The sequence below is a fragment of the Taurulus bubalis genome, assembly GCF_910589615.1.
Source record: "Taurulus bubalis genome assembly, chromosome: 19".
NCBI lineage: Eukaryota > Metazoa > Chordata > Actinopteri > Perciformes > Cottidae > Taurulus > Taurulus bubalis.
The window spans coordinates 15311155-15383243 of record NC_136607.1 but is presented as its reverse complement, the minus strand read 5'-3'; the positions used below and the strand labels follow the sequence as shown (position 1 = coordinate 15383243).

At 41.5% G+C, this 72089-nt stretch overlaps 2 protein-coding genes across 2 annotated transcripts; one reads left to right on the top strand and one right to left on the bottom strand.

Annotated features, from left to right (window-relative positions):
* Window positions 1–29125: 29125 nt before the first annotated feature.
* On the bottom strand, window positions 29126–30877 carry esm1 (endothelial cell-specific molecule 1; the record flags this gene model as incomplete). The annotated part of the gene is given in 4 exon segments (XM_079235544.1): window positions 29126–29719; window positions 29822–29965; window positions 30449–30824; window positions 30827–30877. Coding segments are annotated over 4 exon segments (666 nt in total). The 3' UTR covers window positions 29126–29624.
* Window positions 30878–35167: 4290 nt separating this feature from the next.
* LOC306751674 (putative E3 ubiquitin-protein ligase HERC1) lies at window positions 35168–71583 on the top strand (the record flags this gene model as incomplete). The annotated part of the gene is made up of 79 exons (XM_079235288.1): window positions 35168–36142; window positions 37194–37289; window positions 37381–37563; window positions 37660–37872; window positions 38069–38167; window positions 38275–38371; window positions 38476–38619; window positions 38838–38965; window positions 39353–39497; window positions 39638–39809; window positions 40020–40154; window positions 40424–40589; window positions 40800–40925; window positions 41356–41580; window positions 41778–41930; window positions 42017–42149; window positions 42847–43050; window positions 43224–43445; window positions 43807–43980; window positions 44217–44331; window positions 44448–44565; window positions 44837–45038; window positions 45169–45469; window positions 45594–45642; window positions 45717–45762; window positions 46311–46567; window positions 46878–47075; window positions 47271–47391; window positions 48023–48263; window positions 48393–48559; window positions 48709–48861; window positions 48961–49058; window positions 49181–49276; window positions 50480–50647; window positions 50785–51024; window positions 51118–51201; window positions 51606–51822; window positions 52331–52625; window positions 52974–53677; window positions 54169–54382; window positions 55053–55222; window positions 55842–55925; window positions 56553–56739; window positions 56867–56994; window positions 57209–57414; window positions 57581–57840; window positions 57978–58030; window positions 58137–58334; window positions 59881–60046; window positions 60144–60393; window positions 61049–61277; window positions 61360–61637; window positions 62060–62187; window positions 62666–62793; window positions 62948–63175; window positions 63709–63836; window positions 63963–64162; window positions 64359–64473; window positions 64647–64778; window positions 64946–65044; window positions 65278–65451; window positions 65541–65825; window positions 65942–66007; window positions 66115–66240; window positions 66330–66468; window positions 66623–66804; window positions 66914–67069; window positions 67159–67281; window positions 67489–67591; window positions 68098–68267; window positions 68371–68509; window positions 68598–68767; window positions 68911–69080; window positions 69272–69437; window positions 69550–69626; window positions 69751–70003; window positions 70117–70269; window positions 70642–70947; window positions 71050–71583. The coding sequence occupies 79 exons, from the start codon at window positions 35168–35170 to the stop codon at window positions 71233–71235; spliced, it is 14385 nt and encodes a 4794-aa protein (XP_079091414.1). The 3' UTR covers window positions 71236–71583.
* Between the last annotated feature and the right edge of the window lie 506 nt (window positions 71584–72089).

Below are 72089 nucleotides of genomic sequence, written 5' to 3'. Positions count from 1 at the left end.
TGTAAAAGAAATGTATTTTACCCCCAAACTCTCCAACCGCTCAAATATGAGTATTTGGTTATTTTATTAGTGATTAGGTTTTAGACTGTCAGGCCCACGCTTTGAATATGTCATTCATTTGATGGTTTCTGACATTTTATGGGCCAACAATCAATCAACCCTACTAAAGTAAAGGATATGAACATTACTGGGAAGGGATACTCCATATTTATGAACTGGATACACCTCACACTCAACATTGTGGTGACCTTACCAAGTGCTTGCATCTGTTGAAAATAATTACAGAGTAGTCACTTGTAACCCTTTATTCATTCAAACTGTGATCTTTCCCCTGATTATCAACTTGGACGTCAGAGCCACAATGCAGCATCTGACAGTCATTAGAGTGCCCTCTATCCGGGTTCATGTTAACGCAGACAAGATGTGCATCAGTGACAGCACACGTATTAAGGACCCGAACACATTAACAGGATCTGAAGGGAGTCAGTTTCCTTCCTGCTGAAAAAGAGAGCTCTTTAATGAGCCTTAACTGTGACATCCAGGAAGTAGAAACCCTACCTGAAGCCCCATGATGAACTGCTTTAAAAGGGTTATAAAGACCGGGCAGACATGCTCCAAACTGGAGGAATGAGGGAAAGCAAGCTTGTTTGATGTGGCTGTCAGCAACAGTATCTGCTCAGCTTCAGTATCTTGGGATTAAAAGCTTCTTAAGAAGTTTTTTATGAAGTGAAAACCAATTTTTATTTTGGTCACATACTGATTCCAGGGAAACAGGAGATGACTTAAATGAAACAAGTGTGGGTGAGTATAGACTTCAAAGATATGTGCTTTTTGGACACATATTTCCTGAAAAAGATCTGTGTAGTCTCTCCATATTGTAAAGCCACAACACTGATATTCCTCTCTTCTGTTTCCCAGCCACAGCCACACTTTTCATACTGACATCCTCCCTGGTGGTCTGCTGTTTGCTGCAGACAAACGCAACCACAGACAGAGTAATATTTACCGAGCAAAGAGCACGGTAGCCTGGCCCAACCCAACGGGGCGACAAAAAAAAACTATTTTGGGGTGTTCTCTGCATTTGTATATTCTTGTTAACGAGGATGAGGTCATTCTTTTGGGAACGCTGCAGTGACACAAACCCACTTATCTTTTGTTCTCAACCAAAAAGCTGTGCACACACAATTGGGACGGAGGAATCTGTCTGAGGAAAGCGACAGCAGGAGGCTCAGGTTGGTAAGCAGCAGCCCAGCCTGTCAGGAAGGCTGTTTCTGAGACCGTGTCCAACAGTACGCTCCAAATGAAATCACATTCGGAAGTGGTTCCTCAGACTGCAGGCAAACACCAGAATACTGAGTGTGACTCCAGCTCTGTTCGGTTAATAGTCTGACCAACCTGCACGCACTGGGGAAAATAAATCAAAATGTAATGCCAATTCTGGTCACAAACCAGACATTTGTTTCTCAAGGTTTTTTTTGGAGTATATTGACACTTATAGGGTGAATTTTCTAGTGTGCCTCATTGTTATCTGCAGCTTTGTATGTGTCATTAATAGGCCAGATTGGCTTTTTCAATAAGACACAGTAGAACCAGTTTGCACACCATGACATATATAGGCTATCCACTGTCAATGTCTACATCTTTTATAGATTTAAGAATATCATTAACGCTGTGTCCTCTGCATGACAAAGAAGATGAGCTCATCATGGGGATTAACAGCTGGATTGGTCAACTGGCAAAGTGCCCCAACATTGAATCCCTGCAGTCTATCCGACAACCTTTACCTTCAGTTGCAATGGTAAAAATGTAAGTTTAGCTCATCCAGCATATACAGAGCAACATAATCATTCATTTAGAGTGTATCTGCCATCACTCTCCTATTAGCTCAGTTTTTGGTCTCCACCAACTCCAGAAGTAAATATCTGGCTTTCTAGCTGCTAAACGCTAATGATCAACAGCTAGTTGCTAAAGTTGTCTGCCCTTTTGTTACTTTTGTTGAGCTTTCTTTTGCACACACAAAACAGCTGCCTGCTGCACCAGAAAAATGATGACATGAGAAGGTGAGAGTGAACCAAAAACTGTGATATTGTAGTTTAGAAATGCATTAGCTTAAAACTGCTACAAGGTAAACTGCATGAATGTGTGATGATTCATCACTGTCAGCTACCCCCTCACCATTTAAGTTGATCAATTGTTAATATAAACATATTGATTATAGCCGCTTTAAGAATAAAAACGATTGCCCCACTGGAATTTCTCCTGGAGACTGTGTCTCCATCAGCGGCTACTAAATCAAATTAACCAAGTATGAAGATTACATTTAGAAATAAGCCTGTTTTTTTTATTAACGATCTGCTTAGATGAATGACCCTAAGAAACAGGATGTGTGACACAATAATGAAATACAGAGAAATATATTGTGGAGCAGAAATTGATTTCAGATTGCAAACAGATAAATGGTCACACTGAAGTCAATTAAGCAGAAGTTATCGGTGTCACAGGTCATTTAAGTGCTCATTAAGCCTTGGCTGGTTGATCAGCGGCCCTTTTATCCAATAATTACTGTTCTCCAGCGTCACTGACCTGTCAAACACAGGAAGTCAGACTCAGTGGGAGACCATGGAGAGGTTGCTTATATATTCCCCCCCCGTGTGGACTAATAAGTGTGTAAGTGCATCTGTCTGACTTTTAAAAAAAAAAAATCTTCTCACTATTCGAGTCTCCACTATAAGACCTGTCTATTTAGAGTTACAAGGAGTTGTTCTGCTCTGATCACTCCACTGAGTCTATCAATCCAATAAATGTCATCATTATTTCACAGTTATAAAACAGGTAGCTCTGAACTTCAGCTCTTGACTGGCGCAGCCTCGTTTAAAAGCCACAGTAAAAACACTCAGTAAACCCACAGCAGCGACTGTATAACATTCACTACAAAATTAATATGCCAGTCAAATGCAATAGGGTGGAAAAAATAGAGGACTTCTCCATAAATTTTTATTGACTTGGTGGATTTATCGTGGGTGTTAATGATGCGAGAAGTTATCCATGGTAAACCATGAGAAGATGATACAGAGAGACGGCTTAAATTAACAAGAGGGGAATAAAAAAGTTGTATCACAAAACAAGGCTGCACCCTTTAAACAGAGCATGTGAAGTGTTTGCTAAAAACAGTGGCAGACATGCCTTTTAATACTGCCACCAAAATAAAAATTAACAGGTTATGCACATTATACTTCTAATATACTATCTTTCTATAGGTGTTTTGGATTATTCATCACAGTCAGGCTGTAGTGCAGGATCATACGAGCTCCGTCACAAAAAAAACAACATACCACAGGGTTCTCTTGCAAACAACTAATTAGTAATACAATCCAGGACAAAGAACCAAAGAGGCAGACAACAAGGACAAGATTGGTCTGAAGAAAGCTTCTTTGACTCACACAGCAAATCCATCAAAAACTAAATCTCTAAAACAAAAACAATAAGAATGCCAGTAATTTATGTGCAAGCAGCTGGAAAACAGAGAGTGTCCTGTCACTCTCTTGCAGGAACACCTATCATCACTGCTGCTGCTGCTGCTGCCGGCCTGATACAGATACCTTTTATCTTCCCATATGTAAAGTATTATTACACATCCTCTGCCTAAATCTGAGCTTTCTCAAATGATATAATGTAAGGAAAGATATAAAGGAACAATTTAGAGTTTAATTTTGAGTTGCCAAAGCAATTACTGTAAAATCTTGAAAAAAATAAAATAAAAAGAGAGCGATTGAAGGCTACACAGTCCAAATAAAAAACCTCTACAGAAGATGAATGTTTCGGCTCAAGAATGGTAATAACTTGTAGATGTCACTGGCTCCAATTCATAGTAGTAGATGCTTTTTCTACTCACTCACGCTCAGATTTTGACAAAATATTACATAACATGCATGTTGTATACAAATACTGTATATGTATGGACAAGTATTTCAAAATGTACACTCTAATGATACACAGTATCTCACTAATAAAGGTTCCTTGTCTTTATTTAACCTTATTAAATACATTTCTGTGTGTCTTGTAATTTTGTTAAAATAAGAGGGCTCCCTTGAGTTTGGGTTTTATAGATTAATCTTCCTCTAGAGGTAATAAACGCTAATGTTCAGATAGTCAGCGCTGCCTCATTGCAAGGTTATACTGCGTCATACGATATCATACTGTATCATAATGTATCATACTGCATACTGATGGTGATTTATTTCACGTTGACTGATATAAAAGTTGTTTTATCAAAAATACTGTGACAGTTAATGACGTTTCAGTTGCAAATGTGCAGTTTTGAGCATGTGGAAACACTTTCATGTAAAGTACTATATACTACTACAAGATATGAGTTCACATGTTTCATGTGAAATTAATCTATCGCATATTCAACTGAACTTCCAGTATATCTCCACCCTTAAAACTAGAGCACAGCTGCAGGAGGCGTCATTACTTTGCCTTGAAAAGTATACAAATAACCCACCACAGAACAAGCAGGAGGCATATTCCTGCACAGCAAATATTTTACAGGTAAATTAGTTTGCAGCCGGTTCTGATGGAACCTCGGTCACAGTGTAGTCCAACCTTTAAAACTAAAGCCCAGCTACACAGATAACAGAGAGAAACCATACTTCTGTTTCATGTTCATTTAGTTTGTGTCCAATACTGTTTGTGTGACATCTCAAAGCAGACTGCCTGGAGTCTGAGATGATAAACAAACCCCGGGACTTGAAGATAACCGGCTACCAAGAAGAAGAAAAAGCCTTGAATAAAACCTTGATATGTCTTCTGAAGTGATAATATGACATTTAGCTTATCGGAAATCTCAAGAACATGAAGGAAATGAATTGAAACAAGATTGGTCTGCCGGATGAATGCATCATGACAGCCTGCGTACAACAGTGTGATGCATTTTGTAGTCTTGGTCAAGATGAATATCTGTGTAGTTGACAGTACATTACCATCAGTTATAACACCATTTTGCAAAGCAGGAGATCTATCCATTTTTTAATTAAAAGTCACCTTGTGGTTGTGTGAGAAAATTATATTTTCAAAAAACATTGATGCAACAAAATCCCAGAAAGCAGCGTAATAATTTTGTACAGTAATCTGTATAAGCATAGAGTTCCAACTGACTGCCAGCACTGTCCATACATTACCCACTAGAAGCTTTATGATCCAGTACCTTTGCATGAGTGTATTGCCATACAGCAAGGTCACATGTTGAGTTCCCTTCAAAACATCTTTTGATTTACTAGATGAATTACATTTGTGTATTGTGCATTGTGACTGAATGTTTCTATGTGTTTGTGTGCTTTTGTTGTCTGCATGTTTGCATATAGTGTGTATGGATATGTCCCTTTGCACATGTGCTCTCCCTTGATGTACCATCCATCCATTTTCATCCGCTTATCCGGGGTCGGGTCGCCGTGGCAGCGGGCCCAGCAGGCCGACTCACCCTTGATGTACCATTAGTAATCATTTAAACTCTTCCTGCTACCCAGTAAGCTCTCTCTGAAGCTGATGATGTGCAGCACCTCACTGAGACATGCGATACTTGTACTTTAATATCAAATCCCAAGCATGGCTTTGATTTACTGGTCACAGCAAACAGAAATGAAGAATTATAAGAGACATCTTTTGTGTATTTCTGATGCCCACTTTTGCTCTCAGCTCTTCCTCCAGGGCGTCTGAGAGGACACAGTGGAATGGATTATATGGCATGAACTGATACTGCTGATGCACATTTTTGTTTGACAGATCACTCTGTTGCAGACTGAGCAGCAACCTGGCTGCCACATAAAATAATAAGCGGGTAGTACCTTTAAAGTCTCTGTTAGTTTGGCCACATTTACTATGATACATTTGGCAACTCATCATATGGATTAGAATATTTAATTTAATTAGTATCACTATAGGTTAATAATTGGTAGCACTAGCACCGTATGCCAGAAGATTTGAGCTATGCCTGTCTAAAAGCTAAATCTTAAAATAATTCGGGAGGGAGAACAGCCAAAACACTGAGTCAAGTCCCCTTTCACATACAAATTGCCATGTTATCCTTTCTTAATGAAAATTAATTGGTTCTTGCAGTTGCATTTCCCCCAAACTAAAGACATCAAACAACACTTATAATTCAATTCTGTGGGATAATACACAGGCATATTATACATATTATATGTAGCCATTGGAAAGTCAAGTATTGCAAGTCAGACATGGTCTTTTGCCCGGGGATACCAACTGAAAACCCTGTTGTGTGTGAAGAATTTTGATGTGATTCCAGAGAGCTCCGGCACTAGCTGCACACTCACTTATTGTGAGGAACTGTGCTCCCCCACTTGTACAAATATCACTACACCTGCACATACCTCAAATGTACAGTAGTACCAGCTAAGGTACCGTAGTATAAGGACAGAGAAAGTGCTCAGAAAACTAATCTTGCAGAAACGTGTTGCAGCAATACAGAACTTATTAAACACCAAACAGGGAGCAGTCTAAGCGTGCGAACTATAAATGTATTGTATTCTTGCTCTAATGTATTAATCCTGCTGTAGAAAATGCCTGTTCTCAAATATGATTGTCAGGAATAAGAGAAGAGACTCATGCTGCCGTTTGTGACCCAGCCCAAACGTGCACGTAGACTTCATGTAACACTTAGACGCAAAGTTTGCGTTTGGATCTGTAACCAGAGGATGATGTCAGGCGTGCGTTAGATGACGTGCACAAGATGGTGTTTGGGTAATGTCCACATTATTTTCCACATTCCTGGGATATTCGAATCAGATCACGCCTGGATGTGACGTGGCTCACTGAAACCCCCACACACATGCAAGTAGACATTTCTGCTATATGATGAGACGCTAACGTAGGAGTCACAAGTGGAGCCATCGTCTATGTCAAAAGTGGCTACGGAGCAACTGCAGCGGCGAAGGTCACACGGACGGTACAGTGTTAGTGTGTTATCAAGAGGCCAGCAAGACGACACAGTCTAGCACTATGAATAATTACACAACCGCTGTGGCATTTTATTTACTCCCGTTAAATGCCAAGGTCAAACAGTTTCCAGCTCAAGTGGGGTAAACAAAGGATTTCCAGTGCATTATTGCACTGTTGCATTATTGAGTTATTGCAATTTCTCATTATAGTACTTTCCTTCAGATCATTTTGTCTGAGTTCAGACCTGGTGCTATGAATATTTATCAACTAACTTCTAAGACTGGTTGTGACTAGAATGGTAATGTCCTAATTACATTTTAATATGCCTTTTATTTCTTCTTGCATTATAATATAATAAAATTGGTTCAACGTATTCGTTTACAATTCTCTCATTCAGTCATTCATAATTGTTACCTCGCTTACTTCACTGGAATACAGATTTAATGCTAAGTGGTTTAAATTACAATAATCAAAACCATTTCACCCACTGAATGAATCCTGTCTTTGTTTATGGCGCAGCCAGATGAAATCTGAGAACCTGAATGTGTGTGTGTGTGTGTGTGTGTGTGTGTGTGTGTGTTGTGTGTGTGTGTGTGTTTGTAAGAATGCTTGTGCGTGCATACATCTCCACGGGCGAGTAAGGGCAGGCAGATGGCATGTTGACGCTAAGCCCACACGTGCCGTACCCTACGCATGCTTTCGGTGACCCTTCACCTCCATTTGACTCCCGTTCTTCAGATTCCAGGCGTCGCTCAGAGAGGTTTGGCCAGACTGTATCGGACACAACATGCTGACAATAATAATGCACTCTTTCTAATAATGTCATCTGTATAAACATTAGAATTTCTCAAAACAAAAACAACAATCTCATCGTATGTCTGCATTACGTTATTAAGTGCTAGTATTGATTCCTTTATTTTGTGAGGACCAGTTCAGTACAGTATATCTATTATGTTGTGTATGGAAACACACATTAACACACAACAATATAATTAACATCTGGACAATGCAGTATTCCAACCACTATCACTGGTTCAACTGAATTTCATTGTTAGGTTCTTTTCTTCTTCAGTCAAAGCGGCTTTAATCAATTTCCTTTTCAGGATCACATTACTAATGATGTTAGTTGCTACGAACCCACAGAGGATTGACCTGACTCGACAGTTTCCATCAACTAAGAAGGTTTACAGCTCATCGTTTTGGTTGTATGTCTTGTACCTTTACTGTTTTGGTTCACTCATCATAACTGTTCTCATAGCATTATTTTCGGAGGCAGTGGCTGCTTTCAACAACAAAAAGCGATAAAAAGACAAAACGTAGTGTCACATTTAGCTGCTAAAGAATGAATTGGTGGAGACCAAAAACAGAGCTAAAGGTAGATATTTTACTTCCATTCACCAGAAACACTTGAAAGTAATAGAATTATATAAACACTAATGTAAGTATATATTTTTATACTGAGTAATTAAGTAAGGAGGGGCAGACCACAAGCGGCCACTTATCAGGAAAATAAAATACGGCCTTAGTGTTTAAATATGTGACATGTCTAATCAGCATCCGTGTTTCCATGGGAAACAGAGAGGGGCAGATGTTCCTGCTCCCTGGGAGGAAGCAGCAATTAGGCTAATGTGACAGGTAACTAATGGAGACTTCACAGCACGTGAGAGAGTGAATTAATAGCAGATCTAAATATGGCTTAACGCCCTGTGCGTTGTGGTTCAGGTCAGGGAGATATAACTCCACTGAACACACGCTGAGGGAAGAAACGTACCTCGGCCCCCTGATATTGAACGTCGGTGTTAAAGGTTATAGGAACAACTTTGTCTCTCTCTCCTTTCTTTCGGGACGTCGGAAACTCCAGACTATTTATCTGGTACCCAGCTGGGTGCCGTGTCTTGTTAGAGTGTTGTTTTTGTGTTCTATCCATGCTGCGCTGCTCACAAAGATTTAAGGATTTTGAACGCACTGCTCTGTGCCTGACCTAGTTTTATTCAAATGTTCCACTCTCTGTAAAAAAGTAGCAGTTCTAGGTATCTGAAATCTGTGTTGGCTTTGTTTCATAAGTATGAGAGAATAGACAAAACATCAAAGAGTAGCTGAAGTTGTTGGGACATTAATGGATCATATTTTGGGGTGGGTAAATATAGATGGTAGGAATATTTAAAAGGCAAGCAAATTGCTTCCTGTCAGTGTCTGTAAATTATTATAAGGAACTGCTCCACATCATTTGCATCATTCCCAGGATATTCCCAGCACCAACAACTAAGGCAAAACAAGTCGGAGCTCCTGTTTTAACTTAAGAACCAGAGCTACCCAGAAATAGCAGTGAAGAGTATCTCTTCTCCAAGTATATAGCTAGCGGCCCGCCTTCAGGTCTGGGTCTTTAACCTTCAGAGACTTCTGCTGCTGGTGTGGCTTGGGTTTGGTTGAGCTGAGCATGCTGGGAAATCAGCCAGACAAAGATGTGTGGGCAGAAGAGCAGTATGAAGATTTGGGTTGGGCTCAAGTGTTTAAGATTCCTCTGGAAAAAGAGGATATTGTTTGGGTGGATAATAAACTAGAAACGGTTGTGGTCCTCTGTGTACTGTGCAGACAATGAACAAAGCTTCTGGTGTGAAGCAGCTGGCTTCTACTATTTTCACAGCAGCCATTTTTGACAAGTCATTGCAGGGTAAACACAGGTGTAATTAATAACATTAATTATGGGCCTGCTCCATTTAGTTTGGTCAGCTTCCTGCTATTGTGCATGCTGGCTCACTGGAATGACTGTGACACGCTAATTACGGTAGAATGAGGCCATAATTAATTCAATCAATTACACCTGTGTATATTCTGCTCTCACGAGCCAAAATGTCTGCTGTGAAAAGGGCCTATTGCACAAAGGCAACACTCTAAATAACCGAGTAGCCCCCATTGATCAGGAAATAACCGCTAATTTATTAAAAGCTATTGATTTTGAATAAAGTTGAATCAAAGATCATACTGAAACTTGTGAGCATCATCTCTTTCTCTCTCTCTCTCTCTCTCTCTCTCTCTCTCTCTCTCTCTCTCTCACAGCCCTAAAACAGAAGTAACATAAATCAATGACAGCAGATTCTAATTTCTCTGAGTCCCAGTTGTAAGTTCAACTTTGACAGTTTGTTTAAAAAAAAATCCCTGTGATATTTCTTGGTAATGAGAATAAAAATCCTGTCTGTCTGCCTCTTTGTTCGCTCTACACATGCTCAGTGAGAGAGGCTGCCCGGCTACAGTAACGTTAGAGACGGCCTTATTGTCTGCATCACTCATTGTCTCCTCTTCTTCTTTCAGGGTAGCTTTGTGTGATGACTTCAGCGACAACAAGCTCACAAGAGATTACTTTGACTTACAGTCACACAGTCGAAACTTTGAATCAAGAGTTGGATCTTCTCATTTGGCTGTGAGAGGCATCTGCTCTGCAAACCCTCGGCGGCCATTGTTTCAGAGACACGGCACTTTGAATGGTTGAGATTGACTGCATTTGTTTCTTGATTCTTCCCATGTGATGAGCAACATCTTACAAACATATGAATATGAACAAAATAACATAATTACAGGAACCACAGGTGGTCATTTGTCTTATAAACCTAAATTAGCTATACATCTGTGTTTTCATCTCATTAAATCCTAGCTGTAATGCTGCGTTCACACCAAACGCGTCGTGAATATTTGCGTCAATCCCGCCAATTCACTCATCAAATTCGCAATGCGTTTGGTGTGAACGCAGCATAACAGGAGGGGATGAATTTGGTGGTGGACAAAGAGGAAAACAGGTGTGTACTATTCTGCAAACCACGGATACATTGAATATCAACGTCTTTACATCGGGTTAGAGCTGGTGACGTAGTACAACGAGCGACACGCAGAGCAAGGGATGTTCCTAGGAAAGTGCCGTAAGGGCTTTTGTTATTTATTGACACTTGCTACGTTGCTATATATTTATGTTTTTACGTTAATATTCAAACACAAAGCATGATTTCTTTTCAAACCTTAACCAAATAGTTTTGCTGCCTAAACCTAACCAGTCTTTCACAACGTTAACCATGAGGCATTGTACGCTTCTGCAAGAATGACAGGAGGCTGATATGAAACATAAGTTTGAAACATATTTTTGGTTCACAAACTTCAACATTCAACTTTTTCCGTGATCTGATAAAATGTACCATACCAAAGAAAGATTATCTGCTTGATATTTTCGAACTGATGTCTGGACATCAAAATCACATTTTTGGTCCAATTATCTGACTTAACCTTCAATGAATGTCTAATTCACATAAATACACATTGATTTCCGTTCACTCCTGAACTGGGCAAAGGGCTTTGTGTCCAGATGTGACTTTGTCCCTCTTGTGTCTCTGGCATTGGGCAAGCATGCTTAACTTGTTCAAAATCAATGAACCTGACCAGGAACAGGCGCAGCAGCCGACACAGTGTGTGGGAGCCAAACGATTCCCAAATATAATCCCCTGCAGCCTGCTCCATCCTGATCTGAACAGCTGTTCATAGTCAATGTCTGCACGCTCATCATATTTTATAAGCTAACAAGTGAGTTGTGTGCTGGAGTCACATCAATTTGCTTTGAGTTTGCTTGCTCAGCTCAGCAGAGATTAACTTCATTTGTTGAGACAGTACAGAGTTTTGTTGCAGTCCCAACTCAATAGTTCAATGGTTTTTGATAATGCACAATTCATTAATATTAATATATTTACTAATACATGTTCTATTATGTAAATTCCTGCATGATTAAAGGACTTTCATAATTTCATCTTGGTTGAGTCCTTCAGTGTGTTGGCAGCCTTACCAGGACCTTGGCCTCCTCCTCGTCTTTGTAATAGTGAAGCTGGTCCCCTCGCAGAACAAACCAGCGACTGTGCCATGTCTTGACAAAACCCCCTTGCTTCCTAAGCCACCCACACCTGATGACACTCGGCCTCTGGGTCTCTGTGCTGGCCGGACCTCCACTGCGCTGGGGACTGCCGTGGGACACACACTGGTCGTCCATTGCAGCGACTCTGATCTGAAAGAAGAAAAAAAGGCAAAACGGTTTCATTCTGTTTTGGTTTGCAGAAGTTAAATGTTCCAAGTAGGCGAAAGGTGAACAAATACACCATATTACAAACAGATGCTGCAGAATCCATAAATGCTCTCTTTTCAAGATGGATATTTACAACAGAAGTCATCATGGAGCTTTGTAGAAACTTGAGGCCGACTGAGTGTTGAGTGCGAGGAGACAAGAGTAAAAGGGGAAGTGTGGGAGGAGGAATTCATAAACCAGATAACAAGACCACAGACCAAACCTCTAATCTCTTTAATCTTGTGTCACCCACCTACACATGTTGGCCGGCCAGTCTCTGTCGTCGCTGTGTGACATTTTGTCTCTCAGTCTCTTTGAACCCTTTTTAACTGTTTTGAAGTTTTAATATGACAGTATACTTAATATTCAAGTGAGGAAATCTGATCTGGAGTCATACTGTATGGTAAGTGTATAGTTATGTTTAATAACTCAACTCAAATTAATTGTTAAGGGAACTATTATGCTCTTTTTGAGATTCATACTTGTATTTTGGGTTTTCTACTGTGCACTTAAAATTGCTGATGCCTTTAATAACTGGTTGATTGTTATTCAAGGAGTCATATACTGAGAGACTTTGTAGGGTTGACTAGTGCATTAAAAATCTCACCCCAGTCAAAATCGCTGCACATTGCAGATAACTATAATATATACATGATTGCTATAACTGATGAACAGCGTGTGCTGAGTGTGCAGAAGGCTGGAAGTAGAGACTAAAAATAGATTACTTCAAAATAATGTGGTTCATCATTAACCCTCTAAATGGACATCCTGTTTTTGTATTCCCCTTTCTACAAAAGAGTGACCAGTTCTGGTGTTAATCCGTTGCCTTGCTCAAAGGCACGTCAACAGGGGTAGCATCATTAATACACATATGCGGTTGATCTTCCTTGACCCTCTGAAGCAAAGGGTGGTCCTTTTAACAACTATGCCTCAAAGTTTCTTTACGGTTACATCACTCATAAGCAAATATCCTTTGAGACATAAAACCTTCACACATGTATACAGTACATACATGAGTGCACTCAGAAACAACACCATGCATGCAATAAATCAACCGACACATATTGTTTCCACACTCTAATAGATTGTTTAAAGCTCTGCGTCATTCAGTGACATACGCTACTGCTGCTACGGACTGCTGCTGTCGGCGTTAAGCATTGCCATGTTGTCAGTGGCTCTGGTGGAGCTTGACTTGGTGGAAGTCCAAACAGCCCACAGGTCCAGATGAGGACCAGATGCAGCCCAGCAGCGCTCCAGGCAGCAGCAGAGCAAGTGCAGCAGCACTGCTGTTGTGATTTCAAAACGTTCTCTGGTCCAGTGCACACAGTCCAAGTAAGCGAGTCCTGCACACATGTGCATGCACAGACATGCTCACTACTCTGATTGAAGAATATAGCAGGGAGGCCATAACCCACTCATATTGTTTTGTCCATCGCTACTTCATTTGCGCCATACTAGATCTTAGAGGGGACAAAGTGGGCAGGGCTTTCATTTCAACAGCGGTGAAAGCTATTATCTGAGCTACGGAAAATTCTTCATTTTGTGGGAACAGTTAACACTAATATTGGAGGGAAAATCTTGGTATCCCTGCTGCTTCCTACACATGTGGTTCCCTTAGCCTGACACACACACACACACACACACACACACACACACACACACACACACACACACACACACACACACACACACACACACACACACACACACACACACACACACACACACACACAGCATAAATCACTATTGATACACCCATCTGTTGATTAAGTCACCTGCTGTGCTGCCAATCTGGTGCCACAGCCCCTTTACAATGTCATGCCTCCTGCACAGGGCCTAGGTAACAGCACTGCTGGGACTGGCCTGTGCTGCTACAAAGTGACATGGTAAATAACTTAGGGTTTCTTAATGTGAATAACTTGGAGCTTGCTAAGAGTCGAAACATTTACAATACACTGAGGTCCAGTCCAGTGGTAGTAAATTGCTACACGGGGATAGGAGGCATAATCATCTATAAATCTATAAATCAACAGACAAGTAGAAAAAGATTAGCAGAAAAGTTAGAGTTTCTTGGCCACGCAGGAACACCATGATGAATTGTGACCTTTAGAAAGTTACTCATTGTAAATGTTATGTTGCCACTAAAATCCCGTTTGTGGGTTCAAGCAGACATATCATAAAACAGAATCATAGGGAAATGATGTGTTAACAACGGCCATAAAGTAGTGAATCTTGAAGGAATCATATATTTTACGAACGATATGAAGATGAACTGTGGTGGAATAAGCAACTGCGTTCAAACAGGTATTGGAAGATGACAAACAGGAGAAGATATATCATACTTTTTTATTTTGGCCAAGCAAGTGGTGTGGATCGGTTGGTCCACCACTTTGGTCCAGGCGGAAATATCTCAACAACAGGCTTGGTATTAAATTCCAACACCACGGGCTGCGCCAACCCTGCACAGTTGCTGTAACCTTACCTCCACAATCGACTCATTCAAACTTGAAATAACTTCAGACTCTCTTGTACTGCAAAACAGTGAGCTGTGAAAATACACCGTGCAGACATGCATGCATCATTCTGCACACATGTGAAATGCAATGTGTGATGCTTTTGAAGACCGATACCTTGTATAAGAAATGTGCTATTATAATATAATACCATTTGTAACAACATCAGTACGACATCATCAGTATGTCTGGTTCATCAGTAGGGGAATGTGGATGGGGAGACATAAAGCCACACCTGTATTTGGGTCTGGCAACATGCAGGGACAGGGACAACTGATTTGGTATGAATAGTTTGTCTAAAGTTTTCCTGCATTAATTAATTGTCGGCTAAAAGAGGAGCAAAATATACTAGAAGGGACGAAGCCAACAGGTTAATTCTCACCAGACACATCTCACCTACCTTTCTTTGTAAAAAAAAGTGGGTGCCATACTGTCGCTGTCTTTCTTTCCATTTTTTGAATACCGAAGCTGAGACATAATGCTCCAATGACACTCTGCTAGAAGATATTGTTCGCAGCTGGTTTGGAAACAGGGCTGAAACAGTTAATGTAAATAGAGGAGGGTGGCTTGGGCGATACAGAGCTACTCTGGATGTCTACATTTTGCCAAAAACAAGAAAAGAAAAATAAAGGGTTTTATTAACTCTTCCCACCCCCAATGCGCTTTAGTAAAGCACATAGATTTGGCTATAGATTAATGTACCTGATTTGTGTGAGGAACGACCCAACCAGGGCTAAAGTCATGGTAGTCAACCTATTTTTTTAAACCAATAGATTTTATATGGCGTCATTATTTTAGCAGACACTTCTCCAGATATGGTTGTAAGCACATTTATGATGCAACTGCACATTCTCTGCAAGAACACATCACCACTGTTTTGTCGATTCAGCACATTGAGAACAGCCTCCCAGAGGTGCAGTCTGTGTCCCTGTAAAGCACCTGTGTGTGCAGGTGTGTGTACTGTTTGTGTGTGGCTAGTAGTGTGAGTCGTCCCTTGCGCCTCAGTCTAAAAAATAAGCAGATATATAAGATTTCCCCATCATAACAACAAGGTTGGAAAAAGGAACACGTAAAAAACGATGCAAATATAACTTTACAAGACAGATGAATTATTTCTAGTGCAATCTATTTAAAAACAGATGCCTAAAGACCCATACATGTATGTTGAACTACAAATTTAGCAAGACGTGTATTTAAAATTGTGAGAGAACTTATTTTGGGATGAAGTAAACATAGTTAGAGATTGACATGAAGCCCAATTTTCTTCTTTAAGATTGGAGAAGACATCAAGTCTGATCTCCAGAGTAATGACCGTGCATGGCGGCATGATGGAGCTCTTCATTTCCAAGGCGGTAATTAGCGCTCTACGTTACCATCTGCTCTTGTCTAGTCACACTTGATTCTGTCTCTGCAGCTCAGGAATATCCTAGAATGTTCTCACCGCACGTCTGAGACCTTTTACCATACTAAGAAGTCAGTGAGAAGAGACACCCTGACCTTCACTACAAAAAAAAACAACAACAACGGCTCAGTATACAGCACAAACAGCCACACACACACACAGGCACTTACACACACACACACACACACCACAAAACCCTCGAAAGGACAGCACGAAGATAGTCACGAATCAGCCCCCTTAGGTTTTGCGGCATGCATGCACTGTAATTTCTTAGCAGGATGCAATGTATTTGTGGCTCTGTGGCAGTGGAATAAAAAAGAATAAATTCCACAAGTAAAAGAAAAAAATGGATGGTGTGACTTTTCTATGAGGGGTGCAAATCTTTTTGTCTCCATTTTGGCACTGGTATTAGTATTCTCTGTCAGTCTGTGTCCATCAGTAAAATGACTGCTGAGCCAGGCCATCTCGGGATCAGGGACTCCTTGTTGCTGCTTTGGAAATATGGGTCTGCCACTGCACCCATAAAACACAGCTACTGGACATGTCTTTAGTGATAAAAGCTGTTCTCAGATTGTACGATAAATCCTTTTCAGGTTGTTTCCTGCGACAGCCATTTGATGTAAACTGATACTTGTGATGATAAACCTATGCATGATATTAAAAAATCATGTGTAATTGATGCCAGAAGCACCACATGTTGACTGCATCACAAGTAACATTATACCCGTACACAGAGGAAATAAGCATATCTAGAGGTCTGAACAAGAAGAGAAGTTTGACGAGATTGTAAAATCTGCAGACCTTCTTGTCCATACAGGACTCCTCTCACAGCATCAGGAGTGTTTGTTCCCCTGATGGGAAAGTACTGAAGCTAACAGCACACAGAAAGCCCGGACTGCTGTTTGACACGTCTTTGTTTGAATTGAGCTGCTTTGGAGGAAAAGATATTGAGTCTGGCTCTTCCTCTGGGAAATTAAAATTGTGCAAGGGAAGTTTTTTTTTCAGGGGGTAAAATTACAACAGAGTTACCGAAATCATACATAAAGAAGAGCATTCAATTCCCATAATTGGAACTTTTGAGACTCTTGCCCAAACTGCAAAACAAATTTGGTGTCGGGTGGGGACAGTGGCAGGAAGTCTTCTGAGACCACAGGAAGTGGCCGGTCACAACAGCCACAACGGAGCATTCTGTATAGAGAAAACTGCACTCAGCAGACTTAGATTCCCATACTGTGGTTGCTCTAAACCACCACAGGCAGAAATGGTAAACAAACATTTTACAGACATCATGTGTCTCATTTTAAATCATCTTGGGAGCAATGCGTCCTTTCAGAGAGTTGCATCACCGGCTGAAATTCTTCAGCTTTAGCTATCTAGCTAATGAAGCTGACGCTTAGCCTCATGAGTGGGTTTCAAACGCTTTGCTAAACATAACGCTAGGTCAGGTAACAGGGTTGAGGTTGCTGGAATGTAAACTTATGTAAACTTAATTTAAGGAGCTGGATAATGCTGTTAAAGCCTAAACTCTGATAGCAACACAGCGAATGTACCTGTAACACCACAAACACATGGGCCTCATGCTCAGTTAGCCTTTGTAGCTAGTAAACTGGACAGTCTATTTTAGAGCAGATCATTTAGTTTGGGGTTTTTTGAAAGACAATAAAGGAAGAGTCTTGCTCTTACTATACAGCCCCATGCACACTCTTCAACATGTGGTGAAATCCAAAACTTGAGAGGTGGTGATTCACAGTTAAGCTCAGTCCTTATTAGACAATAGCTCTTTGGGGAAGAGCGGTTTAGTAAACTGTTGCTGACGTTTTATAATAAATCATTTTTTTTTCCAAAACATGTTGTTGATGAAAACTCAAAGTAATGTGCAATGTGTGTTAATACTAAAGGTTATCAATGTGCACAGTGATGGGATTAATCTTCAGTCTGAAGGCTTAATGATTCACTGATGAATAGAAGACATTTAGCTAGTTGTGTCCTGTAACATGTGGCAAACAATGCCATTACCATCTGTCTGTCTTCAGTCTTTAGTTTTTGTGCATATTCAGCAGCTGCTGTACTCCACTTTGGCACTGGTGCTTGCCAGTAAAGTCTGTGCCAACTTTCTTTGGATGATGCAAAGGTCAATGGTGCATTGAGCAGAAAAGTCACTCTGGAGGGTCAAAACAATGCTACCGGTTATTCTGATCAAGTCTGATAAAAAATATATGTATTTGTCCGTCTGTGTCTCATTAGAGACCATCTCTCCGAGGCTAATTCAGATAAAATTTGACAAAGTCCATGTGCACTTTATATACAGAAGGAATTTGTTTGTGCAAGTATCTAAAAACATGCAGAGGAAACATGAACTTATATTTGCCAGCCAATGATGTCAACCCTTTTAATATCCCTCAGCAACATTGCCCCTTAAAGTCTGCACAGTAGGGCCTCTGTGACCCACATGTGTTAAAGACAAATATAACCCGCCGCTGCCAAAGCTGCTACCTCGAGAGCAGTCTGCTTCTGTTAGACTCCTGCCGAACAGTCACAGAAGTAAGAGGAGGGCATGTTTTCTTGCAAGTTGTTGGATAGGATGTGAAAGAGGAAGGGCTTCAGAGGGCTCACAGATGGAAGTACTCATACACACATGAAAAAAGAAACTGATCCATTGATCCGTCCAACACACGCACAAGTCAGGTTTGTTATGATTTACAATGCTGCCGGCGGTTGAAGTGAGGTCACGATCGGAGAACTATATCATTCATTATGGGAGGTAGTCCACAATCTGTCTCTGACCCGCACAACCCCTCTGTGAGTCACAAAGAGAAAGGTGGATGGATGAAAGCCGGAAGAAAAAACAGGAGGTGAAGGTGTGTGATGTAATGTATCACAAACACAGAATGATTGGTTCCAGGAGATGAATTCTCCTTTTCCCTCCCGCTGTTGAAACCCCCAATAAACTCCCTAACTTTCCTGTGTGAAGTCAATTTGATGACTCAGTGTCTATTTTGTCTCCACACAGATTTAGACGCCATATGTCTACAATGCAGCCCTTTCGGTATGATACGCTCGCTACCCCATCACTGGCATCGCCGCCCCTCCCTCCCCAATTTCCTCCGCGCCATGTGTCACCATATGTCTGTTAAATGAGCAGCAGTTCTGTGGAGAAACGACGTTGAAGACTTCACGTTGGCCGCTGACTCATTCTACATGTGTTTGACACACTGCTACAACCGAGTGAATGATACTGTTGATGTGGCTGTTCTTTGTCATGCAGTAATCTGAATACAGGGGCACATCGTCCAGATATAATGGCTACAAGATGCTCCGGTCACAAAGTGAGAGGGCGAACTAAAAGTCATTTTCCCCAGAGATGTTATTGTTGTTATGACTGCAGTTTGGGGAAAGTTGACTCAGAATTTTAACCTTCATAAATGTCACCTTGATATAGATTCTCGTTGTAAACTAGCAGATGGAGATCTTCACGTGAATTCACTCTGGCGGAAAGTTAGATGAGAAGATTTATGCTCTCATCTAACTGAGCCAGAAGGCAAATAAAGAGTATTTCTCAAAATTAAAACACTGCCCGCATTCTCTGATTTCATCTCAACTCCAGTTCTGCTGCAGTTTCAGTTCTCCTCGTCTCCATCCCTTCCTCTCCGCCTCAATAAACAGATATCACAGAGTTAGACCTGGGGAACAGTCGAGTGCAGCAGCTGACACGGGGAACCTGATCCCTGGTCTTTCCAGCAGCACAGCTTGTGCACTGCAGACATTCCTGGCACTCGGGGGTCATCATATCTGCCCTGCTTCTACCTCGGCTCATGCCCTGTTTGCTTTCACGTCCTCCTTTACCAATGACACGCCAGGTGGGGGAAACAAGTTGCAGAGATGTCTTTTTTGTTCTCGCTGCCATTTTATAAACCACCTTGTCGTTTCCATCCTTTTATTGTCCTCCATTCAAATTACAAAATGATGGTGTAACGGAGCCACAGCACAATAAGTACACTGGAGTTTAATTACATGACGAAAAACCTACCCGAAAAGTAGAGACAATTGATGCTATCCTGCTGTCTAGCACTGCTATGCTGATTTAGAGTAAAATGGTGTTTCAGCTATGCCGCTTCAGGCAAACAATGAAGCCAATATACTTTAAATAAAGTTGGCAGCATTTAGTCTTTGTCCGTTTCTCAGATCCCCACACAGGCTGACCCAGGTGTGACATCTATAAATATCTTATCTCCTCTGGTGCATCTCTACTCCAATCTCAGGACAGTTACGACACAGCTGGGTGAGTTGTGCCACTGCACAGTGGAGATAAATCACATTAATGATTAGTGATCAAATCCATTAGAAATGTCTGGAAGTCACCAAAACTTGTCAGTATACCAAACACTGCTGTGCTTGAGATTGTGATGTTACTTCTGTATTTGAAGTTCAGCTCCAGTTATACCTGCATGCTTAGAATATAAATTACATAACTGAAAGTGTCAATCAAACCCTCTAAGATTGGACCAGTGAGTCACGCCATTTGCCAACAGCATCGTCACACTCCTCTTACATGCCAAAGAGAGTAGAGATGTCAAGACTGATTGGGGACACAATACAAAAATACCTCCGAGGCAAAAAGCATACTGTCGAACTCAAAGAGCAGACTCACCTTTCAAGCACACAGTCTTGTTGAATCCCTCAGCTCTGACGTGTGGTGATGCACACCGGTGGTATCCAATCCAGTGTCAGGTAATCAGTCAACATAGATCCTGGTAACACACGAGCTGAAGTTGCACTCCAGCTCAGCTGCTCCTTCTGCTGCTGCTGTCCCCAACACACACACACGCACACACATGCACACACACACAAACACACACAAAAGCAACTCAGTGTGTGCAGAGTGGATTGAGCCCGGACAAGCTGTTATAAACTTTTCCCCTGACTGCTCACACCATCTGCATGCTGAGAAAGTCTCTGCTGAGAACAGGATGGATGTCGCGGTCAGCACAGTCACACACACACACACACACAGGGCAGCGTTACAGCGGGAGTCCGCCCAGACACATGCACTCACACATAAACACACACACACAAACACACACACTCTCCCCCTCTAACACTGCAGCCTATGCAGCCCCAACTCCTCCAGTCATCCAGGCTGGTGAGACACTCACACTCAGTCTGAGAACAGTGTGCATGTTGGTTACAGAGAGGAGGAGGGAGGAGAGAGGGAGGGGGAAGTGAGTGTTTGAGTGTGTGTGTGTGTGTGTGTGTGTGTGTGTGTGTGTGTGTGTGTGTGTGTGTGTGTGTGTGTGTGTGTGTGTGTGTGTGTGTGTGTGTGTGTGTGTGTGTTTGAGCGTGTTTTAGGAAGTCTCAAGATGAGAGCTCTCTGACTGAGCAGCTTCAGCAAAGTGGCTGACTTTCTCTTGTATTTCAGGTTGTACACAAGCTACTGCAGTTGTTAAAGCTCTCACATTGTGTTCCAGTCTTTTTCAAAATGTTAACAGCCAAAAAAATCCCAAAGTTTCCTATGGTTCATAATGTGGAATATACATCATGAGTTTCCCATAAACCATCTGTGAGTAATTCTGCATCCAAACACAGAAAGCTGCCCCAGTTTAAAGGTGCCTTCAAGACGTTGTATACAAATGACTGCATGGTTGCAGCTCGACAAACATTTATTCAATGACACTTTGGTGCAAGCCAGCTGTATACACACTAGTGGAAAGCGCATCTTGTTTACGTGGGAGTGGTCTAACATTTCTCCCTAATTCCACAGTCCTGCAGTGGTTCCTTCTGAAGAAGAGCACACAAACATAACAATGTTAAATGTGTATAATAAATGGAGAAAATATCAAATATTTTACACTGTAGTCGTGCATGTGAAGAATTCACAGTTATTACGGCGTCTGCTTTTACATGTGCAGTACATTCCAGAGTTCAATCATGCAATCATTAAGCTCCTTGCCGACTCCTCACAACCGGCTTCATCACTAGACATTGACTGTTGATTTATGAACAGAGCGCAGGCCAAATTAAATCAACGTTTGAAAATGTTACTCTCTTTCCGATTCTAGCGCATGGTTGTCATGCCAGCTCTAAAACTGAAAATTGAGTGATTATGTGTAATTAAAAAAGTTTTGCTGGAGAGAAAGAACTTTGCAGATGATACAGAATGGAGGCTTTTTCTTCTACGTTTTTTTAGCATAGACATATAGATTGATCAACACAAAGCAAAAAAGCGCATACAAAAATAAGAATATATTCACTACCTATCAAATATATATATAAATACTGAAAGGTGAATGGCACAATTTATTATCACCACACGACAGACTCAGAAGCCTCACACAACCTCAATGTGTCGCTCACAGGCACCTGCTCCTGGAAAATGCACTCATTACTAATAAGGGAGGGAAATTCCAATCTGTGTAGGAGGCGGCTGATGTGTCAACAATAATTACTTCCTCAAAATCAAATCACCGGGATGAGATTTAGTTTATTTACAGACTCACATATGAGAATGGAAATGGGTAGTGTTTGTGTGCATTGAGACATAATTCAGCCCTGGTTGGGTTATTGAGGTGGTTGGGTCAGACTCAACACATTCTCTATTGATCCGTTTGATCTATAGAAGGAGTGAGGTCAACGCTACACTTGGACCTTCTATCAGCATTTGTCAAATGATTGATCAAAGTGGCAGCAGCAGTACATGAATCTGTCCAAAGCTTAATACTGACGCGTTTCTCCTTTCAGAAGGTTATCTGGTGCCTTATCTGGTCAAGGCATCAGTAACCTTTCTGCATTTTTTTGTTTTGTTTTTTTTGTTTTGTTTCCCATGTTTAACCGGTACTCTGGAGCGACCTGAAATAAAGTCATCAGAATCGTACATCCTGCATTGATGGTACATTTTCAGCCGTGAAACCATCTTTTTGTGACATCACCATCTTTCTAGTCATCTACACCAGTGATCCCCAACCTTTTTGGCTCCTGACCCCTCATAAAACAAACTGTTGTTTACTTTCCACAACTCATCACTGATGATTGTGATTTTTGGCTTGATGTTTCAAGCACTTTTTTTGTTTTAAAGCACAAGTTGGCATTTTTTTTTTTTTTTTTTTTTAAATACATACAACTTTGTGCAAAATAAATATAGATTGTTTTCTATTTTTAACTTTAAAATCCTCAGACCTGTTAAATTTATTTTGGGACCCTTTGGAGGGTCCTGACCATCAGGTCGGGAACCAAAGATCTAGATAAGTCATGCTAACTCGGTTTAATGTGCATGCCCTCTTTAACCCCCTTATGAGACTTGCACCCAACATGGTATGGCTTACTGGTGATTTGAAATATAGTATTTATTGCTCCAGCTCAGTTTCAAAATCCAATTTTCATACTGACTTTGGGACAATAATGCACAGTAACCATTAACAGCCCTTGGTGGAGCACTATTTGCTTCAGAGTCCTCTTTGTTACATTTTATTACCCTATATAAAAAGTTTTTATCTATTAATTATGTTTTTATTTGCAGCTATGCGAAGATATTTATATTCAACGGTCAAGAGTGAGCAAAAGAAAAGTAAAATTCATTCCTCCTAATAAAGTTTAATCTTCACACAAAACAAAAGAAGTTGTGAAAAGCCTCATTAGCTGAAGCTTAAATGAAATGTTGAGAGCAAACAACAGTGGGCTCTGAGCCATCTGTTCTCAGGCATCCTTCAGCATGTTTTATTATATTTGCAGGACGCGGAATGCTGCACATGAAACACTGCGACCTTGTGATGTGAGAAGTGCCCGTCTGTAAACAAACTGGAGCTGCATTTACTCCCATGAGATGCTCTGGGCGACCTTATCCGATAGGAGATAACTCACGAGATAATAACGGATGAATCTTCACAGAGGAAACCACTGGGAATTGAAATGTTCTCTATGGGTCTGCCGTTCTCATGGTCTTGCAGTCAGAGGTTCTGGACAGTTGATGACTTCTGGGAAGATAATGGAAATCTTTGGAGGCCTGTTTCAGTCAGACAAAAAGCCTTTCCCTTTCTCCTTTACTGGAACTCATTAAATTTGATTAGGGCTTCTAATAATGCTGTATTAATATGTGGTACCCCTGACTGCTCTGTACTCAGATAGTTATCACCTGACTCTGCAGTGCCCAGACGGAGCTTTTGTAGCTTCTTTCAGCTCATCATTTTTGGCTTTACGGCCTGCAAAACAATGTTTTCATCAGTATCCACTTTGGATGAAGCAGGCACATTTATTTTCAACAAGAAAGCTTTAAAAACCCACTGTACACAATACCTGCTCAACACCAAACAGCAGACAGTCAAGGTTAAGGGTGCCAACCATTAATCTGCTTTGACTTTGGGTGGGAAACTTTGTTGCATGTCACCCTAATCCTTATTTAATGTCAGCTTTCTACTGTCGACTCTCTAAAAGCATAAAATGCGAGAGATACAAACGGAAAAAGATTGAAAAGCGACTGTAAGCCAGCTGTAACGGTGAGAGGTCGTCTTCTTGAATAAGATTGTTAACAGTAAGTGTTTATGTGAGGGAGTACACTCTGTTGTTTCTCGAGGTCGAGGTCACCTCCTACAGTACATTATTTTGTATACGTCACATGTCTGTTCCATTTTGTGTCCTGACCTCAATGTGTTGCAGCTTCTTCTCTTAACTTGCTGACTGTTGTTTTAAAAGGTCGATGCAAAAACTCTGGCCTTCCTCCTTCTGTCGGCATTGATTAGAAAACTCCAGTTAACATTGACCTATGTTAATCTCTACTTACTCCAATACAACGGTACACAAGTTGGTCAACATGGTAATTATTTATTTTCAGTCCCCAGATATTTTATCTTGCTCTTATATGAAGTCCATCATTTACTACTGCAATAGTCTAATTTTCTGTTCTAGGATGATAAAGTTGTCAGTAAGTTTTCCTCTTCTTATTTTTCTTGATGCAATATTGCTCTCTAGTGGTTACTTGGAAAACGTTCAGATTGGGAATTTAAACAAACGTATTAATAGCTGTGTATCTTATTCTTTAACTCTAGACACACACATTAATACTCATATGTTTAATATTCTGTTTGAGGAAGTATATTATGGTGTAAGGCACTATGTCAGTAGCATACAATTGACATTGGGTCAGTGCTGTAAAATCAGACTTGTTATAAATAGACAGAGACTTAAACCCAAATTAAAAGTAAAAGATTGTTATCCAACGTTTGTCGAAGCTTCAAGACAAACTGATAGAAAATAAATGCAAAACAATGATGTGATACAATACCATCATGGAGCCACTAGAGGTCCATCTGATACAGCAAAAATATGTACATTCAAAAACCTATGGTCAAAATCTCTGTATAATTTCACAGCTTTGTGAAATAATTATGTTTTTATTGTATATAATGAAAACATTCTTCAAAGTGTGACTGTACTAAATAAACAACTTGTGTTACAATACAAAATAAATAATCTTGATCTATATTTTTACAATTAGTCAACCTACCAGCTACATCACAAATGCTTCCTGCCTCACACCTTCTTCAATAAAACGTATTTACTGCAATTCAAGCTTTTTAAGTGTTACATTTGCAATTCCTAAGTACTGTCTGTATTTCATAATTCACTAATTAATGAAATTCTGCAAGAATTCCTTATAAAAGCTTTTGCCTTTCTAAAAACATCCCATCATAACAGATTTGATCTCAATAGAGTCAGAAATGGTACTTTTCCTTGTGTGGCTATGATCACATGACATGTATACTCAGTGCCACAGTATCAGACAAATAGTTATTGGCTCAGGGCTTTCTCTGATTGTATTTTGTATATAGTAAAAAATAGCAGGATGTGGTGGTAAAAGTATTTGTTCTATGACGCAGGGAGTAAAAAAAGACACAAGTGGATTTTTTTATGCTCCAATCATTCAACAGGAAAAAACACTTAATTAAGTAATGCAATCACATCTGACAATTACGGATTACATTTTTGACTGGCCTCATATACTAATTCTGATGAGTGATAATAAACCTCTTCATTGATAAGAAACAAGACAATCCTTCCATGGGACAAACATCTGTCAGGTCACTGAGGTCGAGGCTCCAGACTCTTGTTGTTCCTGAGAAGTATTTAAATAAAGGAGTCAAAGAGTTCATTAATCAGCCTGCCTCCCATTTTGAATTAAGTGACATGACAGCCTGATAGTTGAAGTGCTCCTTGCTATAATTCATAAGCCTCAGTTTAGATATCTGCTATCCATGTAATCAATCTCACACTTAATTTCCTTGTTCCCAGTGTTTACATGTTGTCTCCATTGGGCCATGTTAGTCTACAGCTACAATAAACAACCTGTTGAGGCGGGGCCAAACTGTAAATACCAGAACATCTATTTGTAGTAAATCAGTGTTATTTACTACTCCATTCACGCACTTTTGTTTCTGCAGAGGCGGCAGTGACGTGTTCAGGGAGTCAGATAAAGGGTATTTCTCACCAACGCTTTCCTGTTATTTTCCAGGGTCCTTTGTTTGGTTGCGAGGCCTCGGCCTGTCCGCTCTCAGGGGAACGAGAGGAACATTTGAGCCCCGAGCGCTCATGAACACTCCTGCTCTCATACACAGACTGCTCCCATACCTGTTTGCATCACGGTGTGTGTGTGTGTGTGTGTGTGTGTGTGTGTGTGTGTGTGTGTGTGTGTCCTTGGATTTATGTCTGTTTCACAAAACCTCATTAGCCTTTGAATTCTACGACTTATTAACATACAAACTTTATCTCATTCATTCATAATCATTCATATTAAATGTAAAACATGAGAAGAAAGATTGACCTACATTCCTTTCATTCTAAGTTTGATGCAACTTACAGGTTTTCTGTTTCAAAACCCCAAAAAATATTCCCTGCAATATTTCAAATTTCTCATTTCCCACTTAGTTTACTGAAGAGATGATTTGAAATTACAACGTGGATCACAGTTATAAAATAACGCTCATTGTCACTCATATTCATCTGAAGTACATACAAATTTGGAATTTGATTCAGCGACAGCTTGTTTGTTGGTGGGTGTTTAGTGTTGAGCTTTCATTTGAATATAAATGTAATAAAATGGATGAGAAGTGTACTCTATCTCTCGACAAGAGGACGCAGCCTTTGTTGCTTTTTCAAGACTGTCTCTTGGAGAAAAGAAAAAAAACCTGGCTTTTAAATTCCCGTCCTGGGCAGACACAACAACAACAGGAAGAAGGGACATTTTCACAGGTGTCAGGAAGCACAGGAAATAAACAAGCTGAATACTGGAAAACATTTTTGCAAGAGTCAGAGGTGAGGCTAATAAGGATATTTTTAGCTGGGACAGAATTGGGACAAAATGTTGAATGATATGATTTAGATGTTTCGCACTACAAAAGATGATGAATATTTAAACGAATCATTGTCATCAACGATTACTGCATTTATTACAGGCCAATGCATGTGCATATTTCATTTTTTAAGACCACAATACAACTTTGTTGACTTGTATTTCTGAAGATTATAACTTACCATTACATGATTTGCTAGTTAACACAAAGCTACCTGTACTGTATTTCAAAGACAATACATTATTAAAGGAATTGTAACTTTGATATATTAAAATCTTCATCAAATATTATGCAAAGACTGTATTCTTTATGCATAAACCAGTTTAATTTGGTAAAGTACATTGATAAGTGGCATGCAACTCACATACAATATGAAGATAATCAGTCTTCTTGCTCAGGAAAATGATTTATTTAATTCATATTGTGAAATTTGAAAGTCTCAGTAGAGGCTGAGAGAAAAGTAACGATTTTCATGTGTGTTTTCCTGCAGTTAAAATGTGCATTTCTCAAGAATTACCATAATGCCTCAAAATGTAAATCATTTGTATTCATGCTTTCCCCCCATGTTGACAGATGTAAGTCCTGTCTGCCGTGGCTGTATTTCAGTTATAAAGCCAAAGCTGAGTTGATAAGTTTCTCTCTGCATTGGCAGAGAAACTTCCCCAAATTCTTTCCGGTCTGTAAACATTTGTAAAGCGGGTCTATACCCAGTCTTTGCTTTTCATTTCCCAGTCTTTGCTCTTCCTTTCTTCGTCTGCTATTTGTGGTGAGAATATTTTTCCATGACTGACAAATGTGTTTTGCATGGGACCAAAGAATATTTGGCCATTTGTGGAAGTTGAGTAAGTAGGTCGTTCCAAGACTTAGGAGTCAAGCATGCCTGACAAATTCTCAGCAATCGCTGCTCCTGTTTGGATGTACTGAACCACTTCACATCATCATGGGAAATACAAATTCCTTCTACTCAGAAGACATATTTCTATCCAGAAGCCTTTTCCACCTCCCATAAATAAATCCCTCTCATATCATCCTGAGAATATCAACGTCTTCTCCTTCTTTTTTTCTCACAGAAATCCTATTAACAATTTAGTTTGCCTCAGTTTTTGGGCAAAGTATTTTTTCAAAGGTGCAATGTGTCATCGTGTATGTCAAATTGTTCTCGGAATACTGTATTCAGTGCACGTCATAGATTCTCCTCAGTCTTCTTACTCAAAGTCAGCGAACATTTTATTTGAAAATACCCAGAGGAAACATATTCTCTTGGATTCAATTCCAACCTTTTTAATGCAATAGTACAAAGAGTAAAGAACAAAGAGATCCTTGAAGAAAACCCCAGCGAGGACGCAGCTGCAGTTTGACGTAAGAAGTGTTTCATACAGTAACACGGCGATAAACAGAAGTATAAAGCGAAGACAATACTGAAGTGTTGTTACCTTTAGTCTTTAAACTACTTTGTTTATCAACTCACTTTTGTCAATTCAATTGACAAACTTTTTCCACGTTGTCATGTGATCATTATTTGACTTTCCCCTCAGGTGATAGCTTATTATGTTTCTTTTATTTTACAACATTTATACTTGTTTCGATACACAGACATGTGTAAATCCATTATAATTAATAGGATAGCTTTTATGGACAGGGTCTACTGTATATTCAAATTAGTTGGATGGGTTCAACTTTTGCCTGAAATATGAATCTGCAACTGCATAGTTTGTAATTATTTATTATACATGATAAATCCACTCAGGATTCTTTTTAAATACAATCACTGTATCAAATGATTAATGAATTATTAGTCAATGAAACAACATGAAAAGAGTCTGTGATAACTTTGGTTTAATTGTGAAGGCTTACTTTACATTGGCTGGTTTCACATACATGATATTTTCCACATCCGCTTTCCATATATACAGTACAAATAAGATATCATTATGGAAAACTTCAAAACATTCAGTGCACAACAATGAATCCATGAAAACATTTACCGTGTCCAGTTTGTAATTAAATGCACGGTCCTTTTCATGTGACATCAACTATTCTTTTTCTCAACAATAATGCATGAAGGCACACTAAATGAGGTCCACACTGACAGACTCCGGGCTAATCTTGAGAAGCAGACGAAGGACAGAGACAAAGAGAATAACATAGTCCTGTGTATTTCATTAGAAAAGATGCTTGTGTCAAATGAGGACCAAAACAAACAGAACAAAACTTCCAAATGCTGTAAAAAAGTTTCTCATTGTTTAACATAATAAAATATATCTTTCACTTCATTTATAAGTTAATGCTACATTTACACTGAATAGATTCAGTCTTGTCAGCACTTGTCAGCGAGGGTTGAGCCGCTTCTGAGCGGTGGATCTGTCCGTGAGCTGATCCGTGTTCTGGGCAGTGCTGACTTCTCCTGAGCCCACCTCTCCCCCTGGAAACACAAGTGAGACAGTCCATTACTCTTCCAATTCATGCAACTGGGCAATTTCACAAATGACAATAAGAACAATCTATAATTTATTGATTTATTTACCTTCTTGAGGGTCAGTCTTGAGTTTTCCGGCGATTTTGGCAAAGAATCTGAGGGTGAGACAAGCGCCTGTCTCCCTGTCACATATGCCACCTTTGCAGTTGCATGTCTTGCGGCACTCAATCCCATAGGTTCCATACAGACAGTCTGTGAAGAAAGAAAACATTACTTTAGACTTGTCTGCCTTGTTTCGCAGAAGGGTTAGTGCCTCTAACTGGATCTGATATTGGGGCCATATTCTATAGTGTCAAAGATGCATATTCACAGTAAAAATAATGATAGGCCAAATCAGTGATAAATTAAGAGAAATGGGTAAACTGCAAGTGGGTAGTCGCACAAGCATTAATGTTTGAATGTCTCAACTCCAACGTCTATGGGTTAAATATCAAGTTAAATGTCAATCTTTCATTTTAAGCAATGATGCATAAGTCTGCAAATGTGCCTGTAAAACCAATACTCATATATCAATCTCCATTGTGATAATTCAACAAATATGAGCCTTAAATACTGAACCAACATGCTGGGATATACTGCATTTGGTGCATCAGGGCATCACACATTCAAAACGCAGCACACAGGTAGAAGCAGCACCCTGGTGGGCACGCACTATAACGTTGAACGTGTCTGTACCTTTGCAGATCCCATACTCGTCCCCATAATCGTCCTCGTCCTTGTAGAACTCGCAGAATAATCCTGGTCCGCACTTCACCCCGTGCATGCCAGACACCGTGCGGTAGCAGTGCTCCCCTCTGGCGGCTGCACAGACCTGGCAACAGCCGCAGTCATCCAGGACGGTCCGTGTGCAGCGCTGCGTCCCGCCGCACCGCTCCGCGTTGCACTGGCCGGGGCAGTTCACCGCGTACTTGACATTGGCGCCCCACGCCGCAGCATCGCGCACTAGGAGCGAGGACAGCACTGTGATGAGGAGGAGGAGAGACATCATCACCGGGTGCGCGGCAGAGAGCTCGTGGAAGGGCTGCTGTCTGCTGGACGTCTCCGGGAAGGGACAGAGGAGCGGACCACCTCTGGGAGACTTGAGCGGAGTGACCTCTGGATCATCAGGTTGCAGGGTTATCAGCGATGAACAACTTTGTTTTGCACATGGCTTTGCACTCGTCAATTTCCTCATTCCGGTGTTGTTGTCGTCCTTTTTTTTTGCCAGTCAGCCCCCCCCTTTTTTTTTTAAATCCGGCGTGGAAGTGGGATTAACTCTGCACCGCCATCCAGGAATTGAAATGCGTGTGAACTGATGTCACAAGTTATCTTTGGTTTGTTTTTGTGTTAGTGACCCCCCCCTCACACACACACACACACACACACACACACACACACACACACACACACACACACACACACACACACACACACACACACACACACAAGACTCGTGACAGGCTCGGCTTTGAAGAATCACATTTGATGTTCGGATGTTTTTTTTTTTACTCACAACATCCTATGATTGGAAATACTATTGACAATGTTTAACTAGATGCATCAATTAAATCATATTGTATAGGCTCACTAAAAGGTAACGAGGTGATTTTTTTTGTATTAGGGTTATGTCCAAAGTTTAATCGTAAAAATAAAATGAAAGATAAAAAAGCTATGTTTATTTAACATAACATATCCAGGCCTATGGAGCCGTACACGAAAAGAAAAGACAACATGAAGTTATTGACACTGAGATTTGTCTTAAAAATATTTTTGTTTTATAGCTGTTTACTAATCTGCTAACTAGCATAGTTCAAAAGTTCATAAGGGGCACTCCAGCAACTAAGTATCGCAATTCTATAAAGTTGGATGATTTACAAGAATTAAAGAGAAACAATCACATCCTAACTTTGATTCCTATGGGTCCAGAAACACTGGATCCTACATTTCCCAAAATGCAACATCATCAAGGTTAAGTTCCCTCATGAGCCACATAAGACATTTTTTTCTCAGGCTCAGGGATAAAGCTCATGAGAAGTAAGTACACATAAGTAAGTACACGTTATATACACACACACACACACACACACACACAGATATATATATATATATATATATATATATATATATATATATATATATATATATATATATATATATATATATATATAATGTGTATTATATATAATAATATTTGTATAATATATATATATATATGTTGTGGCTTTATTTTATATTAAGGATCTTTAACAGTCTAAATGAAAAAATAGAAGAAAAGTAATTGATAGATGAATATAAAAACATGATGAGGAAGGTGATAAAGAAGATAGCTACCCCCACTCCCAGACACAAGGTGGCGTCGTTCGACCTTTGGTGTTGGCGTCGATGGGCAAACCTCAAGCAGACGAAGAAGAAGAAGAAGAAAGAGGAGAAGGTTGATATGATATTCACGTCCAAGGGAGACCTCACCGGGACGGGACAGGTAACGCAAACCACTTATCTGCGTTTTTTTTTTACAGTCAAGGTAACTTACGTGCCTGCGGTGTGTTTTATTTATTGAATTAACCACGTGGATATCTTCTCACGACGTTAACGAGCCACGGGAGTGTTTTGCTGAGAGCTGTCAGCCGACAAGCGGAGGGGCTTGGTCGGTTTTGACAGCCATGGACCCGACTAGCAACTGCACTGCAGCCAGCCGTTAGCTCAACTGTCACCGCAAATGCAACAACAACAATACTAATAATACAAATAATAATTTGTCACCGGTGTTGGCAAATGGCGACTGCGTTTCAGGTTCACATATTTGGCTGTTTATGTCGTTGAAGCCAACGTGACTGTTAATGTCACACAGGGCTAACTATCGCTCGAGAAAGGAGAAGGAGAAGAAGGAGAAGAAGAAGAAGAAGAAGAAAAACACGGAGCGGTGCGAGATGTTAACAGACGCGTTTCGGAGTCGTGCGCCAGAGAGCAGGGGGCTGTTTAATGTCGTTAGTCGGACATCAATTAATTAAATGATCCTGTTGGCTGATGTCCTGAGCGAGAATGCCTAACTTCTGACACACTGCGGTGTGTTTTTTTAGCTGACTGCCTTTTTCCTCCACAGCATCTTATCATAATGAAGTTGTTGCCCGGCGTTATGGAGCTCTCATTGTTGGTGAATGCATCCAAAGCCATTCATTTTAATACATTGTCTAGTTAAATGTAGGAACCCATCCAAACAGACCGTTGGCTCAGCAACTTCCTCCAGCTTGTTCTGGATGACTTTCAAAGGCCTGGATCACTTCCAGCTGGTCCTGGGTCAGCCTTCAAGCAATGTGATGCAGGATGGTGGAGGTGCTCCCAAATAACCTAGCGTCTATCTATCTTATCTCTATCTTATCTCTGTCTTCTCTCTCTCTCTCTCTCTCTCTCTCTCTCTCTCTCTCTCTCTCTTTCTCTTTCTCTCTCTCTCTCTCTCATAGATTGAGGACAGCTATCCTGCAGAAGAAAGATGTGATCTTGGCCGCATTATATTCTCATTATTACATTATCAAAGCTAGATGAATGTGAGGGCTTTTCTTGGTCTCATTTAATGGTACATTAATATATGTGGGCCTCACGATGTTTGGACAGTGAAAGTAATTGAACAATGTGAAATTAGGCAAAATCGTTTTCAACATTTCTCTCTTCAGCTTTCTCTTCATTTTACTTAAAGTATGAATCAATCAATAGAAAAAACTAATAGGCAATATACATGAACAAGGAAAACAACCATTTGTTTTAGCCAATGTTTAAATTTCATATTTTTGTCCAATAAAGTGCATGTGTATTTTCTTTTTTTTTTAAATAAACAAGATCTAAAATATGTGATATTCAGGAACATGTTGACATAGCTTTGTAAATTGGCACCCTTCTGCAGTGCTGGGGGATAAGGAATCATTAAATATCAATCATTGATATTGAAGTGATGACCAATGGTGCTTTTATACAATGTTTACACAAATATATGTTTGATAAATAATCATCAGTAATGTGTATATAATGACCAAGTAGGTAAAGGCAAATAATAGAACAGGAAATGACAACACGTTCCCTCTGAATGTTCATGCTGCACGCATTCATAGTCAGTCACTGATATGGATTTTTTATCTATGAATGATGTTGGGTTTGAAATTACAAATAGTGCGTAGTCCGTGATGGTAGCGCCTTACAATGCGGCCGGTTGCTTGATGGTGGTCGTCTGACTGCAGGACTCCATTGCTATATCAATGCTTGCTGTTATTTTTGTCCAGAGTGGAAACCATATAGCCCCGCAGGCCTCAGGCAAGGCAAGCGAGACGACTGTGGACTACAGCCGCATGATCACATGTTTAGCAGCAACTAGCATTCTCTCACACACACCGGCTCATGCATTTGTACACGTGTTAATCCTCGAAGGAGTTTCAGCCATTACCCGAGTAGGGAAACTTCTACAACTCAACTGCTGATTTCACCAGTTTACCCTCAACCTGTGTGTTGCTCGTCAGGAATGACGAGTCATTTATCTTGGGGGTCATTATAGCGCATTATAGAAATGCATTTGTAATGAAGGGCACAGTTATTGCATGCATTTTTTGTACTAAATGAGTGGCTATCAAATATTTTATTCAGTTTAGAATTGGTACAGTGAATGCAGATAATCCTATGGAAATGTCATGCCACTGATATCCCCATGAAATCACCTGCTATAATGATTTAAATGCCGTCTGTCATTGGGGCATTCACATTTTAACCTCCCTTAAAAAAAACCTCCCTTAGGAAAACACAAATCTGTGTTTTTGTTCCAGAGCAACTTGACTTGAGTTGACAAAAATGCAGACAGACAGGCTGGGAGTTTGGTTTTCTTTGCATGGGATTGTATTTGACAACCGCATTGAGAATAAGAATGAATATCGAAGGGGGTACAAATTATCATCACTCGTGTCTAATTTCATTCTTTGACTGGTTATATTATGACATTTTCACTTTCAAATGTTAACAAACCAAAAACATCCCTTTTGTGGTGTGTAGCATATCAGCTTGTGAGACAACAGTCTCATTAGCGTGGGTGTGTTGGTTAGCTGTTGGGTGAGCTGACCTATTTCAGTGATACCCACTGGGCCTATGCCACTAGCCTGGATGTACTGTATGCTGGAAAAGTTCCAACACTAAGGAGAAACTTGACACCTTTACTCTGATTTTACTTGGCAGGAAAACACAGTAGATCATGGACTTTCAGCGGCGAATGTTGCCTACAAATTTGATGGCAGAGATTAAAGAAAAAGCCATTTAATTATGTTGATCAAGTGTGTGGGATGATACGTGTGAATTTTATAAATCTGTCAATTGACAGCCCGCATTTCAATCGTGTTTCCCTCTCTGTCTTTCAGGTGTATATCGGAGTATAGATAATGCCCAGACATGGTGCCTTGTCAGACCCATGTGTTGCTGAAGTGGCAGGAGCACTTCAATAGCTCCTGGGCAGCAGAAGACAGTGTACAGACAGCCAGGAGGCATGGAGCTGCTGTGCTCTACAATAAGCTCCTTCACAACAAGGAAGTGGTGACTCTGGCCCAACCTGTCCAAGAACTCGTGGGCCCACGCCTGCCAGACTTTGAGTGTGAGTCCAGTGCCTCAGCGGAAAAGGAAGAGTACCTTTCATCCCTGCTTCACAGCCAGCGATGGCTGGCCCACCGGATGCTGACGCAAACCTCCTACACCGTGGGCCTCCACCACAGGCTGGTAGTCCTCCAGAGGATCTACTACGCGCTTCACAGCAAATACCATGACAGATTCCGCGTGCAGCTGCCCTCCCAGTCCACGGACAGTGGCACCGAATGTGGGCAACTTGAGCTGGCCTCAGAGCCCCGTCTGCTAGGGGGAGCGTCCAAAGTCAAGTCGGGAACAGATGTTCTGATAGAGATGGGTGTGAGGACAGGTTTGAGTCTGCTCTTCTCATTGCTGCAGCAGAACTGGAGATACGCAGCCTCCGTGCATCCGGAGTCGGTTCTCTGCAATGACGTGCTTGCCACGGCGTCCTCTGTGCTGACTTCTCTGCCGCCGCTCTCTCTGGCCAATGAGAATAAGATCCCGTCGGTTGGGCTAGACTGCCTGGCACAGGTGTCGGACTTCCTGAAGAAGACATCTGTGAGCAGTGGGACTGGTGGTGCAGACCCAACCGGTCGGAGGCTAGCCCTGGAGCTGCTGCTTGGCCTAGCCATGCAGAGAGGCTCTCTCAAGTTTCTGCTGGAGTGGGTGGAGGTAGCATTGGCTGCTTCTATGTCCTCATCCTCCTCTGCACTGTCTTCTTCGTCCTCCTCACTGAGCTCGCAGAACTCAGCTGGCGTTGGCTTTGATGTCGTCCATCAAACGCTTCTCCAAATGAAGCAGTATTCGGTAGGTCTTTAAATTTAGACCTTAGTTTTTAGTCTGTTGTTGATGTTCTTTTCTGTTTTTTGTGTGTGTTTTCTCTTACTGTTCCATTAACTATATTCAGACATAACTGTTATTATTAAAATGTAGTGATGTCAGAGGAATTCCCTTGTCCTTACATCGCATGATTATTTGGATTTGTGTGTTTTTGGAAGTTCAACATTTCCAGACTATAACATTGGGTCACCTGGAGTAATCACCTCTGTCCTGCTTGTAAGGGACTATTTTACTTGTATCTATAAAAATAGCTTTTTCTTTAACATGACTTAAAGTATGGCAAACAACAGCCTGGAGAAGGAATTCAGATGTTACCTTATAAGTAATGAGTCATTTTTCACTAATGTATTGAGGTTAGTTCACAAGTCATATGAGGTAACTTACCTGCACATCTATGACCATACTGGTAAATGAGGCCCATTGATTGTAAAGCAGGATAATTGCTCTAAGCTGCCACATCCATCCCTGCTGCAAGCTGTTCTTTTTATTTGAACGGTCTCATTTGAAGCTTGGAGAGATACATTAGTTTGCAGAAACAGATTAAGATTGAGCCAGTCTTCCTTCCCTCCCTCTGTATTCACATTGAGTCATCCCTTAGCAGGCTAATCAGCTTTGCAATATTTCTAGACAACAAGGGCCGGCTATTGCCAACATCCTTATGATTGATTTAGCGCATCCTACACACAATTTAGAGCTCTGTAGTAGCTTAAGAAAGTCCTGAAGGAGAACACAACATAAAAACACACTTTAGATCTGCATCTACAGATTAGGATATCAAATGTGTGCCTCTTAGTCTTTCTTGACTTTCTGCCTGATTATCTGATTATGCAGTGATCTGTGACTTTTTTTTTTGTTGCGATTAAAAATTCTGGTTTAGAAAGAATGTGCAAGCAAAACGTTTGGAATGTAATAAAAATGCAAATTGTACATTCAAACGAACCCAATATTTACACACTTGGAGTCTCAGGTGATAGTAAAAACACATGTTGAAGGCTAAACAAATCTGTTTTCCGCCCAGAGTTTCCGAGGGGATTCCGTCAATACTCAGGTGCTGAAAAAGGATGCAGATGGACTTTGCCGACTCTCCCAGGCAGCTCTCTGCCTGTTTGAGGAGGTACATGCTCTCTAACATTTAGGCACTATTAAGAACGGATATACTTTTCAGTAACTGACTTTATGGACCTCTCCCTCCTCTCTTTTGACAGATTTGTAATCTAGCATCCTACTGCCTGTGCTCCTGCAGCACTAATGCAGCTGCTCCTGGTTCAGAAAGCGACACAGTCATGGTGTATGTGTGGGGCAGCAACAGCAGCCATCAGCTGGCAGAGGGGACTCTGGAGAAAATCCTGCTGCCAAAGCTGACACAGGGCTTCAGTGATGCCCAAATGGTATGGCTACCCATAATAATGATGACCCATAATATTACTCTGCCACATTTCATCTTTTAATGTTCTTCTTTTTGATCCACTTTGTCCGTCTTTTAGATTGAGGCCGGCCAGTACTGTACGTTTTCGGTATCTGCAGATGGTTCAGTGAAAGCATGTGGAAAAGGCAGCTATGGCCGCCTGGGCCTGGGGGACTCCAACAACCAGTCCATGCCCAAAAAACTTGTGCTGGAGCCACATAGGAACATGAAGAAGGTGTCCTCCTCCAAAGGCTCTGATGGTCACACTTTGGCCATCACTGTAGAAGGAGAGGTAACAAGCTAAAATAATTACTATTATGTACCGATACATATTTCTCAGATCTGCAGACTGTATAATAACACAATAATCTATCTAAGAAATGTTTTTCCCAAATGTTTTAAATAACTAGTTTACATTTTTAAGTGACCAATACAAATCTTAATTTTCTTTATCGTGAATTATAAAATGTTCAAAATATTTTTCCCAGGTGTTCAGCTGGGGTGATGGAGAGTACGGAAAACTGGGCCATGGCAACAGTGCGACACAGAAATATCCCAAAATCATACAAGGCCCGCTGTGTGGCAAAGTAGGCATTCAGAAAACCTTCTACTTTATTCTTTATTCATATATACATTTATGTGGAAAGCTATGCGATTTAACATCATTTTACATCCATTATGGTATCTCTGCCAGGTTGTTGTTTGTGTGTCTGCTGGCTACAGACACAGCGCGGCTGTGACTAATGATGGAGAGCTTTACACCTGGGGAGAAGGCGACTTTGGCAGACTCGGTACACACTTCATTTCTCAATTTGCTTGCGCTCGCTCGTCTCAACCATTTCAGTGAAGCGTGTCAGCAACAACCTCTGTTGTCCTGTGTTCTTCCCCTGAGCAGGTCACAGTGACAGTCAGAGTCGGAACATGCCCACGCTAGTGAAGGACATCAGCGGTGTAGGGCAGGTGGCCTGTGGCAGCTCCCATACCGTTGCTGTGGCTCAGGATGGACGCACCGTGTGGTCGTTTGGGGGAGGGGACAATGGTATGTTGACATGTCGCTCGATTTAAGATCACATTGCAGCATCTGTGTGCGCTGATGGAAATCATAGTTGGATTGTAAGATTATAATTTCTGTCCAATATATAAATTGCTTGAAAATAACAAACACTATGGATCATTCGTCGTCTATCTTAACATACATGTCTCTACTTAAGGTACAGTGAATTAATGCTGGTTCTCGGACATGACTCATTTTTGCAGGTAAACTAGGTCACGGAGACACCAATCGTGTGTATCGCCCCAAGGTCATAGAGGCGCTGCATGGATTCATCATCAGGAAAGTGTGTGCTGGCAGCCAGTCATCTCTGGCCCTTACCTCTGCAGGACAGGTGAGATGCAGCATTGTGGGTCAACTTTCAAAGGACCTCACTGAGAAGGCTACACTCTCCTTGTTGACATCTTTTATTCTGCAGGAGCATGACAACATCACCTGAAAGTGAGATTTTCTAATTGAGTGAAAACAATGCTATTGTGCTCAGAGTTAAGCAGTCTGGAGTATTGTTGTTAATACAAGTTTTCAGAATGGATTTTGTTAGTTTGTATACAATGGAGAAAATTCTTCATCAGGAGAGAGAGTTTTATTTAAATGAAAATCTTCGATATTATCACTTTAACAACAGCTCTTGACATGTTTAGGCTAAATAATGTATCTGCATTCAAAGTGACGTATAAAGAGATACAGAAAAGACACTTGTGTTTATTCTTTTTTTATCCAGGTGTTTGCATGGGGCTGCGGCTCATGTTTAGGATCTGGCTCGTCTGAGACAACCTCTCTGAGGCCCAGGTTCATAGAAGACCTGAGTATCACCAAGATCATTGATATCTCATGTGGAGACAGTCACTGTCTGGCTCTGACGCATGGTAAGAGACCTTCAACAGTTAATCGTCAGTTTAAAAAAATGTATTTGGGGTAAGAATCGTAATTTTTATCGAGGTGTTAATGGGATATTACAATTGTGAACATGCTCTGACTGCAACATACGCTGCTCTCCTTCCACCAGAGAATGAAGTGTATGCCTGGGGGAACAACACGATGGGCCAATGTGGACAAGGCCACACTTCGACACCAATTACCAAACCCAAGAAAGTGCTCGGTCTAGAGGGGGTGTCGATCCAGCAAATCACTGCTGGCACTTCTCACAGCCTGGCTTGGACCGCAGATCCCACTGACAGGTAAAGCCTAATCTCGTCTGAAACAAATGTAAGTCTTTCTTTTCTGAAGTCCGTGTCTGCCTCTTTGTTATGGTTGTGTTTCCTTGGTTTTCCATTGATCGCTCATCATTGTTTTATCCTGCTGAACTCTTGTTTCTCATCCCCCTGTCTTATGAGTTCTGATATGTTTGTGCTTGTACAGCTCTTTTTAAGTGACTTACTCTTTTCCAGGCAACTGGTGGCGTGGCACAGGCCCTTTTGTGTCGACTTGGAAGAGAGTACATTCGCCTACCTACGCAACTTCCTAGAGAGTTACTGTGACGGCATCGGGAATGACACACCCCCGGCCCCATTCTTATCTAAAAGGTATGACAATTAATGAACATAGCACTCAGTGGTGATAATATAACCTGCTAAAGACAATTGTATTCTATTATTTGTGTTTGAGATTTTATTCAGTATAGAGTCATGTGCAAAGATCAATCTTTGTGGCCCGTTGAGCTCTGATCAGTTATAATGAAATGAATCTATGTTTTTATTGCATTACATCACCACACACATGGAACCCCACACCGTATTGTTCCCTCCTATCCACTTAACCAACATTCCTAATGCTCTCTGTATATATTTCTCAGGGACCACCATCAGTTTCTTTTGCTGTGCATGAAGCTGCTTTCCATCCACTTATCTTTGGCCCATGCTGGGGGCACTGGTGCCATGGTTTTGGGGGCTCAGGGCAGGCCCCTCAGAAACCTGCTCTTCCGGCTCATAGATACCAATATGCCAGACTCCATACAACAGGTAAACTATCAGTCTGCCTTTTTACTAGATTCTCTTCATAATATTTTTAGGCTGAGTTGTGGAACTGGAGGAATTGTTGGTGTTGTCTGCAGGCGTAAGAACCAAGATAGTAAGAACAGCATTGTGTGTAATATATATATATAATGCCATTGATAACATTGATTTTCAAGTGTCTTTTCATCTTGTGTTGACATTCCTGACCATTCTCAGGCAGTTTTGAACACGCTGTCCATTGGTGCATCCCTGCTGCTTCCTCCACTGAGGGAAAGAACAGAACTGCTCCTGTCCCTCCTTCCTCAGGGCCCTCACATCTTAAATGTCCCCTCCAAAGGACAGGTATGTAGAGCTCTTTTGTACCATTTCAAACATTGCCTATGTTTTGTTAAAATACTGCTAGTGATCATTACCAAATGCGTTTTTTTGTCAGGAGAGTGTTTTGTAAAAGAAGATGTTTATGTAAATACAGAACACACATAAACAATTACATTTAAACTGCCTTAAAAAGGACAAATGCTCTTCCTTTGCTGCATGGCTGTCCTCTTTTAAACTATAACTCTGATCCAGATAGTTGGCTGTAAAATGGTTGGATGGATAAAGCAAGCAAACTGTGTTTGTCCAAATCACAGCACCAACTTGGAGTGTTGCTAGGCAATATGTGTTGAGGACTGCTTGAATGTTGTGAAAATGTGTTGCCGTAAAAAAAGAAAGAAAAAAAAAATCCCAAACCAAACAATTGTCTCTTTCTTTCCCCTGTATCTCTCAAAAGCGCCTGCAATTAGACATGGTCCTCAGCAGCCTTCAGGATCAGAGCCATGTATCTTCTTTACTAGGTTACAGCAACTTTGGGGAGGTGACATCTTTGGGACCCCCACTGACACCCGTTATGTCCGTCAGGACGCCCTCTTCATCCAGCTCAGTTGAGGCCTATAACCCTCTGCACTTAGCAGAGGTGCTGCTCAGAACCCTGCTCCACAGCATTGGCTTTTACACGGTATGGAAAGAGGACCCTGTGTGCAACTTTGTGTCTTATGTGTTGAATTACGCAACATGAAGGGCTTTGTTTTCTCAGTCAAATCTTCATAAATGTTTTATATTTTCTGGATATTTTAGTGCACGTTGTTGCTGTTGAATTAGAGTTGATTGTACTATTCCTCAACACAGTTTCTGTTTTTGTGTGTGTGCACACAGGAGCGGGCATTCGGGGAATTGGAGAAAAACAGTGACAAGCAGTTATCAAGTGATAGCCAGGGACAGACTGATCCTCCTTGTCACTTCCACCAGCTGCTGTCTGGACTACATAAACACCTGCTTGCCCATTGCTATATCCATCCCAGCCCTGAGGTATACTTATATTCCCATATATTTAAATCTAATAGCTCTCCAGCCATATAGCTGATTTTATGTTCACTGTTTCTTCTGTTCTGTAGGATGACAGCAGTGCAACGCTGCTTCGTGAGCATCTTTACCTGCTGCTTCCCTGTGCTGCTGAGACACTCAGGAGATCGACCAAGCTGTTGAAGGAGAGTTCCCTGGATAAACAAATAATCAAGAAGCTTCACGGTAAGAAGTATGGCTGATAACAAGTGTGTGCCTTTATAACCGACAAACTACTGTCCCACATGCATTTTATTTATTGTTTACACAGTGCTTTTGTTCATAAAATATAGCTAGACCTGTATACCTTTTTGTAATAGTAGTAATAATGTAATAGGACATTCATTTACACTAACATAATTTGGACTGATACTACTTTCTTCAAGGAAGAAGTACAACAGTGAATTTTGGAGATATATGTGTGTTGTTTGGAACAGAAAAGGATGATATCAAAGACTGTGATATTTCACACTCTGTTAATCTGCTTTTGATCTTTTGGAAGTATTATATCCACAAGAGAGAAGTTCTCAGACCAAAAGACAAACTTCAGTGCATTATATGCAATATTTAGTATATATCCTGACACCTTGAAACGTAGATCAGAACAAAAAGGCAATATAAACTATATGTATGTGTACTGTCTCTGAGCTAAACCTGTACTATAATAGTGGTTATATGATGACACCTTCAGGTTCATAGATTTTAGAGCATTTAGGTAGGTCTCAGTTGGTCTGAGGACAAGCACATTATATCAATCTGTTCAAAAATCAATGAATTAATCGTCTACTGTGCTCTTATAGTTGTTGTCCATCTGTATTTCTCAGTTATTTTATAATCTGTCACTCTAATCCCCCTCTTTCGTCCCATCCCTTCCTTGTCTCAGTGGTGTTGTACAACTCAGTGGCTGGCAGCCTGCTGTGCCAAGTAATGTACTCCTTGCTGCTGCTGCCTCTGGGCACAGTTCAACCCCTCCTGAGTCATTTACTGGCCTTGTTGGAACAACTCAATGATTTCAACAGGTTGCTACCAGAGACAGGCCTACTGGAGGAACAAGAACTGAAAATGGAGGCTCAGAAAACCTGTTCAGGTCAGCAGAGTTTTGATTTACGCTTGACCCGTATATTTATTTTTGACATTAGCGGCTAGAGCAGTTTCACAGGTATAATTAATATAAAAAGGATGGCACATTTGTACACTTAAGATTTCTCTTACAGGATCAAATATAGACAAGTTTAACCTTTCCAGGGGATCTTCCCACAGATAAAAGTGAAGAAAACACATGCCTTGGACAGCAGCAACATGAGGAGGAGAGTAAGTGGGTCTGGCTGTTGGATCTGGAACGTTCTGTTGCGTTGGCAGTCGGCCGTTGCCTTGGTGGTATGCTGCAAGGCCCGCCGCCCTCTCTTCAGGAGAAAACATCAGAGTTCTGGCTATCAAATGTCCTACTTAGGAACGGCCTTGAGATGGACTTCGAACAGCTGGGTAGGAAAACGTACTGCATGCTTTCATATGAGTCAATGTTTTTGACACATGGACATAAACTGCATGCAATGTTCATCGTACAACCACCGTGTTTGCCAATGAGCAAAGAGGATGTTACTGATACTGCAAATGATTTAAGAGTAATGTTTTGTTAGGGACTTGACAGTAGAGATAGACAACACAAATAGGAGGGTGAATCGGATGACAAACAATAAGCGACCTAGTTTACCTTATAATATATACATCTTAGAACATGAAAACACAGGGGTGAAAGGCATCTTTAACTAATTAAATGAAATCAACTTTTCTAAGTGTGTAGTTCTCACTTGTCATATGTCCCATGTGATTCTTTGTCCTGAAGACTCGAGTGTGACATGGCTGACTGATGTGGTACTGCTGGGCAGTAGTGATGCCAGGCTGGCAGAGCTCAGTCTAAATGAGGAAACCAGGACTTTACTGGAACTGGCACTGGGATCCTCCAGAGGACCTGCAAGTGGCCTGTGGCGGAGTATGGAGGAATATGCTCACAGCAAAGGTACTTTGACTTGCATGCTTGTGTTTGGAAGTCTAGAATGTAAATATCCAGATGAAAATTGCCAAACTATGTTTCTTTAAAGAAAAATGATGCACCTGTATTTATGTACTTGCTCCAATCATTGCTGCACAATTATATCATATATTAATTTCTTAAATTCTGGTCTTTAGTGTGTGTGTTCTTTCATTCTTGTGACTTTGTTGTAAATGAGTTGTGTTGTTTTGCTGTGAGAGCAGAATGGGAGAGTGGAGGCTCTACAGGTGACTGTCTGCTGCAGACGGTGTGTCGCTGCAGTCTGGCTGCTCTTCTGAAACACACTGGACTACAGAACGAGGCCTGTTGGCAGGACAGGTCAGCAACACAAATATTTACTGAAATGCCTGAGCATTCTTTTAAACTTATATTTGTGTAAGATCAATACTGCAATCCTAACTATTTACTTTATTTATCTCCTTCCCTTGAGGCAGATATGAGCCCTGTGAGATGCTGTTGAACGTCTATGAAACGGTTTATAAAATCAGAAGCACTCTGTTGGCCCATAAAAACTCTCCAAGGATTACACAGGTGCAGACTGCTGCCAAACAGGTACCATTACTAAAACTACTTTATTTCAGAATCAAATATTATGCATTGTTTACAACATTTAAGAATTATGAACTAAAACACTGATTTAGAAACGTTATGTAGTTTAATGGTTGTTCTGTAAACTTGTGTTTTGTTGCGTTAATGTTAACAATTACTGCATTGTACTTTCTATTCAAGAGGCATTTCATCCTACTATTCTAACAAGGACTGACACGTAATCTTGATTAGAAATGAGGAAGAAGGTGTATTTAAAACATTTCTTGTATTGCAGACCACACAGTCTCCCCAAAGTCCCGATGCAGACAGGCAAGAGCCAGGCACCTCAGCGGAGCCGGTGGGAAAGGATCTTGAGCAGCAGCCAGGAGGTCACTGCAGCTGCGATGTGCCGGTGCCTCCAACCCCGACAGCAAACCACAACCAGGAAGAGATTGTGGAGGAGGACGCATTTGGCAACAGTCGTATGTACCTGTCAGGTTAGAAATGCATGTCTGTATTTCTTTCCTTCTTCCAGCAACATTGCAAATGTATTACATGCCAGAAGGCAAAGAGGCGCAGACAGAAATACACATTACACACACATCTGATCCTCTCATGTCTCTGCAGAAGTCCTAGAATCATTTATGGCCACCCGGGAGGCCATGCAAGTACAGCAGAACGTGACAGTGTACGAATCCTTTGGCACTTCCACCCTCCCCAGCAGCATGGAGAGCCCAGTCAGCCCAGAGAGGGAGCTGGATCCAAAGCAGCAGTGGGAGAAACTGATGGGATCTGAGGAAAGCTTGGGTTTCCCTGCTGCATGCCATCTGGTGGTGTCGCGCTGTCTCTTTCTCCTGCTGGGGGTCAGGCCTGCTTGTGTGGAACCCAGCGAAAGGGAGAATAGTCAGGCTATGAACACTGGAGCAAGGTTAGAGTTTGTATGAGGCAGCTATGTTTTTTTTGTGGTATGTTTGTTCTTGTTTTTGTGGTGCAGTTGTGTTTTTTTTGTGGGCTTTGGTCGCTCTTAACTGTCCTTATCATCCCACTTTTAGGAAATCAACATCAGAATTCTTAATGATGGCTGCTGATGGCCGAAAACAGGTGAGTCTTTTACTGTACCGATGTAGCCCCGCCCCTCTTTATCAGTGCTAATGTATTGTCTTTGTCTTACTTAGTCTGACCAATCCAAAAACTCATTGGGATCTTCCAAGAATAAAATGGGTAGGTGGAATAAGTTCACTCCTAAACATTTGTTTAATGAATGCATTAAAAAAAAGAAGTCTTACCTACAATCATGTATTAAAGGAATAGTTTAAATAATTTGATGAGAAGATCAACACGACTCTAATAATAAGGCTTCATTCAGCAACCCTTAGCACAAGGACGGGGCCTGGCTGTGGTCTGGCAAGAAAGTGAAAAAATGTATTTCCTAAAATGTCCAACTATGACTTTTACTAATGTATGTTTTTGTAATCTTCTTATTGTGTTCTCGGAGTTGTCTTTTTGGGTCAGCAACATTTTTTACACATCATGTCTGCATTATTTCCAGGGGAACATGTTGCAGCGTGACATTATGAGTGCATATAGGTTCATATTTTTAGATCAGTCTCTTACTGTAAATGTTCTGCTCTGAGGACAACTTGTTTAGACATTAATTTGCTACATTTTTATTTTAATAAATTATTTTCTCCTTCATGAATTAAAACTTGATTATGAACTCTTTACAATGTGTTGACATACCTTTTATTCTTCTGGTCTGTCTGTTCCAGGTTTACCTCTTTGTTCTCTGGGCATCATGAAAGACGCTTGGGATCGGCTTCGGCAGTGTATCAGTCCAAGCTCAACTATGTCCCACTATGGCAACAACACTTTGCCTATTCTTAACCAGGTGTTCCACTTTGTCTGTGGGAGCCTGATCCACTCGTCATCCTCCTCCTCACCAACTCTACCCGGTGGACAGACATGCACTCAGGCAGATCCGAAGGCCATTTCTTTTGCGATACTGCAGCAGCAACAGAGGGCTGAGGTAATATGTTTTTTTCTCTTTTACATAATAGTTCATTGTTACTGCTGAGGAATGATAACTCTGTAACACCTGCAACTATTTGTACAAATTTGTGGGTTTCCTCATGTTTTTTTGGGGTGTTTTTAACTCTCATAAATGTAATGGCAGAAGTGATTAGCCACATAGACTAAAATATAGGTGGACATGATTATATAATGACAATAATGCCAAAACAATTGCAAAATGCAGTGGTGGACATTATTTGGAACTGATCTGTGAATTAATACAAAGGTCTTAACTAACTAGTAACCTTTCCCTTTGTTGTGCTCAGTTGCGTCTGGAGGCCTTCTGTCAGATGTCATCCTTCCTGTCTAAGATGGAGGAGAAGAGCAGTGGGTTCACCGTCTCCCCTCAGTTTCCTGCACTGTTGCAGTCTGTGCAGCTTCAGTTCCTCTCTGGATGTTTTGCTCTGGGAACACAAATCATTGCCTCTCACTCTGGAGCTAATTATGAGATGCAGCATTACATGGTACATCTAGTAATCTCGCTATCACAATGTTTGTCACCATGTTTCTGAAAGCTAGAAAGAAAGAAGGAATGAATAATTATGTCAAGCCAGATGGAGTGAAGAGAATCTCTGAATATTGTATTAATTTGATATTTTTCTTCCACATTAAGCTTTTGTCATATGAATTACTCTCCAATCCCTCTTTTCTTAATCCAGTCTGGTACGCATTCAGCTTCTATGGATACGCAAAGAGAGCTACAATCTGCAGCACACACCTTCTACCAGCAGGTGGTGCGGGTCCTCAAACAGAGGGTCCTGTTGGAGAGAGAACATCCAGGTTTGTTCATTATTTACTCACAGGAATTTCATTATTGTCACATTTTTCAGTTCATCCAGGGCGAGTGCCGAGGGCATGCATGATGCTCTCTCGTGGTTTAAAGTTGCGGACGGATAAACTTACTTTGGCCACGCCTAAAAGCTTACGCTCAAAGATTTCATTTTTCAATGACAGACACTCTCATACGACCACACAGCTCATTTAGTAGTCCCAGCTCTTAGAATGTGTGCAATGCAGAGAACGTCTTTTAAAAAAATTACAAGAAAATTAGATCCTTTTAAGATATATAAAGAAGTTGTTTTTGTTTGTTTAAGAATGGGCTTTCAGCTGTCGTCTTTTGTTTGGCTCTATTTCTCCGGTCTTGTAAGTTGTCTTAGTAGGATCTTGTTTCATTGTATTTAGTCTATTCTGTTTGTTTAATTTTGTTCCACTGAGTGCTCTCCTTCCGGATGTAAACAGAGTTTTATTCAATTTAATTTAGTTTGCTCTGTTAATTGTGAGAGTTATGATTATTGTTGATGTTGAGTTATGTGGGTTGTGTCTTTAGGCGTCCACGCTTGTTGTATATACTGCCCTGCACAACTTAATCATATTTTGCATGTAGTTGAGATTGTCTCTCTATCATAACCAGGTTCCTGCCAGCACCTTCTCCTGGCCACAATGTTTGCACTCAATTTCTGCTACCAACCAGTGGATCTGGTGCTGGTCATCAAATGTGGCATCCTGGAAATCCTTTCCATGCTGACCAACAACAGCTGTGCACTGATGAACCAGGGCTGGTTTGCAGCCTCGAAATCTGGATCCATGCTGCTAAGTGGGGCTGTCAGACTAGCTTGTGCCCGCCTGCTTCAAATATTGACAGTGGCTGCTAGGTGAGAATGAAGAGACCGCAAACAGCTGCAACAAAATGTTCATTACTTCTATTCTTGTGATTTTCATTCATTCAAAACTGAAAGTACACTTGAGTGTTACATGCATAACAACTTGTTCTGTATTCTCAGCTCCTGTGAGGATTTGCTGCCTTTGGATGTATCCAATGCTCTAATGGAAGTGCTGTGTGAGCAGCTCCAAAATATCCTGTATACCTTCCACCAGCAGCAGACAGCAGAGAGAGGAACTGCTGAGAGGACAGATCTGGACTCCTGCTGCAAGAGCACAAATATAATTGGTGTTGCATATTAAGCTATATTTAACTTTGAAATATATATTTGTTTTTATAAATAGCACAACACATTGAAGTATGTTGTTTTTAAGGACAAATTATGCTTTTGTGAAGCCTTATATTGAGTATTTTTTCTTCTGTCTTGGTTGTTTTAGGAGTGGAAAGCAGCAAAGTGGTTGAATCTCAGCTTGCAGATTTCTTGGTGTTTCTGAGGCGTGTACTGTCATTAAGAGTAATGAAAAGACGTTCTACTTTTGTCAAATGGATTGATCCAATCATGGCCATTATTTCACACAAGTGCTCTTCCGGTAAGATAATTAACAACAGTATTTCTATTGTTTTCAGTGAAGAACAGTATATTTCTATTCCTATTAATTCCCTGTTCATTTCCACTGTCCTCTTTTCAGGATCTTCACTCTTCCAGAACCTCCGCACTAAGCTCTTGGCGTTCCATGTTTTAGAAAGACTGTTACCTGCTTGTTCTGAACCGGGTCAAATTCAACAGGTATGACGTTAAAATGTAAATGCAACGTGCAAGTGAAGTAATGAAATAAGAGTTTGAAAATGTGAATGTAATAATGAAGTAGTTATCCTTTACATGTTTTCCTTTTCTCTATTCTCTTGCAGATTATTAAACAACTGTTTCAGCTTTTGTCTGTTTATATGTGGAAGGAACCGCTAGCTGAGAAGACCCATGAGGAGACGACTGAAAAAGAAAAGGGGGTAATACAGCAGTTTCACAAAATAATCGGGTCAACTGTCAGTTCCTTATCCATTTTTACAATAATAATACTATGTACCACTTACTATATAATATTGCTATACAAGCATTATTATTTCAGTGTATTACTATGTAAAACAAATTGTCTTCCCATGGCATTTTACAAAAGAGTTTACTCACATTATCGCCACTTATCTGCTGTCTGGAAAACAAAATAATTCACCTTGTGTACATGAAAGATAGGGCAGTCATCCTCCTTTTAATGCAGAGAAAGGATTAACAAATCTATTTATAGCTAACACTTTGATCTATTCCAACTTTTCTATCTGTCAGAGAAAAAGTTACAAAAAATACTCCCGATACAAACCCCCCAGCTTACATTATGTGTTCTTATTTAGTCATCCACTTTTCTTGATGTACATAAATGGTTGCAAACACTATTTAAATGGTATAAATGATTCGCCAGCCAAAGCTTTGTGTTTTACATTAAAACTCTACTCGGCTTTGGTCAAAATGTTTCCATATACAAGCCTGTCATAACCCTCATAGTCATATCAGAAAGTGTGTTGATGTTTTTTGACAATTGTGAGTGAATGCAATATTTGAAGGATCAGAAAAGGCTGAGTTTGGGTAGAAGTGAAATTCACTCCTGGCAGTAATGCAACTGCAAACAGCAGGGCTACTTGATAGAACAGATGGGCTTGTTCTCCATGGAGGGGAAGGATGGGAAGTGGGAGAGGAAAGAAAAATAACAACCAATTTAATTAGTGTCACATTACAAAGAGCATGAATATAAAACATAGTCCTCCAGTATAATGTGATTATTATTTAAAAATATGTTTGCAAATCACTGATCATTTATTTACATTTATTAAATAAATAAATAAAACACCCTGGACAGGTCGCTAGACGATCACAGGGCACTTAGAGAGCATTCACACTCACATGCACCTCTACGGGCCATTTAGAGATGTCAATTAACCTAAGCAGCAAGTCTTGCAAAGGACTGTGGGATAAAGCCCACTCTGAGAAGAACATGCAAACGCCACACAGAAGGGTGTGAGGGGGTCCCGGGTTAATCAAGGACCCTCTTGCTGTGAGGCGACAGTGCTCGACACCACACCACTGTGTAGCCCATGTTGTCATATTGTGTTGCTTTGGTATTGCACAGTGGTTGTTAACCAATTATTTTTCATGTTTTGCAGAACCCAGGCAGCTATGATGAATGTATTCCCATCGGAGATTTTTCCTTTGACCCACACAAGATAATCTGCTGTTCTTTGGAGAGTGGGAACATCCTCTCCCACGGCTCGGGAGGGAAAGGGTACGGCCTGGCGACCACTGCCATCACCGCTGGCTGTTTCATTTGGAAGGTAAGTAGCTGATATATACATGAAGAAAGAAAGCACTGATGCAGTTAATGCTTCCTTATTGGTTAGTGTCAAGATTGTACCACAGAAATGTGCACAGAGAACGTGTTTAACAAACTGATCAATACTTCTCTCCTCAGTTCTATATTACCAAAGAGAACAGAGGCAATGAGGCCACCTGTATTGGTGTTTCACGCTGGCCAGTCAGAGATCACAACCACCACACCACCACTGACATGTGGCTGTATCGGGCCTACAGTGGCAACCTGTACCATGGAGGGGAACTGGTCCGCACACTTCCCTCCTTTACCCAGGGTGACACAGTCACCTGCATCCTGGACATGGAGGCTCACACCATATCATTTGCTAAGAATGACAAGGTCTGACCAAATATTAACAATCACTATTCAGGGCTTTTGCTCTTTGGGTTGTTTTTTGTTTGCAATATCTGTGTATTTGTGTTTTTCTGCTAGGAACCAAAGTTGGCATTTGAAGGTGTGGTTGCCTCTGAACTGTATCCTTGTGTGTTGTTCTACAGCAGTAATCCTGGAGAAAAGGTACTTTATATACAGTCTTTACTATAGGCACTTACTCAATAGGGCACGTGTTTTTAAATATGAGGCCATGATAATCCTGTGTAAGTAGGTATTAGTATGTTTTTGCCACCAGACATTTAAGTTATTCAATATTTTTGACCACAGTCAGTAAAGAATATAACTTTAAAACTAGATCTTAATTTAAAACCAGGAGAACAGACAGCTGGCCCTCCATACAGTGAAATGAAGGCAGGATTGAATATGAGGAAACAATATATACATGTTTTGCTTTGTAATGTGTAGAGCAAATGGAGATGGATTTTCTTTAGGTTAAAAAAGGAAATCCTTTTTTATTTTACATACAGTAATTTCATTTGCAGAACATTTTGGAGGGTAACATAATTGTGCCTCTGTTTTTCTCACAGGTGGCACTGCGGGACCTCAAGATGCGAGGCATGCCCAGTAATCTTCTTCCCGGGGAGCCTCTCTGCAGCCCTCAGACCACGGTGCTGCTGGAGTCAACAGTGCAGCTCCTCCGTAGGCTCCATCGGTGTGACCAGTGGGCCTCACACATCAACCAGTACATCCACACACACCTGGAGCTCATTGGACCCCTGCTCAAAGAGGATGACTTTAATCCAGGTCAGACACCGCTTTGGCAGTGGTCACTTGTAGGACCGTTCAGCCTGCTCTTAAATAGACCTTGCTCTAGTTTCATTTTACAACACTTACACTTTGCTAGCACAGGAAATCATCATCGATTTTCAAATGGGGCAAAAGTAAAAATTGACTGTTAGCAATAGTCCGTAAATAGGTAAAATGTTTTAGTAATTATGTTACTCATTAGTTTCTGAATGTTGGTTTATTTTCCACGAAACAATAAGTCTTTTGTATTTGTTGAGAGGATGGATACCGATAGTGGACATATGAACCAAGGATGTTGCGGCTCATGAAGAGTTTTTATCTCCATTTGCACCCTTGTTTAAATCTACTTGTCCCGGAAGTATAGATATTCTGATACTGCTAATGCTAAATTAGGAGTTGCTTTCCGTTGTGGCAGTTTGCACCTTGATGCTTTGGGTTACTCTGCTGTGCCTCCACCCTCATTGCTTACCTAAATCTCTGATGCTCTGCTCATGCATGCTCATAGTAATCGGCCCCACACACTTTGAGAAGGAAGAGCATGGGAGAGACCGAGACGTTGTTGCAGACGACACAGGGGAATTGTTGGGACATCGGCGGTCCCTGTCGGAGGCCAAGTTGGCTGCTCTTTGCACTGAAGTGTGGCCGGTACTGGCCCTGATCGGAGGAGTGGACAGTGGTCTCCGGGCTGGAGGTCTGTGCCTGCACAAGCCCAGTGGACGCAGGGCCATTCTGCTGGGAGTCCTGAAAGAAGGAAGCTCTCTAGCCAAGCTTCAGTGGGAGGAGGCGGACCTCTCTGTCAGGTATTACAAACATATATTCATACGCCGCCTAATTTATGACAAACATGTCATTACATATGTTTCTTAAATGATGATTCTCATCAACTTCCATTAAACAATTCTTATATTTTTCTTGTCTTCGTCCTTTCAGTGTGTTTATTGTTACTCTGTATAATTATTTTCTGTTGTTGTTTGTCCTCCAAGTAATCTGTCTAACATCCTACTTTATTTTCATCATTAACCCCCCTGATCTTACTTTCTTTTTGCTTCTTCCTCTTCATTCTTAAATCCATTAACCCCTGTTGAATCCGTCCTGGTATCACCCCATGCTATATCTGTGGGTTCTTCCCGTCCTTACCAATAACTAAGCTCCATGAATTCTTGGTCACCCAGCGACACGCCGATCGTCTCATTGGAGCCCTGTGACATATCCTTCTGCGATGTCACTCCACTCGGAGGCCTCAAACCGACAGTGTTGTTAGACCTGATTTATTTGATGGGGTTGCTGGAGGAGCAGGGATGGCAGGGGGCTTATCCAGCCTCCAAAAGGAAATACTCAGAGGAGAACATGAGAGAAAGTGAGATGGTCGAGTCGGACCCCTTCCCATCTTCGTCCACAACCAAAGATGCCCCAAAGATTGTTGACCATCAGGAGTTGACCTGTCTACCCGAACCTCCCCAAACATCCCAGACCTCCAAAGTGGATGCATTTGCACATGAACTGAGAGCAGTTAGAGTCTCATACCTACTCATTGGAGCTTTGAAATCCCTGACTGTCATTTTTAGTTGTGAGAAACTATCAGATTTGCTCCTAGTGCCTAAACATGACCCTTCCTCCTCAATGAGTCCCGTTTCCAGCCCAAACCTTGATCAGGCCAAGGCTGGCAGCAACCAGTGGGATGAGAGTGCTGAGCTGAGATCCGTGCTTCAGTATGTGGTGCAGAGCATGGTGAAGTGGGCAGTAAGGCCCTGTCCCATCAAACAGAGCGTGTCTCTTGTTGACCTGGAAAGGGCTCAGGTCATGATCTACAAAGGAGCCCTGAGCAGACTGCAGGAGGACAAAGAACACAAAGGTATCTAGATGCATGGATCATATTTGAGACACTTGTTATTTTAGTTGTGTTGCAGAGCTGTAGACTTGAAACTTGGACTTTACATTTTTTGACACATTTTTGCGATTTGTGATATTGGGCTCTATATACAGTATATATATCAAATTAAATTGACTTTAAAATTTTAACCATATGTCCGAAAAATGCGTTAAGAAATGAACAAGATAGTGACATCACAGACAGACATCACATAGTTTTCTGTCAATCAACTAATTGTTGCAGCTTTAATTTGTATGTAAAAAAGCCCACTATCAACAGCTTTGAAAAGAAAATGTTGAAATTCTAAGACACGTTAATAATCAACATTCAGACCTGAGAGACTTTGACCTTGTCCTGATGGACTCAGGAGTTGGACTGACGTACTCTATTCAGGGTCAAGATATAAAATAAATAGTCTCGTATTATAATACGTATTGGGTGATCTGACCTTCCTCTCCTCCCTGTCCTTGCAGAATCTGGCCACCACTTGTCCTCTCGGCCCATTTCCAAGTCCTCCAGCTCTGTGTCCTTGTACAGCGCGGGTTCAGAAGGCACTGCCATCTTTGGCCAATCGAACAGAGCCTCTGCCTCGTCCTCTAACACCGATTTGGCATCCTCTCTGCCAATAAACCTGCAGGCAGAAGGCCTTGATAATTTCAACCCCTTCTTTCCCATCAGCCTCCTCCAGTGAGTATAGATTGGATTAATCGTGAATGATTTTCATTTGATTTACCTGTTGGTTGAGTAAACATGCTGAATGGACAAAAACACAGCAACCAGAGTTATCCTCAATTCTCGTGTTGTTACTGCTACAGACCTGTATCTATTGGCAGCAGCAGCTTTTCTGAAGTCCAGGGAATGGGTGAGTTAGGATGTATCTGAAAAAAAGAGTTAGGATTCTGCCTGCACTGTCTTTAACCTCAGCTGCAGCTCTGCCTGCGTGTTCTTCTATTAACCCAGCCAGCTGACCACAGTGTTATTCCTGCTTTCAAGTGGCAAACAAACAAACAGCCTCGGTGCTATATGATCAAACAGAGAATAGAATCAAAGCGTCCAGTGAGGAGAGTTTTGACAACAACAAAAATAGCTCAGAGATATTTGCCAAAGTCTCTCACAGTTGAATTACATATTGTACAACCTTCTGTGTGAGTTGACACAAGAATAGCAAATAGCAGACTTGAGCATTTCAATATTGACATAAAAGGATGCATGCTTGGTTCATTGTGATTAGTAGGCATCTAACCGTATTCCTTGAAATGCATTACATTTCAAATGTCAGGTCGGCACTGAATACTGGCAGTATAGCACCACGTGCAGTGTGTTATTACTGTATATACTGTATCTTGACTCCCTCCAGGCACATGGTCTTAACTCGGTTCCCCACGCTTACCGGCCTGGTTAGCGCTCCCCCCGTGCTGCACCCTTGCTTCAGCCTGGCCAGCTCTGCTTCTTGTGACGCCTTCACAGAGCAGCAGACTAGCTTCATGGAACCAGGTCCCTGCAGCACACAGGCCAGAAGCAGCCTGGGTAAGAACAAGCGCAGAGAAAAGCTGTCGAAAATCAACACAAATAGAAAAATATCGTCTACTTTACAATTAGTGTCCAACGACATACTGTGTTAAAGAGAATAGCTCTGCTAATTGTTGCAGCCCTACAGGTCAGTTGATTTACAAAAAATAAATAATTATTAAATCAACTTTCTCCATGGCTTCATATAAATTGGAATTGGAAATTAAGTTGTTGTAAAAATAAGGGGTATTATGATTATTCAGTGGGATCTGTCTGCCTCTTGCATGGTTTTATATGTATGTCTCAACACGTGTTTTGCTTTGCTATTGGACAGAAATGACATTTATCCTATCGAATGCATGCGTGACACAGTTTGTGCCCTCACATGCTTGAATGGCACCATTTTTGTCATCATCTTTGTTGGCTTATTTTTGGTGCTTGTTGTAGTCTGTAAACTAATAAAGCAGAACATAAACTGAGGGAGGGGAAACAACATTTTTAAAATTGTGAAAATAACTACATGACTAATTTCACTGCAGTCTTCACGCAAAGTATGAACATTTCAAAGTGTAGCTGTGGGCTTGTTTTTTGTTTTCTGTTTTTTTGTGTACTTTTTACTTTTCTCCTCAATCACCAGAACGGACACTAATGTTTGTCACCAGTCGGTTGCTAGAAATGGGATTCTCTATGAGACATATCAACTGGGCCATGGAGGCAGCAGGTACTGCTTTTGTGGAGAGTATCACTCAATTATTTTGCTTCATGTGCTTTCTATTTTAAACATCTGTCCTTCACTGTGTGCCGCAGCCTTTTTGTCGTAGTAAAGATTAACACGATGCTCTTACTCATGGGGGAAATCAATTTATGCTTTCAGACTTTACCCACATCTCATGGGAAAAAGGAATAAATAAATGAAAATCCAATTTTCTCTAAAATGTTGCTCACAGTATATATATTTGGCTTATAAGACTACAATTTAAAGGTGAACCAATTCTGAAAAGTACTGTTGGCAGGTAAAACAAATAAAGATATATATATATATATATATTATACATTGTAATGTTTTCTGCTTCAAACCCTTAAATCACAAACCCTCCACATTGTAAAAATGTTAGACCTTCCCTCACTTTCATTATTTCATAATCTTATTTCATAATCAAATTTCACACACTAACCCTTGTCACACTCTCTGTATCATCAGAGCAGATGTGCCAGTCTGACCTCAGACAGCACACGAAAGCGTGATCATCTGGTGGTGATGTTCAACACAAATTAGAAATGCAACACTCCATGATCCATCTTTTCTTTTTGAACTCTGACAGTTCACCTTCCCTGTGGTCCCTCCCAGATGTAGGCGGTGACTTGGACTCTCAAACCATCGAGGTGTTGGCCAGCTGGATGCTAGAGCACCCCCTGACGGAGGACCATCATACAGCGGAGTCAGCTAGACCGGAGGGAGCTCCTGACACCCCGTCGCCAGATGGGCCAGAGACGGTACAATGTCCCGAGCGCCCCACCAGTCAAATCAATGAAAGGTCAGGGATTGGAGGAGCATAGTGACATTTTTCTTAAATTGTATTTCTTTGACACTGGCATTATGATATTATCACTGTTATAAATACAACCAGTAGAATGATGGGCTGTATGTTGTTTTGTTTCTAGTCTGTTGCCTGGGCTTGACTGGATAGAGAGAGAGAATTTCTTGGACGTCCACCTAACAAGGAACAGGCCTCCTCCAGCGCGGCGGCGACGCTCAGGCCCGAGTCAGAGGACTTCTTTTCGAAGGGCAGGTCGGAGTCACAGCTTTGCTCCAGAAATATTTTGTGCACCTGCTAAAAAGCAGATATTGTAAAAACAGAAAGAAAAAAGACACAAATGTCTGTATGTTTTTGAGCTCCCATTACCCGATTGAACTATTGTGATCAACCTGTGCTGTGACTATGTGAAAACATAACTCAACATTATACTATTCATTTTCCTTTGAAGCAAACACCATCTTCTCAGACTTGCCATCACCCAACCCCCTCCCTACGCTGTACCAACAGCACACATCAGTCAGTGATTGGCCTGAGCAGGTGGAGTTTCATCCCTTCTCTGCTGAGGAGTCTGAGTTGGGCTACATGGATGACCCATACCATGAAGAAACATATGAGGATCTGCTCACCCCTTCATTCTTCAGCTTGGAGAGAGACACGCTCCAGATAGTGGAGGTAACACACACGCACACACACATGCACGTGTTGTCATCACCATGGCTGTGTGACATAACAGAAACAAAAACACTATTTGTGATTACTTTGAATTCAAAATACAAAACATTGTTCCATGTGTTGCTCGTGGGCTTTTTTTGTTTCATGGTTTGTTTGAAACTTTCAGGCTGGAGAAGAACACAGCCAGATGGTGAAATGTGAGCTGTGCAGCACCCTTACGCTACAATTTAACAACCACATAAAGCGCCGTCACCCAGGTTGCGGTCAGAGTGCTGCGCGTAAGGGTTACGACAGCACCGGGGCCTACGTGGATGTCTGGTTCAAAGGGGAGTGTGGCTCCAACTTCCCCTTCTACCTCCTCTGCAGCTCCTGCAGGGAGAAGTATCTAGCTGCAAACCTGAGTGATCCAAGTTCTAAATATGAAAGGTATAGTGCATAATAAAACACATTATGAATGCATGCAACCAATAGTGATGCTCTGAAGACAAGTTCTCATGATTTTATAGACTATATTTGGTGAAAGTAGATTGCATAGAATGTTATTTGTCTTTCTTTTGCTTCAGGATTAAAGGCCTGACATCTGATTTGATTGGCCAATTGGACAGCACGTCTGATGGTACGGAAGGTCATAAAATAACAGTTGTACAACAGAACAATTACATTTTTTACAATGATTTTTTTCAATACATTTTATTATAATAATGATGCTTGTGTTTGCTCAGATGATTGGGAAATTAGCCACAGAGACGAGTGTGACGCAGACAAGCTGACGGGACTGGAGGACTTTGGGCTTTTGTTGAGACCACTGGGGCTGACTGAAAATAAGCTGGTGCCAGACCCCATTGCCTTCACTGAGCCGGATCCCCTCGGAGCCCTGGTTTACAGCTCAGCTGACCCGACAAGAGCGGCAGCTTCCAAAGGTACCAAGTGTTGGTATAGAAAGACCATAGTCCTGTCATTTGCTATATGCATTCTAGTCACTTTGAGTTCAAAAGTGTCTCAAAATATATATTTCAGAAAAGTGTTGATGGTTAAAACTGAATTGCAAAAGATAACGCGATTTTAAAAAAAAAAAAAAAAAAAAAAAAAAAAAAAAGTGCTTTGACATAGGATGTATGACATTTATGGTGCAGTATTAAAAAGGACAAAATTACAAAAAAACAGTTTTATGCAAGCATGTTCATTAAGGAACAGACATGCAGTATCCTGTTTAAAGGGCAGAGCAGGGGCTGTTTCAAGGACAATAGACTGGCATTGCGTCATCATGCGCCAATCGCCAAGGCCATGCCCCCTTTTAGGGGAAGGATGGCTTGTCACTTAAGGAGAGAAACAGGAAAAAGCTGTTGTGTAGCGAGTCGTGAAACAAATAAATAGGATCCAGGGTGAACATTAGCTGTCAGTGCAGTAAATCGCTGAGTGATGCTGGTGACAGTGACTGCTGATGTATAGTTAGCTTCAGTGGGAGGGTGTTGCAGTAAAGTCTTGCAGTATAGCAGCATCAGACGTCGTCTCCAAGTTAATCTCACCTGTTCTAGATCAAACTGTTGGCGATTATCAGGTTGTATAGAATGAATGTGTATATGTCAGAATAAGCAATATCTGATGACTGTTGGCTCATTGATCCACTTGGAATGGGACCGATCAACTTTATTTATTAATATATTGCGAATGCTCAGTTTTAGACAAGGTTGCAAGATGATACTATACATAGAATAAAGAAATAAATGCATACACATTTATAATTAAAAAAATCAAACAAAGGGGCGCGGCCTTGACGTTGACAAGTACACTGTGTGCCGTTTCGCATAGACTGTTTGGTCTATGCAAGTGAAATTCATGTTTGTTAAAAATAGATGTCATGTTTATTTAAAAACATTATATTTGTAAAAATGTAAAGCATGGAATGGCTTATGTGGTGAGAAAAAGTTTCATTCAGTATACAGATCTTGATATGAACAAAATACACACCGTTGACATTGCCTCTGCAAGATTTTTCTTTTTTACAGATCTGCCCTGAGTCTAGGACAGTGTGACACAAATCCAATTACAATTCAAATTATGTTATCCACACACCTCTTAAAATGTAATTGCTGGCTATGTGTCTCTGTAGCTAACTGTCCTCTTGTTCATGTTGCATTGGATGTTTCTGTAACTTTATCTCTGCTGAAAGATTTAGCCCACTTGTTGTAACACCCACCCACATTCCCTCTGTGCTTGTTGGCAGCAGGAGAATCCAACCACAGTCAAACTCACTGCAGCATAGTGACTCATCACTCATTCATCATAGCTGGGCATCTGAAGCACACAGCAAAGTACTCCCAGTTCTCCCATTTGATCCATTATTTTGACTTTTCTACATGCACATGATATGGTGTTTAAAAATGTGAGTTTAGCAAGGTGAATTAGGGATTTGTCCAACAATTCAGCAAAGTAGCATGCCTTTTGATATATGTTTCTCCCCACCAGGAAATGCCCTTGTTGAGCAGAAGACCTCTCTGAGCCTTGGACAGCAGGCAGTATCACTGAGGGACTCTCATGATAGACTAAAGGCTTTAAGAAGAGTCACCTCCACAGCCCAGATTCTGCTAGCTTACAGCATGGTGATGAGCGCACTGTCTCAGACTGCTTCCAGGTACATTTGACCAGAATATATAGCCTTTAAGATAATTGTTTTCCCCTCAATTCGGTGTGGTTTAAAAAAATAATCTTCTTTTAATCTTCCTCTCCAGTGCATCAGTGTGCAGCCACTCTAACGGCCTAGAGTCCTTGGGTTTGGCAGATATCCGTATCCTGGTTCGTTTGATGACTCTCGCTGCAGGGGGCAGGGCTCACGCCTGTGTGGACCGACAGTCGGGTGTGAAGGGGCTGGCGACAGAGCGCAACAGCTCCACCTGCCTCAGCTTTCTTACCTCAGCCATCGGCAGTGTGGTGTCCCACAGCCCGACTGCTTACAGGCAGCTTGTGGCAATATGCACTCGGGTCAGTTTTCCTCATTTAATACACTAATTATGAATGCTGTATCATGCTAATTACTAAGGCTGGGAGACATTATCTAAAATGTACATCATAGTAACTCATTCTTAATAGCAGTTCTATATCAAAAAGTGTCACATTTGTCTTTGTTAACAGTACATTATTATTTGTTTTAATACATCAATAAATTACCCTTCCTTTATAATAATAATAATAATAGTTTTATTTATAAAGCACATTTCACAGACAAAAGAGGTCACAAAGTGCTCTACTCTTAAAAAACACAGTAAAAACACATTAAAAGATGGAGGAGTAAAAAAAGACAATAAAAATAAATAAATAAATAAAAACAGATAAAAGGCAGGTCATATCAGCTATTTTATGGATCTATAATTGTATGACTTAATTGCAGTGTTCAGTCTGACTGCTTATTGGTTTAAAACCTGCTCAAATATCACTGGTTTTCTCAGTTTAACATTTTTAGTAATTCATCAATTTGATTTATTTTTCATCCTTACTAATTATACATTATGAAATTAAGATCTATTTAATTATGTTATTATCCTGGCTTGAAAGGATTATAGAATTGTGAAAAAAATGTAACTGTTAGCAAATGAATGGAGGTTCTAAATTATATTTTGATATGGTTGCCTGTATGTAGGACCTGATGGCAGCAGCTACAGGGGTGAACATCGGGGCCATCAGTGACCCGCAGCAGAGAAGCTGTCTGAACTCCAGCCAAACAGCTGCAGCCCAGGGAGCCCAGCAACAGAAGGACTACAATGAGCAGACGCCTCCTACATTCCTGGTCACACAAAACCTGGTGTCCCTGCTCACCGAAAAGGGCGTTAACTGCCACGGCCCAGATAAGGCAGAGCACGAGGCGACTGGTGAGAGGACGCATTTATCACAGTGTTTGAAATCTTGTGATTTGGTTATTCATCGTAGCTCTCCTCCACATATGTGACCTAGACACAGGAAACCATGGGGTGTCTTCCTCGTCCTCGCCTCCCTCCGCTTTACCCCACCTGAGTGCCAGAGTGGGCCCTCTGGAGCTGGCTAATGCACTGGCAGCATGTGTCCTGTCTGCGAGGCTGACCAGTAAACACCGCCAGTGGGCAGCAAAGCAGCTGGTGCAGGCTTTGGCTGCCACAGGAAGGGACGGCCCTAATCGGCCCCAAACATACAGTGACCTGGCTGGCGACTTGCGCAAAAGTTCTCTCAAGAGGCTGGAAGGACATTACAACAAGGTGAAGGACTCACAATGTGATCCGCGTTAGAACTTCTTCTTTTAAAAACAGGATATGTATTGTTTCTGTTAGCCCTTTTTGCTGTAATCTAATTGACCAAACGGCGTTTCCTTTATTCTCACAAAAAGATGAGATGTTTTTTAAAGACTTTTTCAAAACATCTTTAGCTCCAAAACTTTCTTAAAACCATGGCCATCCATAATTCATGAAAAAAATGTGTATGCTTATTTCTACTTTCCACTAAAACTGAGATTATTTTAGTGGTGGTCTTTCAAAACGGTGTGAGAAACAGTCTCCTTGGACTTTTGGCGAGCTTGGCTCCTGGTACATTTCAGTAATAGTGGGAACAGGCCTGGTATTTCACAACCTGTCATGAGAGGTGAAAATAACATTCAGCTTTCAATCGTATCTGTTCTGTTCAGGTGACTAGCTGTTCCTGGAACAGTGACCAGAATCTGCTGGCTACTTGCTCCCAGGACAAGGTGGTGCAACTGTGGAGCATCAGCCAGACCACTGTGGAATTACACACCACCTTCTCCTGCATTACCAGGTTTTTCTCCATGTTTCAGTAGTGTTTTGTCCAGTGAGGGTTTTACAGTGGCATGCTAATTTTAAAAGAATATCCAGTCATATTTATACCAGTGAATTGAAGGGCTATTCATGTGTTGGGTGCTTGTACTTGACATAATTGTTTGACTATCATGCCTGCCGTGCTTTAGCTTGTAATAACGTTTTTTAAATGTAAGCTTAGATCTTTATAGATCATCATACCTTTGGTTTAACAGATAAAGGTCAGGTTACTGCCTAACTTTTAAAACATACATTTTATCTGTATATCTGAGAATATTTAATTTAGCAAGTCTACTGTAGTTTTAGCCAAATGGACATAGTGAAAAGTTTCTTGTTTCTTGTTGATGAAGCAACACACCAAGACATTTCTGAAGAGTAGAGGGGTTACTATTCTATTGAAGAACGTGGATTACTTGTAGTTGTAAACTCTTCCTTCCTCTGACTCTCCCTCTCTCCAGTAAGATGGACAGATCAAGCAGCGAGAGGGCCGGTAGATGTCATCACATGTCTCCTGTCTACTGGAGTACAGGGGGAAACTTTTTGGCTGCCCCAGATAACAAACACATCACCATCATGAACATCAGGGGTAAGTCTGACTTTTGTCTCTTTACTAATGTGGCGTGTGCCGTTTTTTCGGTTGTAACTTGAAATGTTGCTGCTTAACTATTTACAAAAAGTTGTAATATGCCCAATATTTAGCACAGTGATTTTCTACAATTTACATTTTTGTGTTACTTCAGGATCTCATTGTCATGTGGAGGCTCAGGTGTCTCGGGTCACGGCCCTCTGCTGGGCTCAAACCTTCAGCTTGTCGGTTCTTGACCAGTCACTGACCTGTCAGAACAGACCTGCGGAGAGTCTGTTGGTGGCGCGGCTGGATGGCTCTCTCTGCTGGCTGCAGGTCAATATGCAGCAGATAGACCTGCATGTAGTGAGCACCGAACTCACCCGCTGCCACAGTAAAGAGGGTGAGGAGACTGTGACACACACACTCTTACTGTTTAAAACGTCTTGCTCTTTCATTCTGTAAGAATGAAATAAGGAGATTGAAACCACGTCATGTCTATACAGTAAATATAAAGCTAAAGCCAGCGAATGATTAGGTCGGCTAACCATACAGTTAGAAAGCAAAGGGAAAAAAGATCCACCTACCAGCATGTTTAAAGCTAACAATAACACATGATATTTTGTTTGTTTAATATGTTCACAAACAGAAATTTAGAAACATCAAGTAGCAGGTTCACAGTGTACATGCTGGAACTATTTTCCGACTGGACACAGTAACTTCCTGGAGGTTTTTTTGTTAGGTTTGTACAGCTAGCTGTTTCCCTCTTTCTCTTTCCGTATGCTAAGCTAACTGCCTGCTTGCTGTAGCTTAATATTACACAGACAATTGAGTGGTATCAATCTTCGTATCCAAGTCTCATCAAGATCAAATTTATTTCTCAAAATGTGAAACTATTCTGGAAAGAGATTGATCTTCTCCTCCCATCTTTCCTAGCCCCCCAGTGTGTCGCCTGGCACAGTGAGGACAAGCCTTTTGCAGTGGGCTACCCCAATGGAATGATCCTTTTGTCCACAACTGAGAGCTATGAGAACGAGCAGCCTGTAGTGCTGTCTGTCTTTCAGGTCTGTCTGCAAACTGCACTCCAGAGCACAAAAAACACCCCACAAATATTTACTTAACACCGAAATCAGACATTTGTGACATAAAATGTACATAATTTTCCACTTATTGGCCACTTCCCTCTTCAGGACAGTGTGGGTTCTCTAAAATGGGACCCAACAGGACACTTACTGCTCTGTTTGGGGAGGTCCGAGGTCGTGAAGATACTGGGACGCTCTGGGGGAAACTGGGTGACCCTCCACTCCCTCATTCACTCCAGCACCGTTAACGTCGCTGAATGGTGCCCACTCGCTGGCAGAGCACCTGATCCAAGGCTCATGGTAGCTGCGTAAGTTTACATGACTAATCCTTCCTTCTTTCTCTGTTGAATGTTTTGCTTCTTTCCTACAGTACAAAGAAAGAGAATAAATTAGTGGAAATCTAGTTGTAGGAGGATTTCTGTTCTCGGATATATTAATTACCTTGAAATTAATGTGGGTATGTTTATTGTACATTCTCATTTCCTTCTTTCCATGTTTCTATAGAGGTTGTCAGAACGGCTCTGTGCATGTCTGGACACTGCCACAGGGCGGTACTTTTGTGTCTTTGCCCAACACATTGAACAGCTCTCAACGCCAAGATAAAAGCACTGATGTCAAGGTCAGTTTGGATTATAGGTTGGGGCTCCTTTTTGCAGCCCTAGTTCTACAAATATCCTAAAATTGTAGTATGATAAAAGCTTATCTGGATTATATGTGACAGTCATTCATTTAGTTTGATTTTGCACGCTGATTTAAGATGATATAATCATCCAGTTCTGTTTCTTTTTACAGCAGGAGAGTGCAAAGTGTGCGTTTGTGCTTCGTGGCCACATCACAGCAGTGAAGTCGGTTTCATTTTGCTCCAGTGGACTGGCTCTGGTCTCTGGAGGGATAGGGGGACTGCTCAACATCTGGTCCTTACAGGTCAGAAAACAACATTCACTGTTTCCTTGACCTGAAGTCAGTGAAAATATTCCTTTCTTAACAATCAACATTACCAGGCAGCTAAACCATGATTGTGTATTATTAAAATCTGTCAAGAGGTCTCATTTCAGGGTTTTAACCCTCCTGCATCTCTGTGCATCTTCTAGGATGGTTCAGTCTTGCAGACTGTTACAGGTTTGGGTTCGGTCGTCAGCACTACCTGGGTACCAGATTTGGGTGTCGCTGCCTGCTTTGGGAGGTCAAAGGTAATTTGGATCACTCATAACTTGATTACTAAGACTTGTTTCCTTTTTGAATTCTAATTCAAACTTTAACTTCATATTTAGCATACAGACGTTTCAAAAAATCACAGTGCTTTTCTTCCTACTATTCCATACTAGTGTTATTTCTTAGTTTATTACTATGAAAGGAGATGCAAAAAGTCTTCTCTTCCCTGTGTCACATTACAGTTCCTTTCTGTCATTGTGTTTTTTTCCAGGATGTTTTGTTGATCTGCTGCACCCCTGACTGGATCAGTGAAAATCACGTGCTAGCTTCCTGTCGTATGGTCCTCAGAAGCCAGAACATCCTGGGTCTAAATCGAGCACCTTGTTTGTCCGTCTTTCTGGAGAGGCTGCCATTGTTGTTGCAGGAGCAGTACAGCTATGAGCGGGTCAGTACTGAAACTATGTTTTAAAGTTGTTATTGTGTTTTGTGGGCTTCAGCTCAGACAGATATTTAGAATTTCGTCTCTTATTGCAGACCCATGTGGCGGCCGGTGACCAGCTGGTCCACAGTGCCTTTCTGCAGAGCCTGGCCTCCCTGAGTGTGGGATTGTCCTTAGAGAAACACCTGTGCCGTTACCCACGGCCTCCACACCACACAAGTCCTGATGCCCACTCCTGCCCGTCAGAGTGGAGCTGGCTCGCCACTTACGCCACTACTGTCCGCAGCGCTGAGGCTATTGCCAGCGGTACTGCCTTCCCAGAATCCTTCAATCTTTCCGAGTTTCAGGAGGGGGATGTCATTGAAATCAGCAAGGCACTAGTGAGTGACAGCCGTCTTTGAGCTATTGTTTGTTTCGGAAATGGTTGGATATGTTTCAGCAATCTGAATTGACTGCAATATACACAAGTTATACACAAGACTTATCTGTTTACTAGGATAATAGTAAGTGGAGCTTCAGGATGGATGAACAGCTGATGTCATGGGCCACCACCAGACCAGAGGTAACAGTTTAGCCATTGTGAAACACAATAAAGTCTTTAAATTATGTTTCTCTCCCTCACGTGTTGTAGTATATTGTCATTCCTATTTAACCTGCTGTGTGTCTTAGGACTGGCAACTAGGGGGGAAGAGTGAGGTCTACTTGTGGGGGAACGGACGTTACGGACAGTTGGCAGGAATGGGAACCAACCTCATGATGCCGACTCTTGCACCCTCTCTGTTACAGACCCAACAGGTAGAAACTTTTTTTACACAGGACACAATCTTTGTCCATGATTTCTACTGTTTTGTAATTGTCCCTCCCTTTTGCGGGTTGTCATTCAGGTTGTGTGTGGACAGAACTGTTCCTTCCTGGTTCAGTCCAATGGGACAGTATTGGCTGTAGGAGAAGGGCAGTACGGCCGACTGGGTCAGGGGAATTCTGATGATCTCTATGTCCCCACTATCATCTCTGCTTTTCAAGGTACAGTATTCATCCAGGTGATGAATTTAAATGTTGGCCTCAAACAATGTTTTTCTAGTATTTGCAACATATTGCAGTAATTCAATTTAATGTAGTGGCTTCTTTTTCTTAGTTTTCGTTGTTGAGCTTCACTGACTCTCTGATCTGTGGGCAGGTTATGTGGTGACTCAGCTGGTGACGTCCTGTGGATCTGATGGACACTCCATGGCCCTGACTGAGACTGGGGAGGTGTTCAGTTGGGGGGATGGAGATTTTGGAAAACTGGGCCACGGCAACAGTGAAAGGCAGAGGAGACCTAAACAGATAGAGGCCTTACAAGGAGAAGAGGTCGTTCAGGTAGATAAACCTGCTTTGAACTCCGATGGGATAGGAACAAAGTTTAAGTGTCAAATCAATTCATCTCTGTTTTTTTAAATGTCCATATGGCTTTTCTTCCTCTTCCCAGCTTGCTTGTGGTTTCCGGCACTCAGCTGTGGTAACAGCAGATGGGAAACTGTTCACCTTCGGCAGTGGTGAGTCTGGTCGTCTGGGTCAAAGGTCAACATCCAACAAGATGCTGCCTGAAAGGGTGGCTGCCCTAGAGGGATATCATGTGGGGCAGGTGAGAAATGGACTGCGTTTGTTCGAACTCGGATGGTAATACAGTTTCCACAGTGAAATAGGAAAATATAACTTCATTACCTCTCTCAGGTGTCATGTGGTCTCAACCACACACTCGTGCTCTCCCTCGATGGAATGGTTGTGTGGGCATTTGGAGATGGGGATTATGGCAAATTGGGAACTGGTTCCTCTACAGCGAAATACTACCCTCAGGTAAGTTAATGGTGGCAAAGGCCCACATTCAGAAATCCTCAAAAGAAAACACGATTGATTTATGTGATTACCTGGTTATGGAGAATACCAACGACTTGCTTGTTATTCCCTCTATTGTATCCCTTGCTTAAAGTATTTATTCACTGATCTTAATTGAGTGCTTTTATTTAATATGGATGAAATATTATTTTTGGCTGTTTATTTCAGAAAGTGGAGCAGCTTTGCAACAGGGGAATTAAGAAGGTCAGTTGCGGAACTCAGTTCTCTGTGGCGCTGGCCTGTTATGGACATGTTTACACATTTGGACAAGGTACGTTTTACTGTGAAAGTGGATTGTGGAATTGTGTTGTTGTACTCTGTCTCCATTTTACTTTTGAGACACCTACAGTGTTTCTTACTTATGTCATAACTGTGCTGCATTTTTTTTAGATGTAGATTACTCGATCAGAAATTCTTAAATTGATCCTTAAAAAACCCACAAACATCAAGATTTTATCTAGTTTGTATTTCCATCTAAAAAGTGCAACTATTGTATTACTGTCTGCCACAGTGTCTTGTTTTTGATGCTACAACTTAGTCAGCTAAGCCTGAACTTTCCAACTCTGACACATTGGGTACTTAAGTAATTAATTGTTCTGGTTAGCAAAAGAGTGTTAAATGCGTGACAGGGAGGGAATGTTCTCTTCTAAATCAATTCACCAACTTACTTGGCGCAATGAAAGCTGCATGCAGAAATTAATATACAATTGTCTTCGTTTAATTTTTGAGCACACTTGTATATGCCAATGTGTTATTTGGCTTCCTTCTGTCCCTTAGAGCGTCTGATCGGCCTGCCGGACTCGATGCTGAGGAATAAATCCCGCCCCCAGCTGGTGCCGTCCCTGGAGGGACTGTTCATAGAAGACATTGCTGTGGGCTGTGAGCATGTGCTCGCCCTGTCCTCCACTGGAGACGTCTATGCCTGGGGCTGCAACAGTGAGGGACAGGTAGCCAACATCATGTAGAATAACATCATACACTTCAACAATCTGAAGTGTGCATTCATTGCATGTCAGAAGCACAATTGTTGATGATGTATGTGTTTTCCAGCTTGGCCTTGGGCACTCAAACCCAGTGAAAGAGCCCACGCTCGTAGCAACCCTCCAGGGGAAAAACATAAGACAGATCTCCGCTGGCCGCTGCCACAGTTCAGCATGGACCACCCCCTCTACCTCATTGAAAAACTCAGGTACACACTCAACGTACAAATACTCTTTGTCGCTATAATCCATGAAAGGCAATACACTCGAGACTCCATTTGTCACCTTCATCTCCAGGTGGCTCTGGAAGCTTCCAGCTAGGCCTTCCCCAGTTAGTTCCTCCCCAGTACAACACTCTGAAAGACTGCAGCCCTGATGTCCTCAGCATGCGCCTCCGGGTACTCTACCACTTTTCTGATCTCATGTACAAGTCCTGGAGGCTGCTCAACCTGGACGCCAAGAGTCCGGTAATCTTTGTTCTAATTTTCTGCCCTTGCTAATAATTATTCACTTACGGCTTGTAGCCTTCTCTGTGCCTCGCTGTCATGATTTCATTGTAATGCCTTGTTCACTTCCTCCTATTTCATTCCCTGTCCTGCATTCTATCCAGGTGTTCACGTCACGCTATAGTTCAGGGACGACAGCCATCATCCGGGGTGATCTCAGAGGTCTTCTATCACCCAAGGTCAACACTCTGCCTCTAGTGCGCTCCATTGGCAGGACAATGACCCAGGGCAAAACATATGGGCCACAGATCACTGTGAAACGGATTTCCACAAGGTAAGGAAGACCATGATATTCAGTCTTCAGGGGTCAGCTGGTGGAGAGACAGGAGGTAATCAAAAATAACTGGCTGCATTTCCAACTGGTCAACAGGACTGATTTGCATTTCAAGACTTCCATCTGTTCTTTATATTGCAATTTTCTTCTTTTTTTATCAAAACTTTGATCCTCTCCCTGACACTCCACAGAGGGCGTTCGAGCAAGCCCATCTTTGTGCAGATCGCCAAGCAAGTAGTCAGCCTGAATCCTCTGGAGCTGCGGCTTCCATCGCGGGCCTGGAAGGTCAAGCTCGTTGGCGAGGGAGCTGACGATGCCGGAGGAGTGTTTGATGACACCATAACGGAGATGTGCCAGGTAGGATGGAAACCACGCAGAGAAGGTCGAAGAGCAACAGAGACCGCTAAAATGCAGCCTGGAATATTCTCTGCTGCTTGTAAATTTACCAAATAAAATGTGTTTTCACCAGGAGCTGCAGTCTGGTGTGGTGGATCTTCTGATTCATACTCCGAACAGCTTTGCCGATGTGGGCAGTAACACTGACAGGTGCACATTTTGTACTTATCTTTCGTTCGTCACCAGCAGAATCAGTACATTTTTAAAGCGTAACCAAAACATCAAATAAAATAAAATCCTCTTTAACTCTGGCATTGGATGTGTACCCTGAAAGGTTCCTGTTGAACCCAGCGGCACTCTCAGAGGATCACATGGTCCAGCTTCGCTTCCTGGGTATACTCATGGCTGTGGCCATCCGCACCAAGAAACCTCTGGACTTGCATCTGGCTCCTTGGGTGTGGAAACAGCTCTGCTCGATGCCACTGGGAGAGCCGGACCTGGAGGAGGTGGACCTGCTCACCTACCGCACCCTCCAAGGCATTCTTCGGCTGGACAACAGTGGAATCACAGAGGATAATTTCCATGTGGTGAGATACTATGCACGTTCACCTACTACCTTTTCATTCTCTGTTTCCCAATGACTTACTTAGTTTTTCTATACTATTCTTTTTTTCCACTCCTGCCATATTTCCCGATGAAGATGATCCCGCTGGACTCGTTTATGGCCCACAGTGCAGATGGAAGGCTGGTACCTGTAGTTCCTGGAGGTCAAAACATCTCCCTGACCTTCGCCAACCGGACTGAATATGTTGAGAGAGCTCTGGACTACAGGCTCCATGAAATGGATTCACAGGTTTGAAATATTGGAGATTGATTTTGGTGAATTCAGCAGATCTGTTCACACGTATCCACATAACCTATATGCATGCAAACTGTTGCATATTATTTCTTTAAAATGTATCAGAGTGGCTGGTTTACGAAAATATGAGATTTCCACCATCTAAATTCACCAAAGAGACCTGACCTACATAGACCGTTTAACTGTACAATAAAATGGAGTGTGTATTTCTCCCTACTGTATCTGAAACTCATCCATTTTAAACACCAGTCTGCCCACCAGTTTCCATTAGTGCTCACTAGACAGACTGTCTGTTGTGCGGTTGTTGGTGTTCCCTTTATCTCGTCCTCAGAAGTATCAAAGCGGACGTTGTTCTGTTGTGTCCAGGTGGCAGCAGTCAGAGAGGGCATGTCCACCATCATCCCTGTGCCCCTCCTCTCTCTGCTGACAGCACAGCAGCTGGAGCAGCTGGTCTGTGGCCTGCCAGAGGTCTCTGTTGAGATGTTGAAGAAGCTGGTGCGCTACCGTGACATCACCGAGAGCCACCAGCTTATTGGCTGGTTTTGGCAAAGCTTGGAGGAGTTCACCAATGAGGAGAGAGTGCTTTTCCTCCGTTTCGTCTCTGGCCGGTCCAGGTTGCCTTCCAACCCAGCAGATATCACGCAGAAGTTCCAAATCATCAAGGTTGATAGGGTGAGGTCATCGCTAATGAAATAACAAGCCATTTCACATCGGCAAACATATCAATAGTACAACCAATCAACTTTTTTGTGTCCTCCCTATCATTTCCTTCAGCCTATCAACGGCCTCCCTACTGCACAGACCTGCTTCTTCCTGTTTCGCCTGCCCCCTTACACGAGCCAGGCCATCCTCGCTGAGCGTCTGCGGTACTCCATCCACAACTGCCCCTCCATCGACATGGACAACTACATGCTGACCCACAACATCGAGCCAGCGGACAGCTCCGACACAGAGGACTGAAGCGGCCAGCTGTGGTCAACCTGGTGATGAATGTATCTTCTCCCATGCCATGCACATTATGCACTGAACACTGGTTTTTATTCGCCAAACCTGTAAGGTAGTGTACTGTACTGTTTATATGTTGGTTGAAATTAAAGATATGTGAAGTTTTGGTTTTCCAAATGTGCAAGGTGTTGTAATTAATGCAGTGCTTACTCTGAATCAGCACTACAGGGATAGAGAATACGGTTTTTAAAATATATAGGTGAATAAGCCACAAAAAGAGTTAATGTGCCTGTTTGTTTGAAAATATGTAATAATTGAATTACCTGTCCCACACAGACGGTATTATTGTAAAATAAAAGAGTGTTTAAATAAGTATTTTTGGTGTCGACGTATTGATTTTGATTTCTGCATCCAAATGAGAATTGTATTGAATTTCTATCTTAAACATATACGTCATTGTTAATAGAGTTCAAAAGCCCCACCTGCTGGCAGAAATAAAAAACGTGGTTTTCACAGATTACTATACAATTCTGCATTATTCCATGACGAAAAATATCCTTAGTTGCTGCTGTTATTTATCAATAATCTACTAAATAAGTGGCTGAATAGAGCAGCTATAAGCGGATAGCCTGTCGTCGCCTCACGTGCAATGTCAAGTGGCGGAACGCCTGAAAACAACATTGCGCACGCCCAGACCCGGACGCTGCCTTCTGATTGGCTATTTGCTCGTTGTCAGAAGTTGGTTGCCTTTTTCGAGAAGGTAGTAGCTGTGGGCGTCGTGCAGTATCTTCTACAACACACCTTTGGAAAATGTCCTTTGAAGAACAAATTTAAACCTCGGTTCCCATCACAAACGGGATATTGTCATA